The sequence below is a fragment of the Pezoporus wallicus genome, unplaced genomic scaffold (genome assembly GCF_028554395.1).
Source record: "Pezoporus wallicus isolate ANWC-B61680 ecotype Strahan unplaced genomic scaffold, APGP_CSIRO_Pwel_v1 contig_8761, whole genome shotgun sequence".
Classification (NCBI taxonomy): domain Eukaryota; kingdom Metazoa; phylum Chordata; class Aves; order Psittaciformes; family Psittacidae; genus Pezoporus; species Pezoporus wallicus.
Genome location: NW_026639730.1, coordinates 1 through 51,408, shown reverse-complemented (window position 1 = coordinate 51,408; position 51,408 = coordinate 1). Strand labels below are relative to the sequence as shown.

The 51,408-nt window shown below is 43.7% G+C and overlaps 1 protein-coding gene across 2 annotated transcripts; it reads right to left on the bottom strand.

Annotated features, from left to right (window-relative positions):
* Positions 1 to 14,862: 14,862 nt before the first annotated feature.
* On the bottom strand, positions 14,863 to 40,139 carry LOC130602582 (core-binding factor subunit beta-like). Of its 2 annotated transcripts, none has more exons than XM_057415551.1 (3): positions 39,992 to 40,139; positions 39,270 to 39,396; positions 14,863 to 15,314 (listed from the first exon to the last, which is right to left on the bottom strand). In XM_057415551.1, the coding sequence occupies exons 1-3, from the start codon at positions 40,088 to 40,090 to the stop codon at positions 15,292 to 15,294; spliced, it is 249 nt and encodes an 82-aa protein (XP_057271534.1). In that variant the 5' UTR covers positions 40,091 to 40,139; the 3' UTR covers positions 14,863 to 15,291. The 2 variants fall into 2 exon arrangements, with proteins under 2 accessions (XP_057271534.1, XP_057271533.1); XM_057415550.1 differs by having other exon boundaries at positions 39,301 to 39,396.
* Positions 40,140 to 51,408: the final 11,269 nt, after the last annotated feature.

Genomic DNA, 51,408 nt, shown 5'->3' with positions numbered 1-51,408 from the left:
CATCCACGCCGCCTCACGGCCCCTCTCGCTGCGCGCCAGCCCTGCTAGGGCCGGGCACAGAGCGCGGGCAGCCGCTGCTCCTCCCGCCAGGAAAAAAAAACAAAAACAAAAACAAAACACGCCTCACTGGGGGAAAAGGAACCGCTGCCCCCAAACATACCGGCAGGACCCGGCGGAGAAGAACGCAAGACGCAATCCCTCCCCGCGCACTACGAAACCACAACTCACCTCACTTGCGGCTGCTGAAAAATTGCCTTGCAGCTGCCGTCAGGCGAGCCCTCGCATGGGGCGGGGAGGGGGCGTGGCCAATGGGGAGTACGCCCCGCCCACCAGCCGTGGTTGAAGGGGAAAGGTGTCGGCTTGGGGGAGGGGAGGTAGGGGTTCGAATCCCGCTGAATGAGACTCAGGGTTGTCTTGTAGGTGGTGAGTGCAGCCCCACTGCTACTCCCTGTCTTTGTCACCAGACCCACAACACCAGCCCTGATTACCCTCTGCTACAGCCCACCACGTTACACTAGGACCTTGAGAGCGTGCACAAGCACTGAGATTATTCAGTAAACACAGTGAGGAAGACCACTGGCAAACACCAGAGACCCCCACTCAGCAAGAAAGCACATGCTTAATTAGGATGCAGATATTATAATTAGTTCTTGGAAACTGTGTAAATATGCATGAGTATGCTAAATATATAGCTGCTGCTGGCAAGTAACGGGTGCAGTCACCTTTGCAAAGCTATTTGCATGTGTGCTGAGTGCTGCAATAAAGAATGCTGCTTTCTAAAACTCCAAGTTGAGTCTTAGAAAGTTTCTCCGACTTTTATGGTAACACTACTACCACCAATAGTAATAATGATAAGGGAAATAACAACAGGAGAGAATATAAAACTAAAAGGGGAAAAGGAAACAATAAACACAAGTGATGCACAATACAATTGCTCACCACCCCCTGACCGATATCCAGCCCAACCAGAGCAGCAATCTGGGCCATCCAGGTAACTCCCCCCATTTATATACTGGGCATGACGTGCTGTGGTATGGAATACCCCTTTGACTAGTTTGGGTCAGGTGTCCTGTTTCTACTTCCTCCCGGCTTCTTGTGCCCCTCCACACTGGCAGAGCATGAGACTGAAAAGTCCTTGATAAGGGTAAGCATTATTTAGCAAGAACTAAAAAGATCAGCGTGTTATCAGCATTGTTCTCAGACTGAAGTAAAAAACACAGCACTGCACCAGCTATTAGGAAGGAGAAAAATAACTGCTACAGCTGAACCCAGAACAGGAGGCCACGAGGATAAGGAAAGCTGGAGCACCTCCCATATGAAAACAAGCTGAGAAAATTGGGGCTGTTCAGCCTAGAGAAGAGAAGCTGTGTGGAGACCTCATGGCAGCCTTCCAGTATCTGAAGGGGGCCTACAGGGATGCAGGAAAGGGACTCTTCATTAGGGACTGTAGCAATAGGACAAGTAGTAATGGGTTTAAATTTAAACAGGGGAGATTTAAGTTAGCTATAAGGAAGAAATTATTTGCTGAGAGAGTGGTGAGGCACTGGAACAGGTTGCCGAAGGAATTTGTGAATGCTCTGTCCCTGGCAGCGTTCATGGCCAGGTTGGATTGCTTGGAGCAACCTGGTCTAGTGGAAGGTGTCCCTGCCCATGGCAGGGGGTTGAAACTAGATGACCCTAAGGCCATTTCCAACTCAAACCATTCTGTGATTCTATCAAAATTCCACCACAGCATCCTGAAGGAGAGCAAGCACAGTCACAGCTGGAGACAGAGCACCTCCTTGCACCCATGCCTACCACCAAGCCCGAGCCCTCTGCTTCCCTAGGTGCAGGAAAATATTCCCCCATGCACCTACAACATCCTCCCTGGACTCTCAGAGGGGCTGGTTCCCTTTCAGATTGCAATTCTCATTCCACCAAGAAAGAGGAAAATAAATAAATTAATTAATTTACGAGTCACTAGAAGGTGGAAAACTCACCCAAGGCTTCATTTGTATAGTGGCTGCAGCACCAAAGACAAGCAGCTTGAAGGTTGCTTTTGAGCCCCTTGCTTTAAATGCAGCAGAAGGATGGTTTACACAGGGGACCATCAGAGGCTGGAAACCTGCTGAAATCACATCTCTCTCTCCTGGCTTTCTCCTCTCCTGGAGAGAACATCCCAGGCAAGATCCAGCTCCTGAGTTGGCTTGGAAGGTTTTCTTGCACAGCTAAGACAGCGGTTATGAAAAAGCCCAGTTCCCCCCATTGCCTACTGTGCTCCAAAGACAGCAAGCTGCCTGGAAGCACTGGCATTGTTTTCCCTTTGGACACCTTTGTGCTGGGGGTTGTGTCCAGGGGCCAGGAACAGCCAGTATCCCTCCCATGCCCCCAAGTGACACCAGGCCAGATGGTGTTTTTCAAGGCAGATGGAGTAAAGCACCATAATTTCAGCAGCCATTTGGCACAGGCAAAAACATTTAAAACAAAAATAAAATAAAATAAAATTATCCTTCTCACTCTCCAGATTACAGAACAATTCTTAGAAAATACCAGATTTTGGTCCCAGGGCTCAGGAAGCAATACACAGCTTTCTGAAGCTTATATTAATTTTAAAGACTGGTTCAGTTGTTAACATCTCATAGCATCACAGACTGGTTTGTGCTGAAATGGACTTTAAAGCTCATCTAGATCCAGCCCCCTGTGCCACAGGCAGGGAAACCTTCCACTGGACCAGGTTGCTCCAAGCCCCATAAAACCTGGCCTTGAACACTGCCAGGGATAGGGCATCCCTGGGATAGCTTTTACTTCACTCTATATGTGTGTTCACATGAAGTGTACAAAGTGACATAATATTCTATTTATGCCATGCAAATAAATGAACAACATAATTATTTCAGACTGAAGAAATGGCAACAGCGTATCCATCCAGGTTCCTGCTACCAAAGGCTTGCAATGGCATCACAGCTTGGGGTAGGATCAGCAGCTGTAGGCAATTACTGGGTTTTGACTTGACTTTCCCAAATTCCACACACCTGTGGGGTTATGTTAGCAGAAAAGAGCCAGGCTTTGTGATCCAGCCAAACAAAAGGGGGGAGGTAAAAAAAAAACAAAACAAAGTAAAAAAAAAAACAAAACAAAATAAAAAAAAACCAAACAAACAAAAAAAAACAACAAGAAGCAAAAGCAACTAGGAAGGACCAAAACCACACTGAGGCTTGCAGCCATGTGTGGGGAAATATGCCAGTGTCTATGTTTCACAGTAGGTACATTTTCTGCAAAAAAAGCTTCAAGATTGCAGTCTGAAACAGTTCCAGCATTTGCAGCTCTTCTGGCTACAGAGTAAGGGGGCCTTTGCTCATGTGATGGGACTCTATTCAGGGGTTATCCCACTTCTTCAGGGGGGTTTAATCCCACAACCAAGAGCTTTGGGTGCCATGGGTCTCACTGAGGTGGACAGCACCCACAGACCTAGCTGGAGTAGAGATGCCTCCCCATCAGTGCCAGTGTGGGGGTCCCTGGCTGGACAGTGCTGAGCATGGCCCTTCCCATGGGAAACCCCTGGCTCTGGTTTTCTCTGTTCAGCACTTCTTCCCCTTCACCTGCGCAAAGCAGGCACTGCTGGGATATTTCTAATCACCCAGAAACCTGCTAGAGCAGCAGGCAAGGTTAACATGGGAACAATATGCAGCACAATATGGCCAGGCCATGAGGAGATGCCCCCTGTTCTGCCTGTGATACTGCAGCTGAATGACAGCAGGGCAGAAAGGGATTTCTTTGATGGGCTGGTTACCTGCACACATGAAAACTCCAGCATGTTGTGAGCCTTGTCCAGAGACCCTCCATGGGTTGGGGCTTGCATCCTCCTACCCGCTGGCCATGGGGTGTGCTGGGCTCACGGCCATGTAGCACATCAAGAATAAAGACTTCTGAAGTGATTCTGTGCTTGGCCAGGGATAGAATCAGAGACTGGAACTGGATGAGTTTCAAGGTCCCTTCCAACCCAAACCAACCCTCTGCCACAGGCAGGGACACCTTCCACTAGACCAGGTTGCTCCAAGCCCCATCCAACCTGGGCTTGAATGCTGCCAGGGATAAGGCAGCCACAGCTTCCTTAGGGAGCCTGTGCCAGTGCCTCATCACCCTCACAGGTAAGAGCTGCTCCCCAAGATCTCATCTCAATCTCCCTTCTGTCAGGTTAAAACTATTCCCCCTTGTCCTGTCCCTATAGGCCTTTGTGAAAAGCCCCTCTTCATCATTCTTGTGAAGAAACACACTGGCACACTGGAAGCTGCTCTAAGGTCTTCCAGAGCCTTCTCTTCTCCAGGCTGAACAAGCCCAGCTCTCTCAGCCTGTCTCCAGAGCAGAGGCGCTCCAGCCCTTGGAGCATCTTCGTGGCCTCCTCTGGACTTGCTCCAAAACCTCCACATACCTCGTGTTGTTGCCCCAGATCTGGATGCAAGACTAGGGGGGAGGGGGCTCCCCAGAGCACAGTAGAGGGGAAGAATCACCTCCCTTGACCTGCTACTCATGCTGCTGGGGATACAGCCCAGCACATAGGGGCTTTCTGGGCTCAAGCACATACTGAAGCCAGGTCATGGGGAGCTTCTCATCAACCAACACTCCCAAATCATTCTCAGGGCCGCTCCCAATCCATTAGGCATGCAGCCTATATTTTGATTCAGAGAAAACTCCAGGAACAAACTTGCCAACAAAGTTTTCAAGCTGACAAGCAGGTATTCTTTATTGCGGTGCCAGGAGACACGGGGGATAGCTCCTCCTAACGTGCGTCTCCCCAGTTATCACGCAAGCCGTCCTTTTATAGCCACTAGGCATACATAAGTATTCATGAGGCTAAGTATGGATTACATAATTTTCCAGAAAGTTCCCTGCATGCGTACAGAATTGTGGTGGTGGTCTCTGAGGGTTGTTTACTGTTGCAGAATGGCTCCAAGAACAAGGTCATGGATCCTTAGAGGCCTTGTGCGAGCAAAGCAAGGTGTAGGCCTCACAGGTAACCAGATACCGGATGTGGGAGGAGAATGTGAAGGAAGCTGTGTAGAACTAACCAATACTGTTCTGACTAGGAGGCGTGGCTAAACACCACGCGGATATAAGCGAAGTGCGCCACAAATAAAGTAGAAGTTTGCTTATCACCCATATTGGGTTGGCGTGTCTTGCTTCTCCTCACCGCTTACAAATGGCGCCCGAACAGGGACCATGGACTACAGGGCCCCGGCTACCGGGGACCCGGATTACAGGGCCCTGGTTAACGGGGACCTGGTATAAAGGGCCCTGAGTATCAGGGACCCGGAATGGCGAGCGAGTGGCGCTGGCGGCAGTGGCCGGGGAGCGTGGGCAATGCTGCTGCAGTGGCGTGATGGACCCGGGTGCTTGGACTAACAGAAAGGAGTCCGCCGCTGGGGCGAACCAGACACTGCTGCGTCGGGAGGCCGATCCAGAGATCGAGGTTACAGGACGATCCAGAAGAATATGATCCAGAAAAGGCCAGCCATGAAAATGGACCGAGAGGTAGCCCTGGACTTATTACAGTGCTTTTCATAAAAGCGGGGAATTGAGCCTGAGACTCTAAAGCAGCTAGCAGGTCTAGTGGCTGTAGGGAAGGCTAAGGAATTTTTCTAGATCCTAATACAGTTTTTGAGGAGAGTGAGTGGTGAAAGTTTGGTGATGAACTATTTGACTCAATGCTTAATGATGATAAAACGGCAAAGAAACTCGGTAAACCACGGAGAGAAGTAATAAACTGTATAAAAAGATACAAGGCAGAAAAGAAAACTGCCGCTGTAGCAACGGAGAAACTAGGAACAGACGTCCCCGGTCGGTTGAAACCGGGGGAAGATTACAACTCGTTTCGCCCAACTCGTGGGAGCACAGGGTTTCCCCCCCCCCCTTTTCTCCCCCTTCTTCATCAGAAGGTGCAGCGGAGGAGGTGTAACCCCCTGCTCCCCCACCACCCCAGTTCCGAAAGTAGGGACTTTGAAAAGGACAGAGAAAGTACATTAGAAGGGATACGCATGATGAATGTCGAGGAAGCTGAAAGGAACAGGGTGGTGCCTCGGCGCCGGATCGATTGGGGCGCAATTTTGAAGCACGCAGTAGAAAATAGAGATTATGCGCTAGCGGGAGATTTAAAGGAACTGCAAGCCTTTCCAACCCACTGTGCCCTAGAGTGGAAATTTTTAACTCAGTTATGGAGGAGCCAGGTCTGCAGATGGCCACATACTGAACGAGAGACATCTGACAAGAAAGACATAGCTATGAGCAACGGAGACCCTGAGTTCGGCCCAGGATCAGCCCCTGAATCCCCTGAATCTGAGCCAGATTTATATCCTCTGCTTCCAGACTCTGACTCTTTGTCTCCCGGGTCGGTCTGCTCAGACTCACTGGCCCTGGAGACGCTCAGCTGCAACAATGGTTAACCAAGGATGCGATGTTACTGGTGAATTTTCTGCAATGGGCATCTCTGCATATCCTGTGTTTACTACACAGCAGGGGGCTAAAGAGTGGGAAGCTCTTGATCTCAAAATAGTTAAGGAGGCCTGACAAGCAGTGACCACATATGGGTTAAAATCCTCTTATACTCAAGCTGTATATGTTATGATTTTTTCTTGCAATTGACAGGGAGAGCCCATACAGTTTCTCTGTGATACTCATGTACTAGAAGTTGGTAAATATAAGTATGTCCAGGTTTCTATCAACCCTTGGAGACCTTTGTAGATACTGCTGGCCACTTCTTCCAGCACAGGCTGGCCACCTGTGTCGGAATGACTGTGCATTTTGGTCAGTATAAAAGCCCAAGCCTCATACGATGTGGGGGAGGCAGAGCCTCTGCGGGGACGCCCGCTAAGGTTGAGCCTGCCACCTCGCACTGCAATGATGCATCTCGGAGCTGGTTTGCTATTAGTTTCCACAGGGTCCTTGTGCCACGTTCTGTACGTGGAACTGTAGTGGGAGTAATGATTGTCTGGATTTTGTGCTTCAAATATTGTAGTTGTGTGGCGTGTGCTTGTGGGATCCCATACGTGCGTGTGTGTGTGCTGAGGGCAGACGGTGTTCTGTGTATTTTTCTTGTTGGGTTCATGTAAAAGCTTTCAACGGGTAGCTGTTTAACATTTCAGGCATGAAAGAGTTAATGTAAAAGTGCGGCTGCCGGCAGGAATTTATAGTTGATGCTGAAGCAGGCAGGTGGCTGTAGCTGCTGCCAAGCAGGCTGGCTTTTGCAGGGGTAAAAAAAAAAATACAAAAAAAAGGGGGGGGGGGGGGAAGAGCAGTGATGCAGCAAACACCTCGACAGTTAACAATGTGCAGTTTAACCTGTCTGCTTCTCAAGAACTGATAACCTGGGGGAGGGGGTATATTTGTGTCCTCCTGCCTCCAGGTCTATGGTGACTGCCTGCAAAGTTTGTCAAGCCTTACCATGAGCTGGACAGACAAAATGGAAAAACCTGATGACTCAGCTACAGGAGCTGACCGTGATTACCCCAAGCAGAATGAGATAGAGGAAGAGAAAAAATGAATGACTACAAAACATCACTTGGGAGCAAATGAAAAGTAACATCCTAAATAAGTGTGCTTGTAAAGTAGCTATTATTAGAGGTTGTGATTTTGTATATGAAACCACCTGTATTTACTAGCTAGTTGCTAATAAGAAACTACACCTTGTATTGTATAGATTTGTCACTTGTAAAAGAGATGTTAGAGTATGGAAATTTGCAGTAGCTGCTAGAAAATGCTAAGGCAAAAGCTAGAAAGATTTTAATACAATGGTAGTGTTATAAAGCAGGTAATGGAACAAATTAAGAGGGTGAGAGAATTCTACTGGTAAGAAATTTCTTTGGCTAGTCCCTCACTGCCATCAGCATCTTCAACATGCTGCTGCACCCTGTAATAGTTACTCTGCTAATGTAAATGTGTGTGTGCCTTGCTGTAGTAGCGACTTGTTACTGGATAAAACAAAAGGGGGGAGATGTGGAGACAGTGTTCTCACAGGAGAATGCATAATTGGTACATAAACTTTGAACAGTCCTGAAAGATACAGCAAGGCCATGAGAGGCCTGAAGAAGCTTAAGCAAGCAAGATAAGAGGCTGGAATTCACCAAGTTAATGAGAACTGTGGACTGTTGGCAAGCTTTCAAGGTTGAGTTCTCACACCTGTGTTTAACCAATTATATGCTAGTCACTAAGGGTCTTCAAGGCATGTATCCAATCATAATATGCCAAATCACTGTAAGTGCTTCAGCTGGGGCCTTGGCTCAGTTAAACAAGCTAGGCTGCTGGCTTGCTAAGCAGACAAATGCTACATTGAAGGCAGTTTCTGATTTGTTGTTTGAGGTTGACTCTGTAAGACATGCAACACTGCAGAACCTTTTGTTGTTGGAACAGGGACATGGATGTGAAGAGTTTGATGGAATGTGTTGTATGAATCTTTCTGGTCATTCTAATTCGATACATGCACAGCTGAAAACCCTGGATCAGCTTACCCAGCAATTGCAAGTGAGCAATGACCTAGGGATAACTAAATGGTTGTCCTCATGTGGCATTACAGGTTGATTTAAAACACTGCTATTTGAAGGACTGCGCTTATGTATCATTGTTATTTCAATCATTGTAGTTGTTAGACTTGCGGTGAAAACAAGTGAACAGAACGACCCACAATGTTTTGCTCGCACAAAAGAAAAAGGGGGGAATTGTTGCAGAATGGCTCCAAGAGCAAGGCCATGGATCCTTAGAGGCCTTGTGCGAGCAGAGCAAGGTGTAGGCCTCACAGGTAACTGGATACCGGATGTGGGAGGAGAATGTGAAGGAAGCTGTGTAGAACTAACCAATACTGTTCTGACTAGGAGGCGTGTCTAAACACCACATGGATATAAGCGAAGTGCGCCACAAATAAAATAGAAGTGTGCTTATCACCCATATTGGGTTGGCGTGTCTTGCTTCTCCTCACCGCTTACAGTTTACTTCTTCCAACAATCTTCATCACTTTTTGGCAGCCTTTGAAGCACGCGCAGTAGATGCTCATATCAGTTTAATTGGTTTGTTAGCACCAGAGACATAATAATCCTCCTGTCCTCCTACTTATCATTTAGTTTAACTATAGCCCATCCTGGATACCTGCAGTTCCCAGATACTCCTTATCCCTGTGTCCTGTTCTTCTAGACTGTTTTTCTTAAACTATGTCACAACTATAACAATTTATCTTGTGAGAACTCTCAGTATGTTCTCTAGCTGTACTCTATTTTCTTTTCTCTATGTATCATGCACCTCAGTAATTTTCCATTGCTACTGTTACAAAGCCAAACTTAACATTACTTAAAACTGATTCTAGAAGTTTCTATATTCCATTTTGTGCCCCCTTGTCTCAATTTGTGCTTGAGATCTCTGGCTGCCCCCTTTGTCACTGACTTCTTGTGAACAAGCAGCACAGAAATTACTTGAATCTTACTCACAGGCCGCAACAGATAAAACGAGAGATGCTCAGCCTTGCTCCCAGCCCCCTTCGTAGCCTGATTATTTCACAGTGGGAAATTACTTGGTCCAATATAGCATCACCAGAAATTCCTCCTTGCAGTTGAGCTTCATTAAGTGATATTTTAGAGCAACCTGGTCCCTGCAATGCTGGGTTTTGCTGGGTTTCAGAGAGCAGCACATGAAACTGTGCTCTCTCAGGCCACTATGTTCCTCATAGCCATAGTTATATTTCTATCCCATTCTTTTTTTTTCCATAGTTGTGGGACTGCAGCAAACTGCCCTGCAGCTCATTTGAGAACTGAGGGAAGCATGTGCTGCTGGCACTGTTAGCAGGGACCTCACTGTACAGATCCCCACCAGCAGCCCAGCCTCAGCAAGAAAGAAAGGGTCTTGCACCCAAAAGGATCCGTTTTGCACCCAGCCAACATCTATACTTGCTGCTGCTGTTGTGTGGCATCCAGCTCACACTGCAGTCAGCCAAAGAACACCAAAAAGCTACTTTGGAGGGAGCAGAGCTCACTTCCATGTGCTACAGCCACAGAGCCAAGCCACTGGTCTCCTGTGCAAACCCTCCATCTCTGTTGATGGGTGCATCACCTTCACTAATGGTTTCTTTGGGAGGGGGTGTGGGGTGGTGGGCAGATCCTGTACCATGTGCCAGGGGTTGAACACAGCATGCACCAAGTGGGAAACATCTACCAGTTGTTACTCTGTTAAAATCCCCAGCCTGAGCAATGAGCTACAGTATTAAAATGCAGGGCAAAACATTAAAGGGGTGGCAGATCTTCAATACAGAAGTGAGGACAGCTTTTCAAAGGGCCTGCTGTCTGTCACAATGAAAAGTCTCTTACAAATTCATCATAGCCCAGTTTGCTGACAAGAGAAGAGGTCCTGCTATGGCCATGTGCTGTTCTGAAGAGCCCGATGGCTGACATTCCTCCCTGGGGAGAGGCAACCAGCTGGAGCAAGGTCCTTCCTGCAGACCCTGCTTTTCTACCTTGCTCCTTTTCCTTTTGCAGCCATCCCCTCACACTCCTAGACTACAGGGGCTCATTTTCCAGTTTATTCCCTCTTGTTCTGGTCCCACTTTGCAGCATGGTGTCCCATGGTCCTACCAGCATGCCCTGCCTGGGACACAGAAGCAAAATACAAGACACCAAGAGGGTTTGAAGGAACCAGTGACAAAGGTACCTTGGTGGGGTTGGTGGTTTCAGTCACACACCCCATGGTCCCACTGACACCAGGTCCCAGCATTTGTATGCCAGATGTGCTCTGCAGCGCAGTACCAGAAAGAGGATTTGTCCTCTCCTCTGTGTGGGAACATCCACAGAGCCACTCTGAGCAGGGGATGTCACTGCCAGGAAGGGGCTTGGGGGCTCTCAGAAGCAGCAGCAACTCTGGCCCAAGCACAAGGCAAGCACAGGGCAGCTAAGAGCAGTCTGTGCATGCAACACTGCCTATCCCTCCCTTTCCTCCTCACCCTGGCCCCTATCCTCAAACACAGCTAGAGCAAATGACCTGGAGCTGGACCACAGGCAGTCCACATGCAGGGCTGAGCATCCCCAAATATCCTCCCCAAATCTGTGGACTACAACAAATCCACTAATTGGTACCCAGAACTGCTGCACTATGTATGAGCCCTCAGTATCGCATGCCCCCTGATCTTCCACTCAAGCCAAGAACCACAATGATTTTTGCCAGCCTAAAGTGAGGGCAGACACAACAGTGCCTGCCAGACTTGAAGGAAAGAGTTGCTGTTGGGAATGCCTGCCCCTGCAGGTCTCCCTTCCCTTTTCCAACCAGATGTGCTCAGGTATCTGCTCACTTATCGAAGGCAAAGCCCAACCACACCTTCACATGGCTTCTTCCATGAACTGCTTACTTCCCCCTGTACAGACCTCAGCTCTTCACATCCCAGCTCTCCCCAGGGAGCACAACCTGAAGAGCCATGATCTGCATCCCTGCTGCAAAGGGCCAAAGCCCTGAAATCCTCCAAAAGTACTCCAGCAGCAGCACTATCACCCAAACTTTGTGCTTCACTAACAATGTACTCATATGAGAGGCTGTTAAGGCCAAGTACAATCAGCAGCCAAAATGTTTTAGTTCTCTTACACTGCTCATTTTTCTACTTTGCTGGATTTTTGCATGGTATAAATAGGAAAAGCTTAAAGGGTTGGGGGTGCAAGTGGGCAAGGCTTGGAGGGACAGTCTCTTTCAGCGAAGCAGTGGAGAAGAGCTGGAAAACACAGGAGCTATTCAGTACAAACTTTTTCCAGCTCTAGAAGGCTTCCTTATTTTCAATCTAATCCTTCCCCTGCTATAGGAAAGACAGAGGACTGAAGAGTGAAAGGTGATAAGGTCACTAGCTCTTGTGAAAAACAGAATTACAGCATGGAGTGAGGCAAAGGAAAAAAACATGTCCCCCAAGACAGTTAATCACCTGAAGAGTTGTGGGGAGCAACAAAGACTTCACAAATGGGATTTCCATGTCGCAGCAGTGTGAGGACAGGATGTCAGGCAAATTAGTTATGAGAAATGTGGCCTAGTCAAACACCTGCTCTGCTCTGACTTCACATTGCAGTTTTCATTCTTGAAGCCATTTTTGTTATTCTCTTATTTGCATAGGAAACATAGTAACAAAAGAACATAGCTTGACAGAAATGAGTCCTGTTCCTATGCACAGAATGGGTTCCTGAGCACAGCTGTAATAAGAGTGGGTCCTGGGCTAAAAGCAGACAAAAAAAACAACCCCCAAAAAAAACAAAACCAAAACTAAACAAACAAAAAAACAACCCAAAAAAAACAGAAGTGCTGCCAAGATCCTGTCAGGCCACACAACTGGAGTACATGCAAACACTCCCAAAGCAGGTGGCAGGTCCCAAGTTATTCACAAAGCAATCGCCTATGTGATTTCAGTACATGACCACCACTGAGGTTCAATATTAGATACTTGAAGTTATACCACCTAAGATTTTTGCAGCTTCACAAGAGGTTTGCAGGTGTAGCACAGACCATTCATATTTTCCCCACAGGACTTCACCATGTTTCCCCATTTCCTGAATTTCAACATGCAAGCTATCCAGTTTTCCTCCTCATTCAAAGCACACAATTAATAAGATTTAATGGCATGTAAAAACATGACCAGACAAACCACTCTTCTAGAAGCGTGCACAACTTGCAACCCAATGAGGTAAAACTTCTTAGGGTCACTTGGAAATCATATCTCCTTCAGTAAGCAGAGTGTATTACTTATAAAAACCCACAAGAGTTGGGTTGGTTTTTTTGTGTGTTTGTTTTTTTGGGGGGGGGGGGGAAGAAAAAAAAAAAAACAACAAAAAAACCCATACCCACATTTCCCCCAATATATGCTTTTATATTAAAGATTTTGTGAGCCATGAACAACCTCTGGACAGTCCCCAAACAAGGGAGGTCCTCACCTTAATTCCATGACCACTGGATGTCACTATTGCTTTAACCATGGACACCAAGGCAGACCTGCTTAAGCAGTAGGTTGGAAAAATCGCCCCATAAACATCTAACACATGGATACAGACTGGCAAGATGTCAGAAATAAATTTACAGTGACTTGCTTTCACTACACAAGTTTATTATGAAAGTTAAACTTACAATATAAAGTAGCAAAAGCAATCCTGTAGCTTAAGGCAACTCTTACAGAAGATGAATTCAAGAAAGATGATGCAACTTAAGTTTAAATAAAAATTATGAAAAATATAAAATTACATCAATAACTTAAAATGCACTTTAAAAAGTCTGCACTAACCAGCAGAGTGTAAGAGCTTGTGATCTTAATGCCAGCATTAAGATATCAAAAGCAGCAGAATGTTAAATGATGATGGGGGAAGTTCAGTATTTACACAAACATAACATTATTATCTGATAGCATAATTTCCTGTGTACTCATGGTGTAAAACCACTGCCCAAAAAGTTAGGGAAGCCTTTTAAAATACACCTTCAGACTATTCTACTCCACAGATGGAAGAGGAACTCCAAGGCTAGAGATGCATGCAGGTGTCCCTTAACTTATTGCAGAAACTTTAGAAAAATTCTTTCTTTGGGGGAAGAGCAGCAAGACTATGTTGTCAGAGAGTGAAGAAAGGTTCTTTTTCAAGTGAATCACATTTAAAGTGAAGTATCAAATTATTCCTATTTGATGACATTATCAGAGTTTACTGTTATTGATATTTTGATGTGAATGTTAAATATTCATATTAACATAGTCTCCTTCACATTGACATCTGCTTACATTTTTGCAAGACCTCTTTTGTATCAATTGTTTTGCAATTAGAGAAGAATGCAATTATCTACATCATAGAATTTAATAACGATTTAACTGTTCTATACCATACAAAGTTTAACTTTGAAATAAGTTTTAAAATACTGAAGCCAGATCACCTACTTAAAAAAAAAAAAAAGAAATTGCAGTGACAACTTAATTCATCAGGCTGTACAGGAAGCAAAACATTTTAAAAAAGCCAAATGACATCACATTCCCAATCTATTTTCTTCAAATATTGGATGCAATGAAAAATTTGGAACATGCCCATTCACCATCACCCCAAATAAAACAAGATAATTCACACAAATTCATTCTAAATCTTAACCTCTTAGAAAATGCAACATATACTGCAATGTAGTCTTAATTTGCATAAGATTGGCTTATGCATAGTATGAGATTCTCTGCACACAGCCTCATCTCAACTTTTTACCATTCAGCACTTTACAAAAAGCTTAAGTTATAAAATATACTTAAAGCAGCTATCTTAAGCATGACTTAATACATATCACCTTCTGTTCCCAGTTGAATCCGACTGTAGAGTTGCAGTATCCCTTTGAAGAACTAGTTAAAAAAAAAATCCCTGAATAAAACAGAAGCCAGCCTGCAACTTACTATGAGTTTCAGTAAAGTACTATATACAGGGGTATAACCACCACCTAAACTTACTTGATATTGTAATAAGAATATGAGACAGATACTGGGGCAGAATACATTATTAATGCATTAAAATTACATTTTAAGAGTTTATCCTTTAGAAAGTGGAACCAATGGATTGTTAGCAGTTAAAAGAATACTACAAATAATATTTAAAAACCCACAAAGTTTGAGAAGGGATTCCAACAGCTCTGATTCACTGGGTTTAGCTTGGAAATAATGCAAAACAATGTCAGCAGTTTTAAAGCCTTGCAAATTTAGAAAAAGTAGTAAAAGGAAGATAAGAATGTATATCTAAAAGCAGGAGCACAATAAGTACAAAATTCCAAAAGAAAAAAAAAACAAAACCAAACAAAAAACCCACAAAAAACCCACCCAAAGAAAAAAAAAAACAAACACCAACACCAATAAAGCAATACAACCCCCCTCCAAAAAGAAACCCAAGCCAAAACACACAACCAACCAACAACCAAAACAGAAAAAAAAATTAAATTTGTAATATCTTGACCTATTTAAGTGATAATTATTAGGTTTGAGGAAAATGGTTTTATAGCTGTATAAGTTTCTATTTCACTAAAATAGTACCAACAAAAGTAAGTCTGTATAGAAAACAAAAACCCAATTACCACTGGCTACATGCTTAAAATGGGAAATGCAGGTATTGTAACACATAGTGCAAACTATGGCAGTTCATGGTGATTCTGACTGCTGCAGGTCAGGAAGGAGACAATACTATACCCAGTTATCACAGTTTCTGGTCTTTTATTAAATCCTTTGTCAAGTAGAAGCAATGCATGGGTGCAGGCCCGTGGTACACCTGACAGTGTTGTTAACGCAGTTTGAGATCATTGCCACTTCCTAGGTTAGATCCAGGATTAAGGTCTTGTTGTCTTCTTGCCTGCATTAAGATGGACATATTTAGGATCAAAAAGAAAGAATTTAGAAGTTATCAGTTAAGTTCTTTAGCATACTAACATGACCAAGAACATAAACAATTCTATCGCAGAAACTTGACATTTCAAGCAGTAACCAATCTGGCCTGGGAGCAGGCAAGGCTGGTGCTCTGGGGAGTGAGTGTGCACACACACATGCACACTCAGACTGCCTCAGAGGCTCTCCCGTAACCAGACTGAAACGCTTCTACACATCACTTCAGCCATCAGCAAGAGACTTCCAGAATGGTTAGGCAATAATTTTGTGTCTCTTCTTCCAAAACACATTTTCTTTCCTGTAAAAATTCCCTGTTAACCTTTTTTGTAAACATTTTCAGGATCAAGGATCAGGACCAACCATGCCAAGTGCAAGATCCTACACTTGGGTCGGAGCAATCCCAGGCACAGCTACAGGTTGGGCAGAGAAGAGATTCAAAGCAGCCCTGTGGAGAAAGACTTGGGGGTGCTGGTCGATGAGAAAATGAACATGAGCAGGCAGTGTGCGCTTGCAGCCCAGAAAGCCAACCGTACCCTGGGCTGCATCAAAAGGAGTGTGACCAGCAAGTCAAAGGAGGTAATCCTGCCCCTTTACTCTGCTCTTGTGAGACCTCACCTGGAGTATTGTGTGCAGTTCTGGTGTCCTCAACATAAAAAGGACATGGAACTGTTGGAACAAGTCCAGAGAAGAGCCACAAGGATGATCAGGGGACTGGAGCACCTCCCATATGAAGACGGGCTGAGGAAGTTGGGGCTGTTCAGCCTGGAGAAGAGAAGGCTGCGTGGAGACCTCATAGCAGCCTTCCAGTATCTGAAGGGGGCCTATAGGGATGCTGGGGAGGGACTCTTCATTAGGGACTGTAGTGATAGGACAAGGGGTAAAACTTCAACGGGGCAGTTTAGATTGGATATAAGGAGGAAGTTCTATTCCTGTTAGGGTGGTGAGGCACTAGAATAGGTTGCCCTTGGAGGTTGTGAATGCTCCATCCCTGGCAGTGTTCAAGACCAGGTTGGACGAGGCCTTGGGTGATATGGTTTAGTGTGAGGTGTCCCTGCCCATGGCAGGGGGGTTGGAACTAGATGATCTTAAGGTCCTTTCCAACCCTAACGATTCTATGATTCTAAGAGTTGTGGGGATAAAGGCTAGATGACAGAGTATGTTACAACACTGCCAAGTAGATCTCCCCTCAGCATTTTTGTGTTAGAAACATTTACTTTAGGTTTGTCTGGAATAAGCGTGATAAACATATAAATATAGATAACATAATATACATAACACACCAGCACCATATAAACTCCAGACTGACACACATTTAACACTTGTGGTTTTACCATAGAATACTAGTGCACCTGTAAAGTTAGCAATAATACAAAACTGAGAAACTCTAGTACTTATTACAGCCCTGTGTTAAAAAAAAGTAATGTAAGTTCTCCTTTAAATCTTTAAATAAGTGATTCTGTTAAACAGTTTGAGTTGATATTTTAAAGAGGAAGTTAAGGATGGTCAGTCATAATAATATCAGTCATCAGACATCACTATCTACTTTCCCTACCTGTACACATGCAGGCTGCTCTCAAGTAGCACACACAAATGCTGCAGGTAAATACTTTAAAACACTGATATACTGGAATTTTAAAGCAACTTCAATTCTGGGAACATCTAATATATGCTAGCTGTTTTTTAAGACACTTCAGTGCTGATACTTTTATTACACAAACATTATTCCATGTAGCTCCATTAGTTTCACCAGCTGCAAAAAAAAAAAAAACAAAACAAAAAAAAAAAAAAAAACACCTCTCTGGAAAAATGCAAATCAAGTGACTACCTCCCTACTTTGAAAGGCTTGTCATTTTGTTGAAAGAGGCAGGAACAGCCTTAATCCTCTGGCACATAATGCCACCAGCACCTTCTCCAATTTAGACTTTTCTTTCTTTGTTCACTTCTTCCTTATCTACCATTTGCATCTGCCTCATTTTACACTCCCAGCACAACTGGTCAGCTTAACCCAAACAGATAACTGTTACTTCCTTCTTCCATTTAAATACTGATTTAAAGTGACATTTTCCTTTCATGCGCAAAGATCCCATTCTGATGTACACAGAGATTATTCAATAAATCCCTCTAGTAATCTGCATGTTCCCAGAGAAGACAATTCCCTCCTGCCTTTCTTTAGTGGTTGTATTGCCATTCTTCTTTTGGAAGCACCCTTGCTATTTTAAATATCACAATTGCTACCTACTACATTTATGCATCCAGTGCTGCTGTTGCATTTTAAGTATATAAGGGCAAGAAAATCTTGCTCTGTTCTATCTACAACAGTCATACTCCAGCAAAAAGAAACAATCTGCTTTTCCTACATGCAAGAAAAATCTGAACAGGACAACAATGAGCAAGACAACTGACATTACTACTGCTGATTGTCATACTTTAAACACATCTGGTAACTCAAAAACACACAGCCACTCATTCACTCTCCCAAGCCATGAAAGGATGGGGAGGAGAAACAAAAGAATGTAAAACGCACAGGTTGAGATAAAAATAGTCCAGTAACTAAAGTATAAAATAAAACTACAACTGCTACCACCAATGACAATAATGAGAAGGGAAATAACAAGGGGAGAGAATATAAAAGGGGAAAAGGAAAACAATAAAACACAAGCGATGCACAACACAATTGCTTACCACCCACCAATTGACACCCAGCCTGACCTGATCAGTGATCTGGCCCTTCTGGGTAACTCCCCCCAGTTTCTATACTAGGCATGATGTGCTGTGTTATGGAACACACCTTTGGCTAGTTTAGGTCAGGCATCCTGTCCCAGCTTCCCATGCCCCTCCTCACTGGCAGAGCATGAGACTGAAAAAATCCTTGAAGGGAGTAAACATTACTTAGCAACAACTAAGAACATTAGTGTGTTATCAGCATTGTTCTCAGACTAAAGCTGAAAACATAGCACTACACCAGCTACAAGGAAGGAGAAAAATAGCTGTTACAGCTGAACACCTGTATCCACCCCTTATTCCATACCATCCACATAATGCTCAAATCACCTATTTTTCAATATACCATTCCTTTTAGTCTCATATACACACATGCACACACAAAGAGAGCAGTACCAATCCCTATAAAGTTGCTGAATTCATTCAGTCCATGTAGTCAGGCTCCATCACTTGTAACAGACTTTCAGGGCAGGAGAGACAGTGTGTAGTGTTGGATTACTGCCTGCTGACAACACTGCTGAACTCATCTGGTTTCAAAGTTGATTCTTTCTTGGACTGATGATCAAAGGGAATTCAGGGTCAGTCAATGGTGACCTGAGGACAGTTCTGTTGCTGTTGGCTTTTCCCATGAGTTCATTCTCTGCTGGTGATCATGACAGCACAAACCTTGTTTTAAAAGGCCAAAGCGGTCAAAACAGGCATTTAGCTGATGGGCTACACAAGTGTTATACAGCAAGCAACAGCATATAATCAAGTTCATTAAGCGTTCTACCCCAAAACTAAATCCCCTAGAAGTAGACGTCGGACTTCCCATCTTCCTGCATTACCCACCAAGTATATCCAGGTCCCTGAGCAAAAGCAATCCCACGAGTGGGTTTGCCTTTACCTGAAGCAGGAATAATCCAGACTGTCTTCCCCAGCAAATTCTTCCTATGCACTACAGGAACTTTGTCCCCCTCTACAGTATGTAAAAGTTCTGACTGGCCTGGGCCAGCCCTGTTGGCAGATTCCCTACTGTTGACCACACAAGGTGGCTTTCGCTGTGTGCCCCAATGTTTGAAAGTCCACCACCTAGTCCACTCAGTGTAGTTTTTACCAGCCCATTGTACCATTCAATTTTCCCAGAGGCTGGTGCATGGTAGGGAATATGATACACCCACTCAATGCCATGCTCTTTGGCCCAAGTGTCTATAAGGGTGTTCTGGAAATGAGACCCACTGTCTGACTCAATTCTCTCTGGGGTGCAGCGTCGCCACAAAATCTGTTTCTAAAAGGCCCAGGAGAGTGTTCTGGGCAGTGGCATGGGGCACAGCATATGGTTCCAGCCATCTGGTGGTTGCTTCCACCATGGTAAGCACATGGCACCTGCCTTGACAAGTCAGTGGGAATGTGATATATTCAAGGTGCCAGGCCTCCCCATACTTGTACTTCAGCCATCATCCTCCATACCAAACAGGCTTTAACCACTTGGTATGCTCAACTGCAGCACATGTTTCACAGTCATGAATAACCTGGGCAACAGTGTCCATTATTAAGTCCACCCCTTGATCACAAGCCAATCTATATGTTGCATCTCTGCCTTGACAGCCTAAGGTGTCATGCACACACCAGACTAAAGAAAATTCACCCTTACGTTGCCAATCTAAAATCATCTGAGCCACTTCAATCTTAGCAGCCTGACACACCTTGTTGGTTATTCCAATATTCCTCAGTGGCCCGACTGCTCAGTACATCAGCATCTACATGGCGTACCTTCATCACCAGGTTCTGCACCCTGGCAGCGATATCTTGCCACAGTGCAATAGCCCAGATGGGTTTACCTCTGTGTTGCCAGTTGCTCTGCTTCCATTGCTGCAACCACCCCCACAGGGTATTTGCCACCATCCATGAGTCAGTATAGAGATAAAGTACTGGCCGGTTTTCTCATTCAGCAATGTCCAAGGCCAGCTAGATGGCTTTCACCTCAGCAAACTGACTCGATTCACCCTCTCCTTCAGCAGTTTCTGCAACTTGTCGTCCAGGACTCCATACAGCTGCCTTCCATCTCCGATGCTTTCCCACAATACGGCAAGAGCCATCAGTAAACAAGGCATACTGCTTTTCACTTTCTGACAGTTTATTATATGGTGGGGCCTCTTCAGCACACATCACCTCCTCCTCTGGTGACATTCCAAAATCTTTGCCCTCTGGCCAGTCCATGATGACTGCTAGAACTCCTGTACGACTGGGATTTCCTATTCGAGCCTGTTGCGTAATGAGCACAGCCCACTTACTCCATGTAGCATCAGCTGCATGATGTGTAGAGGAGATACTGCCTTTGAACATTCAGCCCAGAACGGGCAACCTGGGCACCAGGAGGAGCTGTGCATCAGTGCCAATCACTTCTGAAGCAGCCTGAACTCCTTCATAGGCTGCCGGTATCTCTTTTTCAGTGGGAACAGAGCTGGCCTCAGACCCTTTGTATCCCCAACTCCAAAAGCCAAGGGATCGACCTCGAGTCTCCCCTGGAGCTTTCTGCCAGAGGCTCCAGGTAGGACCATTCTCCCCAACTGCAGCATAAAGCACATTTTTCACATCCTGCCCAGTCCAGACTGGTCCAAGGGCTACTGCATGAACAATCACTCATTCAGTTTGTTCAAAGGCTTGTTGTTGCTCAGGGACCCATATCAAAGAATTCTTCAGGGCCACGTGATAGACACGGGTTACAATCAGAGTGTAATTTGGGATGTGCATTCTCCAGAACCCCACAACATCGAAGAAAGCTTGTCTTGCTTTATTAGTTCGTGGAGACATCGCTGTTATCTTGTTGATCACATCTGCAGGGATTTAGCGACGTCCATCTTGCCAATTTATTCCCCAAAATTGAATCTCCTGTGCAGGTCCCTTGGCAGGGGGGATGGAACTTGATGATCTTAAGGTCCTTTCCAACCCCAACTGTTCTATGATTGTATAATTCTATGATTCCAAGTGTACTGGATCCCCCTCCAAGTAAAAGTAAACTGTGGCATGCACTATGCTGCCAGGAGCTGCGCCTCCAAAGGCTGAGGGCTTGTTTCTTGTGCAATCGCTTTGTCAGTTCCTCCTTCCCCATCAAGTGATCCCAGCTGCTTGGCTTCCCTACCTTCTAGTTCATGAATATCGGACCCATTGTCCCAGCATCAGAACAACCAGGTGAACATGTGCATATTCCGCAGCTTGTTCAAGGTCCAGGATCCAAAAGTTATCTATTCCTCTGATTCCTGTATTAATAACTCTCGGTCATTTGCCATCCCCTCTAGTACATGCATTGGGTCTTCATCTTTCTTCACTGCATCGGTTACTCTTTGTGGCTGTCATATGCTTTTACCCTTGCTCATAGGGCAACTGATATTGGCACAGATTGGTCCTCTGGTTCAGCTGCAGTCTGTCACAATGGTTGGAGTGGCTGCAGTGTCTTTCAGTGGGGTTGGAGTGGCTGCCATGTTTGGGGGTTGAGCAGCTGCATTGTCTGTCACTTTGCCATCAGATCCAGAGGCATCTTCTTCCCCTTGAAGGTGGTGAATAGTGTTGAGCAGGGTTCTATAGGTGTAGAGCAAGCCCCAGCATTTTGCCATGATTTGTCCCTCTCTTGTATTGCCAAGACAAGAGCACACCTTATTTAAGTGTTTTACTAGTTTTTCTAGATTTTCCACTTGTTCAATGGTCAAGTTCCCAAGCACTGGAGGGGCCCACTGGCCTAGTTGCTTGCCCATACAATCCCACACATCCTGCTACTCGTGACAGTCCAGCCTCAGGGAAAATTTCTTGGTGGTCCTCACATAGACAAGACCTGAGCCCAACCCTGCTTAACTTTTGAAATCAGATGAAATAGGGTGTTCTCAAGGTGGTATGGCTGTGGGTAGAACACATGTAGTATTTGTGGCAACATGCTGATTCCCAGCAAAAGCAGCAAGCATGTTTCAAGGGTATCCAAAGGCCATCCAAAACCTTTAGAATTCTTAAATGCTGCTCTAAATAGCCTGGTGGGGGAGCAAAGGGTGTGAGGGAATATCTCCTTCATAGGTTGACTCTCTGAGGATGAAAAAAATAAAGCTGTCTAATTGCTCAGCAATTCCATTATATGCCTCCCAAAGTATAGGGGCAATAACCATGGTGAGAACACATGACAGACCAGTTTAATGATCAATGATTCTACTGTATTAAAAGTCATCGCCATGAAGTACAGCAAAACAAGAACCTTAGCCCAGGCCTCCCAGCCGATAAACACTAAAACAGCAAATACTGGCTATAAGTAAGGTACGACATGCTGAAACTCTGAGACCAAGCACAACAACTCTGAGAGCAAATAAATCAACATTGTGACAAGTGACTATTAATTCTGAAACAATGAAGGCTTATCACAAATACGATTAGACACACTCTGGTCAGATCTGTCATTATCTCAACCCTTCATGCCCCATGTTGGGCACTGAAATGTCATGGTTTAAGCCCAGTTGATAACTCGGAACCATGTAGCCGCTCACTCACTCCCCCCCCCCTTTTCTTCCTCCCCCAATTCCCAGAGGGATGGGGAGGAGAATCAAAAGAATTTAAAACCCAGGGGCTGAGATAGAAACTGTCCAGTAACTAAGGTATAATACAAAACTAATACTACTACCACCACCAATAATCACCATCATAAGGGAAACAGCAAGGAGAGAGAACATAAAACTAAAAGGGGGGGGGGAGGAGGGACCGGCCAGCCGGATGGCACACCAAACCCTCAAAACAACCACCAACAAAGAAAAAAAAAAAACAAACAAAAAAACCAACCCAAACACCAAAAACTACTAACACAAGTGATGCACAATATAGTTGCTCACCACCCAATACCCAGCCTGACCCGGAGCAGACATTTGTGCCTTCTGGGTAATGCCTCCCTGTTTATATACTGGGCATGATGTGCTGTGCTATGGAATACCACTTTAGCTAGTTTGGGTTAGGTGCCCTGCCTCCTTCCTCCCAGGTTCCCATGCCCCTCCTCACTGGCAGAGCATGAGATTCTGAAAAGTCCTTGATTAGAGTAAACATTCCTTAGGAACAACTCATCACTCTGTTATCAGCACTACTCTCAGGCTGAAGTCAAAAACACAACACTGCACCAGCTACTAAGGAAGAGAAAAATGACTGCTACAGCTGAACCCAGGACACATAGGAGTACTAAGATACTAACAGAAAAGTTACTAACAAAATAATCTTGACTTGAGGTTACACCAACACATGAAGTAGTCCCTTCAATGCTCTTACACCTATGCTCTCTTCAACCCTGTGATCTCTGAGCTTTTCCCAAACTTAAATATAGTCTAACTGGTACAGACTAAAATACCTATCAAAAGAATGATGCAGTAATCTCTGTATAATATTTTCTTCTTAATTAAGATAACTTCAATTCATCAAATCATTCACTTAGGATTGTTACTCTTTTGGACAAGAATCACACTGAAGCATTTGCATCTCTTACTGGGGCACTTAGGAAAAACAAATCTAAGCATAATGGTGATAAAGGAAGGTGGCACTCAAGCAGTTCCTCCAGCAGCCAAGACAGTCAGACACCACCATCCTCCTCTGCCCACTCAATCCTGACATACTGCAGCTGATCATGAATTTCACAGTGCAAATCAAACTCATTAAGCTGGCTTTGAGAAAGCATCTGTAAGTAGCCCCTTCCTGTGCATGTCCAGAGGCCTCAGGCATACCCGAGAATAATTAACTCCTTTTACCACAAGTTCATCAGGAAAATAAAACAGTCCCACCATGTGTTTTACATGATAGCTCTGAGAAAGCAGAGCTGAGAAAGTTGGAAGTAAATTTAGTGAGGATGGACAGGGCTGCCATGAAGATGGCCCTTCCTCTCAATGAATCACCTAAAAAATACCCCAGCAGGCAAAATTGGGACCTCTGAATACTAGGCAGTGAAATCACAAGTACAACAATATGCACTGCATATATAACTTGGGACACTGGTGAAGAGCTAATGAGGAGGGAAGGAGATAATTTGAAGGGCTGTCACAAGGAATAGCCAAAATAAAGTCTCTCCACAGACAACTCAACTACAATTCTTTAATTGCATTCTGGCAACTCTATACTGCTGAAACAGAGCAGATGCATTATGTGCCTTGGCATGTCACCTATATTTTACTAAATAAGGGAAAAAATGAGGGTATGATAAACTAAACAGTGAACATTTGGATTCTCTTAGAAGGACTGTGAACCTCCTGAAAATAATTTAAATAAGACACCAAAACAAAATACAAGCCTAAGAACACACTGCAGATATTTTTCAAAAAGTATACAACCACAGGACAAAACACACACCTGGACAAAAACACACCCAGAAAAAAAAATCTGAAAGAGAGAGCACCATTCAAAGATGACCAGTTCCAATCAAGTACACCTCTCCATGTTAGCCTTGCTAAGCTGAAGCAGACCCACATCAAGAAAAGTGACAAACTGAAAGCTCTTCTCCAAGCTGCTGGTTAGCTAGAACCTCTCCTGTAGAGATTTAAACATGGTTAAAATGCTGACCATGCCTCCACTTTAATCACCTTTATTCAGTAGAAGAGTAGAAGTGGAAAAAAACTCAGCCTTCTCAGAACTGAAGTCACCAAAACCAGGCCCCTACAATACAGTAAGAATGACAGCTTACATATAATAGGACTTACTTTGGTCACAGTCACAGCCTGATAAAGCACCCCGTGTGCTTTCAGGTCTCTGCAGGGCTTGAAGAGACTCTCCTCAATCTTCAGTTCTCAGAAGAGCTTTAGCTACTGTCCTGGGTTCAGCAGTAGCAGTCATTTTTCCCCTTCTTGGTAGCTGATGCAGTGCTGTGTTTTGACTTTCAGCCTGGGAACAGAGCTGATAACAAGGATGTTTTGGTTTGGCCAAGGACTTTGTGAGCCTCATGCTCTGCCAGGGGGGAGGGGAAGCCAGGAGGAAGCAGAGACAGGACACCTGACCCAAACTGACCAAAGAGGTATTCCATACCACAGCATGTCATGCCCAGGATGTAACTGGGAGTTAGCCAGAAGGGCTGGGAGACTGCAGGGTTGGAGGAGGTATCGGTCGGAGCTTGGTCGGGCTTGGGGGGCGAGTTATCGGTCAGCGGGTGGTGAGGTGTTGTATTCTGTTCCCTTGTTATTTCCTTTATCATTATTATCATTGGTGGTAGCAGTAGTGATTTGTGTTATACCTTAGTTACTAAACTGTTCTTATCTCAACCCGTGGGAGTTGCATTCTTTTGATTCTCCTCTCCGTCCCTCCGAGAGCAGGGGGAGGGCAAGAAAGGGGGGGAAGTGAGCGAACGAATTACCTGACTGGGTTTAAACCACGACAGCTACAGCATCAGAAGGACCCCATCATCACTACATAATGCACCTATAACCCACTGGCACTCAGTAGAGTATATGATTTTTACCACATTCCTAGCAGGTATAGATATCAGCATAAGACTTTGTGGCCCAGATCCAGTCTCTGAAAGCTGTTAGCTGGCCATAACAGCTATTTTGCACTCACCTCTTCTATTCACTTGAACCTGGGAAGAAGTAACCTTGATCTTTAATTATAATATCAATCACTATACAAGAAATGGAAAGGTCTCAAATTTAGTAAGAGAAACTATACTGAATGTCAAAATAAACAATTTTCTTAATAAAGGTCATAGATAAAAATTATTTAGCACCTACCTCCATCAAGATTTTATTTTAAGCCTCCAATGATCTACTTCTAAAAACAGAGTACTCCTAAACACACATCAGTCATGTTAAATTCAGAGTCTGCTCTCACACCACCAGCTACAGAGAACTATAGAGCATGACCAGGCCAAGGAGCATAATTTGCTTACCAGTCCTGATGCGGTCTTCTACCTGAAATCTTCACAGCAGTTGCATCTTTGTTTAAATGCTATTATGAAGCTACAGATTCTAGTACCACCACATTGATAAGTGGACTAAGATCAAACCAAGAAAAGCAGCAACATGGCAAGTGCATAGCTCAAGAGCTTTAATAAAGACTAAAACTTCTAGAAAGTATTGTTTGAAAGCTGGTATAAAGGGTATCATTAATATTGATTACCTCTAGAAAGTATTCCTCTATTGTTCAGACCCTTTCTAACCTTCACTAACTGAAAGATGACGCTTATATTACAGTATTGCCTGATTTGCAAAAGTGATCTCTTCTCTACTACCCTAAGCATTGACTCTGTACAGCACAAATTGTTTTTGCAAGATATGCATTCCATAGCATTTTTACAGAAGTACCAGCTACTGAAAGTTCTTGTGAAGCAATGAAACCATCTAGTCATAACCTTACAGGCCTACTTGTACTATACTCACATTGTAGAGCCTTTTGAGGCAATGCATATTCATACACATCCCCCCCCCCCCCCCCCCCACCAACTGGGGGCTGTTTAAATCTCTCTCTGGACAGTGTAATGCTGCCCTGGGTTCAGCTATGACAGTTATTTTTCCCCTTCCTAGTAGCTGGTGCGGTGCAGTGTTTTTGGCTTTAGTCCGATAGCACATTAATGTTTTTAGCTGTTGCTATGTAATACTTACCCCCATCAAGGACTTTTCTGAGTCTCATGCTCTGCCAGTGGGGGGGGGGGCAAGCAAGCGGCTGCATAGTTTTTACGTTACCAGCTGGGCTTAAAACATGACCATTTTGCATCATGCTACTATGGTCAGAACACTGAATAAAAAGCCACTTCTCATCCTGACAATGAACTCTGATCATTCATACTGAAGCCATAGCAAACAGAAAACACTAGTACTGACTCTATCCCCTTGTGTCCTGGTTTAGAAAGATAGTGAAAATTAAGCATCTGCCTTGCTGATACTCCTTTAGCCTCCTCCCTCTCTTCTAGTAGTTTGGCAAAGGGGAACAAATACTTCAAATTCATATACCTGTTCAAAGGCGTCAGCTCCAGAACACACCCTGAAACAAATGGCCTTAGACCAAGTTCCCTGTTGTGAGGCACTTGTCATGGGAAGAGAATTTTGCCTTCAACTAGTATGAAGCCCCTAAACAGTGCAAGCTTGCCAAGTAGATCAGTATTCCTAAACTGGCAAAGCTTCACACAACCATTGATTTTTACCATAGTCTTTAACTAGGGATAAGGACTTTCTTCATGTGTATCATTAAATATTTACTGTCTCAGGATTCCAATGTTTTTCTAGAAGTGAAAGCCATTGGAATTATTAATTTTGAAGCCATTAAGAACTCACCGACTTCAAAAGCATCTTTGAAACAAAAGAATCCTGAAGAGTGAGACAGGGTTCACAGTAGCTGATGTGACCAAGCTACATAAGTTGATAGAAAAAAACCAAAAGCATCTTGTATTTAGAACTGAAAACATTAAAAACACAACAGAACCAAGTTCAAGTTAGAGGCACTTAATTTCAATAAAAAATCCTAAATCCAATCACACCCTCATTACATTAGGGGAGTGCTGTAACTGCACAGAAATTTGATCACTTCTGGAAATTTAAGCACAAGCTACCAACCACTACTGATTCTGCCCTTGGATGCAAAAAAAAAAAAAAAAAAAAAAACAAACAAACAAAAAAAACCAAAAACTAACTTTTTTTATGTGATTAAAGGAAGGAAAACAAACTTGACAGCACAAGGGTTTTTTTGGGTTGTTTTTTGTTTTTTGCTGGTGCCTTTATTTGGTTTTGTTGGCTTGGTTTTGGATGTTGTGTTTTGTTGGTTTGGTTTTGTTTGTTGTGTTTTGTTGGCTTTGGTTTTGTTTGGTTTTATTGTTTGTTTTGGTTTAGGTTTTTTTGTGGTTTTGTTTGTTTGTTTTTTAATTTCTTGGGGTGGTTTTGTTATTTTTTAGGATGCTTAAGAAAATTAGTAATTAGTCCCAAATTGTTAATGCACTTGCTATTTTCCCTTCAAAGTATCACCATTCTAATATTCAGTGCCACATACAAACCACTTCTACTCTTTTCAACAACCTTCCTTAATCATTCCTAGGCAAAGATATACCACTTTGTTTTAAAAGTCTACAGCGAGACTTAGATTAGGGAATGTTTTTTACACCAAAAGCTGTATAAAGAACTGAATCCGATCATTTTCATATGGTGCCAGGCTATGAGTGGATAAATGTTTCCAAAGCACCGGCACCTGTTTTGGGTAGGAGTGGGTGAAATAGCGCAAAATTCCCATCCCCCACTGAAGCAGAATCTGGTCTCTATTAAAGGCATTTCAAGCTGTAATTCTACTGTCTGAAATATCCCAATTGTACGCAGTTTTACAGCTCTTAAAACAGTCTAATGCTGATGAGATCCTGTTCCAGGTCTGGCAATTCTGAGTTTTACTCTCTAAGCTTAGCAGGAAAGAAAAATTTTCAGTTTTAGTGATGATGAAAGGTATATAGCTACTGTATTGAAAAGATTATGTATGCTGAGGGGATCTTCATCTGTGTGTAGTGAAGCATACATGAAAAATTCACTTACCACACTTAGAACCCACCTTTTCTAGATATGAAAACCTTCAAGTGCAACCAAAGATATTTCACCTACTGAAATTGCATAAACTGCACACAATCACTTTGGACTAATGTTTTTATAGCTGTCAGCAACACAACTATCAATACAGTACAAGCTGACCAAGCATGTAAGCATTGGAAAATTTGATACAAGCCATAAAGACAACATGAGAATGTGAATTTCTGCATTACTTTCCATTGGGAATTCTGTATGATGATCATGAACACGTTAAGCACTTACTGATTAAAGTTCATTTAACTCTGCCCAAACACTGCATTGAACACAACAAAAGTGAAAGTCAAGGAAACAATTGTTTGGAAACTTGATTTCTCCTTAGGAATGTATTGTAAGTCTATCTTAACACTCTCCCCTGCCCTGCTTCAAAAGATCCCAATTTTTATGCAGTTTTAAGATCCAGACTGCAAAAGATCATTCTAGATATACAGCCAGGACATCTTTCTCCAAACAAAAATGAAAAATTGAAATGTAAAAAACACTGACTATAGAACTACAAGTAACTGAGGCAAAGATATTTGTTATACATATTACACATGTACAGTAAAATAAAATCTAAAGTATGCATAACAATTTATTTCAATTATTAAAATCCTGTATTTGACATAACAAATTTGAAGTACCTATTGACAAACTTTCATTCTGCTTAAGCATATTTCAAGTCAGTAATTCCTCCTTTTCTTCCTTTCTGTAGGTGATCTACACCAGTGCTTTAGAGCTGGAACAGTGATTACTATTGCTTTAAGAGAAAGTGTCTACTGGCAGCTAATAAGGATATTTAATAACAACTGCCTACTGCCTTATGAAAAGACAGTCTTTTCAGAAGTTATTGAATCCAGCTCCTGCAGCTGGCCAGGGATGTTGCTTTTTACGTCTCAGTGTCACAAGTTCTGATGGCTGTCACGATACCCCAAATACCCAATACTACCTCAATCTCAATGTTAATTAAAAGGGTTTTTGCACATCCTAGCTGCAAAAAAGTTTCTTCTACTCTTGGAGGAAAGAATAAGTCGCACAGAACTTCAGAAGTTATTTCAGGAAGCTTCATTCTTTTTTTAACCTTCAGCACTCAGTAATCACGTCAGCTTCTCCGTAGTAACAGGAACAGTGAAGAAGGGCACAGTAAAAGGAAGGAAAAAAAAAAAGAAATCAAGAAAAGCTTGAAGTAAATTGAGGTCAAGGACATGAGGCAGGCTTGAAGTTGCTACTGTGTTGTTACAATTAAGGCAGGCTGTCACAGGTCTCCATGAAGAGCTTTAAGTTAATTCCACCTTCCTGTTGAACTGAACTTACAAGCAGGTACCAGCTCTGCTGTGACAGAGGCAGAAAACTTCAGATAATCTCACTGTTGCTCCAAAGATCCAGAGGCAGCGAAGCCTCCAAGGCAAGGAATTCACCTCTGCTACAGCTGACATCTGACCTGGCTACATCAATGTTTGCAAGGAGAGGCACATCAGTCATTCCTTCAAAGAGAGAGATATTAATCTCTGCATCTGCCTCCTTCCTCTCATTCTCATGCTCACTGCCTTACAATTGTACTTGGAAGGGAAAAAAGCTTGTCTAATCTCAATTATCTATAAAGATGCCAGAAGAAAAGTAGCTCAGCAGTAACAATAATCAAGTTTTCTAAAAACCTGACATCCTGGGTTCAGCAGTAGCAGTCATTTTTCTCAGTCTTAGTAGCTGGTGCAGTGCTGTGGTTCTGACTTTCAACCTGGGAAGACCTCTGATAAAACTAATGTTTTTAGGTGTTACTAAGAAATGTTTACTCTGACCAAGGACTTTCTGAGTCTCATGCTGTGCCAGGGAGGAGGGAAGCTGGGAGGAAGCAGAAACAGGACACCTGACCCAAACTAGGCAAAGGGGTATTCCATACCACAGCATGTCATGCCCACTATCTAAACTGGGGGCAGTTACCTGGAAGGGCTAGATCACTGCTCGGGTCTGGCTGGGTATCGGTCAGTGGGTGGTGAGAGGTTGTATTCTCTTCCCTTGTTATTTCCCTTATCATTATTATTACTGGTGGTAGCAGTAGTGTTTTTTTCTTATACCTTAGTTACCAGAGTGTTCTTATCTCAACCTGTGGGAGTTAGTTACATTCTTTTGATTCTCTTCCCCATCCCTCCAGGAGCAGGGAGGAGGAAGGGGGGGAAGTGAGCAAGCATCTGAGTGGTTCTGGGCTGTGGGCTGGGCTTAAACCACAACACCTGAAAAACAGCAAATTATTCACCGAGTAATCAAATGTGATCAAAGAGCTGCCTGGATAGCCACACATGAAGAATTGTGGTCAATGGCTCAAGGTCCAGTCAGAGACCAGTAACAACTGGTATCCCCCTCAGGGATCAGTGTTGGGACTGGTTTTGTTCAACATCTTCATTAGCAACACGGACAGTAGGATTGAGTGCACCCTCAGTAACTTGGCCAAAGACACCAAGCTGTGTAGTTTGGTTGATATGCTAGAGGGAAGGAAAGGCATCCAGAGGAACCTTGACATGCTTGTGAGGTGGACTGGTGACAGCCTCATGAAGTTCAAGCAAGCCAAGTGCAAGGTCCTACACTTGGGTTGGGGCAATCCCAGGCACAGCTACAGGTTGGGCAGAGAAAAGATGCAGAGCAGCCCTGTGGAGAAGGACTTTGGGGTGTTGGTCATTGAGAAACTGAACATTAACTGGCCTCAGTGTGCACTCACAGGCCAGAAACCAACCATATCCTGGGCTGCATCAAAAGAACCGTGACCAGCAGGTCAAAGGAAGTGATCCTGCCCTTCTACTCTGTTCTCATGAGACCTCACTTGGAGTACTGTGTACAGTTCTGGTGTCCTCGACATAAGAAGGACATGGAACATGTTGGAGCTAGTCCAGAGGAGGGCCACGAGGATGATCAGGGGGCTGGAGCACCTCCCATACAAAGACAGGCTGAGACACTTGGGGCTGTTCACCCTGGAGAAGAGAAAGCTGCATGAAGACCTCATAGCAGGCTTCCTATATCTGAAGGGGGCCTATAAGGAATGCTGGGGAAGGACTCTGCATCAGGGACGGCAGTGATAGGACAAGGGGTAATGGGTTTAAACTTAAACAGGGGAAGTTTAGATTAGATATAAGGAAGAAGTTCTTTACTGTGAGGGTAGTGAGACATTGGAACAGGTTGCCCAGAAAAGCTGTGAATGCTCCATCCCAGGTGGTGTTCAAAGCCAGGCTGGACAGAATCTTGGATGATATGATTTAGTGTGAGGTATCCCTTTCCCATGGCAGGGGGGTTGGAACTAAATGATCTTAAGGACCTTTCCAACCCTAAATATTCTATGATTATAGTAAAATTGGGCTGTATTGATGAAGCAGGAAGTAGAAATCAGTAAGGGAAAACATTAAAGTGTTAGTTTTCTCTCTGTTCTCTTGCCCAAACTACAGCCTGCCTAAGCCTAACAACTCTCCTTATGTATTACTCATCCTCTTACAGCTCTTGCCTTCCTGACATGCCAGAGCAGCTGGTTTCCATTCTCTTTCCTGATTCCTCTTGGCTTGATCTCAGTAATTTTTGCTCTCATCAAGAGAGAACAAAATTGAAGACTGAGGGGCTCTAAAAGAAGCAAAGAACAAGACAGCAGAAACTACACCAGTGAAACAGAAGAGTAAGACTCCCTGCCAATAAGAAAAAACTGAGAGGAAATAAAAAACAGCCCCTACAAAAAAGCAGACTGTGGTATCTGATTAATCTCACTGGTAATGTTGCCCACAGCATGGGATAGAGAGCTACAAAATGATGTGCCCACAGCTCGCAAAGCCTTTTCCTGAAACACATGGGGGAAAAGATCCCTCTCTGCTATTAAAGTATCAGCTAAGAGATACATCACTTCTGTAAACAAATGCACAGAAAGAACGTACACTTAAAGCTTAAGTACCCACAGAAAAGATCATGTACAGAAAGAAAGGTGTCCTGGTTTAAGCCCAGATAAAAATCCAGAAAACCACGCAGCCGTTTACTCACTCCCCCCCATTCCGGAAGAATGTGGAGGAAAATCAAAAGAATGTAACTCCCACGGGCTGAAATAAGAACACTCTGGTAACTAAGGTATAACACAAACCCACTACTGCTACCACCAATAATAACAATGATAAGGGAAATAACAAGGGAAGAGAACACAAACACTCACCACCCAATACCCATCCAGACCCGAGCAGTGATCTAGCCCTTCCAAGTAACTGCCCCCAGTTTATATATTGGGCAATACCCCTTTGGCTACTTTGGGTCAGGGGTCCTCTCTGTGTTTCCTCCTGGCTTCCCCTCCTCCCTGGCAGAGCATGAGACTCAGAAAGCCCTTTATCAAACTAAACATTACTTAGCAGCAACTAAAATCATCAGTGTTATCAGTGCTGTTCCCAGGCTGAAAGTCAAAACCACAGCACTGCAACAGCTACTAAGAAGGACAAAAATGACTGCTATTGCTGAACCCAGGACAGTACCCACCCCTTCTTCCATACCATTCACGTCACGCTCAGATCCCACATTTTCAATATACCATCACTCTTATCTCATAGAAATATATACAGATACACACACACACACAGAAGGAGAGATCACTGCTTAGCGCATGGACCAATCCCCATAAAGCTGCTGAGTCCATCTGGGCCATGTAAGACTCCATCTCTTGTAACAGTCTTTCAGAGCAGAAAAAGCTGTACGCAGTGTTGGATCACTGCCTGCTGATGATATCACAGAACTCATCTGGTTTCATCAAAGTTCATTCCCTGTTGGGATGATGGTTGGAGGGAAGTCAGGGCTAGTCGCTGGTGACCTGGAGACATCTAGTTGATGAGCTATAAAAGTATTACACAGCAGGCAACAACATACAATTGAGTTCACTGGCTGTTTTCCCCTAAAACCAAATCCCCTTGAGGTATACATCGGACTTCCCCATCTTCCCGCATTACCCACCAAGTATATCCAGGTCCCTGAGCAAAAGCAATCCCACGAGTGGGTTTGCGTTTACCTGAAGCAGGAATAACCCAGACTGTCTTCCCCAGCAAATTCTTCATATGCACCACGGGAACTTTGTCCCCCTCTACAATATGTAAAAGTTCTGACTGGGCTGGGCCGGCCCTGTTGGCAGATCCTCTGGTGTTGACCAACCAGGTGGCCTTTGGTAAGTGTGTATCCCAATGCTTGAAAGTTCCCCCACCCACTGCTCTCAGTGTAGTTTTTAACAGCCCATGGTACCGTTCGATTTTCCCAGAGGCTGGTGCATGGCAGGAAATATGATATACCCACTCAGTGCCATGCTCTTTGGCCCGAACGTCTATAAGAATGTTCCGGAAATGAGTCCCATTGTCTGACTCAATTCTCTCTGGGGTGCCGTGTCCCCACAAAATCTATTTCTCAAGGCCCAGAATAGTGTTCCGGGCAGTGGCATGGGGCACAACATATGTTTCCAGCCACCCAGTGGTTGCTTCCACCATGCTAAACACATGGCACTTGCCCTTGGCGGGTTGGTGGGAGTGTGATATAATCAATGTGCCAGGCCTCCCCATATTTGTATTTCAGCCATCATCCTTCATACCAAAGAGGCTTTAACCATTTAGCTTGCTTAGCTGAAGCACGATTCACACTCATGAATAACCTGGGCAATAGCATCCACTGTTAAACCCACCCCTCAATCACAAGGCCATCAGTATGTTGCATCTCTGCCCCAATGGCCTGAAAGGTCATGGGCCGACTGGGCCAAAAGTAATTCATCCTTATGTTGCCAATCTAAGTCCATCTGAGCCACTTCAATCGTAGCCGCTTTATCCATTTGTTGGTTGTTCTGGTGTTCCTCAGCGGCCCAACTCTTGGGTACATGAACACCTACATGGCGTACCTTCACCACCAGGTTTAGCACTCGGGCAGCAATATCCTGCCACAGTGCAGCAGCCCAGATGGGTTTACGTCTGAAGCATCTCAAACCCCTATATAGGCTGCCACGTCTGAAGCATCTCAAACCCCTATATAGGCTGCCACTATCTCTTTCTCAGTTGGGGTATAAGCTAGCCTCAGATCCTCTGTATCCCCAACTCCAAAAGCCAAGGGGTTGACCTCCAGTCTACCCTGGAGCTTTCTGCCAAAGGCTCCAGGTAGGACCATTCTCCCCGGCTGTGGGGTAGAGTACATTTTATACATCAGGCCCACTCCGGACTGGTCCAACGGCTACTGCATGAACTATCTCGCATTTAATTTGTTCAAAAGCTTGTTGTTGCTCAGGGCCCCGTTTAACAGCATCCTTCTTCCAGGTCACATGATAGAGAGGGCTTACAATCGAACTGTAATTTAGGGTATGCATTCTTCAGAACCCCACAGCACCCAAGAAAGCTTGCGTTTCTTTCTTATTAGTTGGTGGAGACATTGCTGCTATCTTGTTGTTAACATGTGTGGGGATTTAGTGACATCCATCTGGCCAATTTAGTCCCAAAAATTGAATCTCCTGTGCAAGTCCCTTGACCTTACTCCATTTTATGGCAAAACCGGCCCCTAGAAGCATTTGTATTATTTTCCTCCCTTTCTCAAAGACTTCTTCCGCTGTATTGCCCCACACAATAACGTCATCAATGTATTGCAGGTGTTCTGGAGCTTGCCCCTGTTCCAGTGCAGTCTGGATCAGCCCATGCCAGATGGAAGGGCTGCGTTTCCACCCCTGGGGCAGTCAGTTCCAAGTGTACTGGACACCCCTCCAAGTAAAAGCCAACTGTGGCCTGCACTCTGCTGCCAAGGGAATTGAGAAAAATGCATTGGCAATATCAATCGTGGCATACCACTTGGCTGCCTTTGACAAGACTTCATACTGAAGTACTAGCATGCCCAGTACGGCAGCATTCAATGGTGGTGTGACATCATTCAGGCCACAATAGTCTACTGTTAGCCTCCATACTCTGTTACACTTTCCCCATATGGAACTATTAAAGGGTGAGCAGGTCCTACTGATCACTCCTTGGCTCTCCAGTCTACAGATGAGTTTATGGATGGGAATCAGGGAGTCTCAGCTGGTGTGATATTGCCATGGGTGAACTGTTGTAGTCGTGATTGGCACTTGTTGTTCTTCCACCTCCAGCAACCCCACAACAGAAGGATTCTCTGAGAGACCAGGCAAGGTGGACACCTGCTCAATTTCCTCAGTCTCCAAAGCAGCAATACCAAAAGCCCACCGGTACCCTTTTGGGTCTTTGAAGTACCCTCTCCTGAGGGTATGCCAATGGTGCATGGAGCATCTGGGCCAGTCACAATGGGGTGCTTTTGCCATTTCCTCCCAGTCAGGCTGATTTCAGCCTCCAGCACAGTCAACTCTTGGGATCCTCCTGTTACTCCAGAAATATAGATGGGTTCCACCCCTTGACAGCTTGATGGTATCAGGGTACACTGTGCACCAGTATCTACTGGAGCCTTATACTTTTGTGGGACTGATGTGCCAGGCCATCTGATCCACACAGTCCAATAAATCCAATTATGACCTACCTCCACGTGGCTGGAGGCAGGGCCCCTCTAATAATCATCACACTGGTCACTTAGGTCCTGTTGACACAGGACCTTTATCACAATAGCTGATGTAAAATCAGCTCTTCTACTCCATCTGGGATCCTGCTCACCAGAGACTGAAGCCGCAGCTTTCCTGGGATCATCCTTGACCTTTGTTCTCCTCTTCAATTCAAATACCCATTCCTCCAGAGCCAAGGTAGTTTCTCCATCCCACTTTGTCATGTCTTCTCCGTGATGCCGCAGGTAAAACCATAGGGTGGCCCGTAGCGTATACCCCCTATATCTACCTGCCAAGCAGTAGGACGCCTTTTGTTAATAGCTGAGATGTGGGTTGGTACACGTGGGGAACTGGATAGTTCGGATAGATCGTCTCTCAATTAGAATCACAGAATCGTTAGGGTTGGAAAGGACCTTAAGATCATATATTTCCAACCCCCCTGCCATGGGCAAGGACACCTAACACTAAACCATGCCAACCAAGACCTCGTCCAACATGGCCTTGAACATCACAAGGAATGGAGCATTCACAGCCTCCCTGGGCAACCCATTCCAATGCCTCACCACCCTTACAGTAAAGAATTTCTTCCTTATATCTAACCTAAACATCCCCTGTTGAAGCTTTAACCCATTACCCCTTGTCCTACCACTACAGTCCCTAATGAAGAGTCCCATCGCCAGTATCCCTATAGCCCCCCTTCAGATACTGGCAAGCAGCTGTGATGTCTCCACACAGCCTTCTCTTCTCCAGGGTGAAGTGCCCTAACTTTCTCAGCCTGTCTTCATACGGGAAGTGCTCCAGTCCCCTGATCATCCTCATGGCCCTCTTCTGGACTTGTTCCAATAGTTCCATGTCCTTTTTATGTTGAGGACACCAGAACTGTACACAATACTCCAAGTGAGGTCTCATGAGGGCAGAATAGAGGGGCAGAATCACCTCCTTTGACTTGCTGGTCACATTCCTTTTAATGCAGCCCAGGATACAGTTGGCTTTCTGGGCTGCAAGCACACACTGCCAGCTCATGTTCATTTTCTCATCGACCAACACCCTCAAGTCCTTCTCCGCAGGGCTGCTCTGAATCTCTTCTTTGCCCAACCTGTAGCTGTGCATGGGATTGCTCTGACACAGGTGTAGGACCTTGCACATGGCATGGTTAAACTTCAGAAGGTTGACATCAGCCCCCCTTACAAGCATGCCAAGGTCCCTCTGAATGGCCTCCCTTCCCTCCAGCGTATCAACCGAACCACACAGCTTGGTGTCTTCAGCAAACTTGCTGAGGGTGCACTCAATCCCACTGTCCATACCACCAAAGATGTTGAACAAGACTGGTCCCAACACCAATCTCTGAGGGATACCACACGTTACTGGTCTCCAGCCCAACACTGAGCCATTGACCATAACTCTTTGCATGCGGCCACCCAGCCAGTTCTTTATCCACCGAGTGGTCCGCTTATCAAATTGATGTCTCTCCAATTTAGAGACAAGGATGTCGCGTGGCACAGTGTCAAATACTTTGCACAGGTCCAGATAGATGACATCAACTGCTCTACCCCAGTCCATTATCTGAACTCCTGAGAGTTTTTCAACAGTTGAAATGATGGAAGGGGTGAGATTGTCTTCGAACTCTCGGAGCTGACGAAACATTCCATCCACTGTTGGGGGTGCTACATCATGCCAGGTTATTGCTGCCAATGAGTGGGCATATGATGATGGTGCATTCCGTGTAAGTTTCCACTGGCCTAGATACTTGCCCATGCTATCCCACGCACCCTGCCACTCATGACTGTCCAGCCTCAGGGAAAATCTCTTGGTCCTCCTATATCATTATCTAACCCTAGACAAGGCTCAAACCCGACCCTGCTTAACTTTTGAGATCAGACAAAACAGTCATAGGTAAAACACGCTCTGTATGCACGTCAACATGGTGATCCCCATCACAATCAGCAGGCAGGACTCAAGGGTACTCAAAGGCCATTCAAAACCTTCAGGACGCTCAAATGATGTTGTAAACAGTCTGGTGGGGAAGCTGGGAAGATAAGGGAATGTTTTCTTTCACAGGTTGACCATCCGAGTAGGGGAAAAAAGATGTGGAATTGCCTAACATTTCTGTTATATACCTCTCAAATATAGAGGTGGTGACCACAATGGGAACGCAAGCCACGTCAGCTTCATGATCAATGAGGTTATTGTATTACAAGTCATTACCATAAAGTATAGTGAAACAAGAACCTTAGCCCAAGGCCCCCAGCCGATAAATACTAAAACAGCAAATACCGGCCGCAAGTAATGTATGACATGTTGGAACTCTGAGATCAAGAGCAACAACTTTGAAATCCAATAAATCAGCATTGTGATGAGTGACTATTAATATGAAATAATGAATGCTTATCACAAATATGATTAGACACACTCTGGGGAGATCTGTCGTTATCTCAACCCTTTGTGCCCCACATTGGACGCCACAAAGAACTGTCATGGTTTAAGCCCAGCCAGCAACCCAGAAAACCACGCAGCCGTTCACTGACACCCCCACTTCCGGAGGGATGGGGAGGAAATTTGAAACAATGTAACTCCCACAGGTTGAGAGAAGAACAGTCCAGTAACTAAGGTATAACAGAAACCACTACTGCTACCACCAATAATGATAAGGGAAATAACAAGGTATGAGAATACAACTGCTCACCACCCGCCAACTGATACCCAGCCCGACCTGAGCAGTGATCTAGCCCTTCCGGGTAACTGCCCCTAGTTTATATACTGGGTATGACATGCTGTGGTATGGAATACCTTTTTGATTTGTTTGGGTCAGGTGTCCCGTCTCTGCTTCCTCCCGACTTCCCCTCCTCCCTGGCACAGCATGAGACTCAGAAAGTCCTTGGTCAGAGCAAACATTACTGAGCAGCAACTAAAAACACTGGTGTTATCAGCTCTGTTCCCAGGCTCAAAGTCAAAAACACAGCACTGCACCAGCTACTAAGACTGAGAAAAATGACTGCTACTGCTGAACCCAGGATAGAAGGATAAAACCTGAGAATTCTTTTCAAAACTTCAAAACCTTGAAATTGATTTTAAGATTTAAAAAATGCATTTTGCTTTTTTTATACAACAACAAACAGCAAACACAACATAGTACAGAAACAAATAAATGGAAACAAATCTAAAGTTTTTGGAAAGTACTAACCAATTACTGACATCAGCTGTGAAGCCCTCACCTCCATTTCCTCCCGATGAGACCTGTCTCTATCCTCAAATTCACGAGTTCGCCGCCGAGCTTCTTCAAAGGCTTGTTGTGCCAATGCATCCTCCTGCTACCAAACCAGAGTGACACAAGAGGCTACCCTTGTTTTTATCAGATCACGTTTCTTTTGAATATTAGGGATCACTTGACAGCAAAGACAAGGATGCCCTACACAATCTACTAGAACACACGCGAATTCCAGCAAATGGCAATGGGGAGGGAAGGGGGGGAGGGGGCAGGACCAGGAAAAGAAGATAACAAATGGTAAAACCCTATTCATCCTCCCCCATATGTAATAAAAAAAAAAAGACTTATAAAACAACTACCCTAAAGTAAATGCTAAAATTGACCAACCAGTTGAATTGTTACAAGTTACACATAGCTTTTCAAATATGTCAAGATGTACTAATCCATAGCATATTGTTAAATCATCCGCAAAGTTGTAAACTACAGATGATTCCTGCCCCTAATATTTTTATGTAATTTAAAACAGTAGTTTAACTACAACCATTTATTTCAGAACTTCCATGCTTTCAGTTTTTCTTTGGAATTTGTACTCGGAATGAAGGCAGGAAACAAGCACATTAGAATGCGTGATCACTACCTGTGTTTCCTTCCAGAACAAAAATGTCTAAGGCACAGTAGCTGTGGGCAGACTGTCTTACCTGTGCTCTCTCTTCATCAAATTCCAGGCAGCCCATACCATCCAGTCTCTGAAGATCTATCCAGCCTTTCCAGATTACACAAACACCATTAAGAATCATAGGTGCCTTCAAGTACACCTGAAACAAAAGCAAAACACATGCTATGAAGTTGAAAGCATTTGCACACATGCCTGCACAGTGACAATACCGATGCAGGAAGCTTCGATACATATTCTCAGAACTTCCAAGCCAGCTGGTAACATGAGACTCCACTTAAGTAGTTTTTCCTGCCTCCTTTCCAAGAATTCATTTTAACTGAGTAATGTAACATTTGCCTACTGCACTGGATGGAATAAATTTAAGATGTGTTCTCATTTTATGACCTGGCACACATCAGGATTTGGTTAGAATTCTGTTACTGCTTTCAGTTAAAGTAACTTTTTCTTCTCGGCTTACCCTTGTTTTGCAAAGGAAGCAGCATGCTGCCAGACAGAGAATCCTTTATGGCACATTCAAATGGTTAAACCAACACATGCTTTCCTACTCTCAAGCAGCACTGGATTTTACCCCACTACACAGTCTCTTTCAACAAAGAACAAGCACCAGTTTCAGTCCTCCTCAGATTTACCAACTAGTCAGAGTTTAGTAAAACATACTATACATACACACACCATGCTAAGATTAGGCTTCCCTTATCTACCCTAGCATTTGTGAAAATGCTTTTCAAAAGAAGCACCACCTGCAGCATCTATGTGCCTTCAGTAGCAACCCAGCTAGGTAGGGGAATTTTCACACAGCACCTCCTCCAATAGTTCTAAATTTATCCTATGGCAAATCCTCAAAGCATAATTGATGTTTAGCACTATGGTGCATTTCAAAGCACCCCAAATGTGCCAACTTGCTCTGTTCCACACTCATCAGCTAAGGTCATTCAAGCAGAAAAAGCAAAGGCTTAGAGCTACAGGAGGTAGGTAAGCCTTCCTTACACTAAGGCTGTCATGGTAAAATTAAGTACTGAACAACATGAAAGGCAGTCCATGAGTGGAAGGGAACAAATAAAACCAACTGACAAGCAAGTAATGTTATTTGCCAAAGAAAATACAGATTTTAATCTCCAAGCTTCATTTTTACAACTTATCACACTTCAGTATGAAGTGACATACTCTAGAGGTTTTAATTAGTACAACATGCAGTACCTTAATAATGAAGAAATAATATTAGTTAAAGCATATCTTCTTTCTATCAGCATTCCTACTGCAGGGTCTCCACTGGGAAGAGCAGAGCAGTTTTCTGTCCTGTATTCACAGACTAGCTATGCATGTCACCACACCTGTCTTCCATGACAGCATGCTATGCAGGGCACAAATCTACCAGCCAAGAGCCTTTGCAAGCAGTGGTGTCAGAACCAGCATTAGAAAGATGTGGATTATCAGGAAACCATGTCCCACAGCCCTCATTTCAAGATTAATAATTTCAAACAACATAGAAAATACAACATTACTCCCTTTCAGCACCATCTTCACTCATTCATCTCACAAGAAACAAAGTAGGCACAGTCAATTTAATAGATGCATTTAAGTGGTTTAGAAATGAAAGACAGTTCAAGAGGCTATTAGATTAAGAAGTCATTTTCTGAGAAAGCAGAATTAAAAAAAAAAAAAGCACAGCATCAACTATGGGTCTGTAAAGATAAAACAGTCTGTACTCTAATGCTAATTTCTTTCTGAAGAAGCAAACAAGCCTTTTACTGATCTTCATTTAGGATTTACCTTTCACCTAGCCTCTCCTACCCTTCTGGCGAACAACAAAAGCCTGGGATATCAAGTTAGAGGACTTCCCACAGATAACAATCTAGCTGCTCAAGTTACCTATAAAGAGAGTAATTTTTGCTTGTTTCCTCAACAACGAATGCCATGCTGCCACTGACTGCATTGTTTCAGTGGCTGTTCAATTGCCTTGATCACTTCAGCTGCTAGTGCACTGCATGCAAACTTCATAGCTCAGTGCAACAGCACATAGCTTAGAGCTGCTGAGGACTCAGTACTTCTAATACAATGCCTTAAGCATCACTTGCTCAGGTGTGCAATGCTCAAAATTCTGTGAAAGTTTTCAGAAGTCAAGGGGGGGGGAACCAAGTTGACAGAGGCAATGTGATTACTGATGCCTACTATCTGCCCTAAGCACAGTGACCAACAGCTGAGGTGCTGACAAAGCAGCTGGGGAGCCTCTGGCATGCAGACTGACCTTTCCAGATAAGGTACTCCACCCTTGTTCCTGAATCAGAGCCCTGAAAGCCTTGCACCATTGGACTTGGTAGGTCTTCAGAACTCGGATAATAAACAGTTTTCAACTCTGAAAAGCTGAATTCGTTAGCAAGATATCTGAGTTTTTAAAAAACTATATCATCAAATTTAGTATAATTCACATTGAAACTAGACATGCTTATGCAGGAACTTCTCTCAAAAGCACAAAGCACACTGGTGCATTCTACTTGACTTCAGATAAAGAAATTTAGAATCTGTCCTGGGTTCAGCAATAGCAGTCAATTTTTCTCCTTCTTAGTAGCTGGTGCAGTGCTGTGGTTTTGATTTTCAGACTGAGAATAGCACTGATAACACTGATGTTTTTAGTTGCTGCTAAGTAATGTTTACTCTGACCAAGGACTTTTCTGAGTCTCAAGCTCTGCCAGGGAAGGGAGGAAGCAGAGACAGGACACCTGACCCAAACTAGTAAAAGAGAATTCCATACCACAGCATGTCATGACCAGCATATAAACAGGGGGCAGTTACCTTGAAGGGCTAGATCACTGCTCAGGTTGGGCTGGGTACTGGCTGGCAGGTGGTGAGCAATTGTATTCTCTTCCCCTGTTACTTTCCTTATCATTATTATAATTAGCGGTGGTAGCAGTAGTGGCTTTGTGTTATACACAAATGGGGGTGGGGGGAGCAAGCAAGGGGCTGCATGGCTCTGAGTTACCAGCTGGGATTAAAACACACCTGTTCTTTGTGGCGCCCAACGTGGTACATGAAGGGTTAGATAACAGATCTGACCAGAGTGTGTCAAATCATACTTATGATAAGCATTTATTGATTCAGATTAATAGGCACTCATCACAATGCTGATTTACTGGCTCTCAAAGTTGTTGCTCTTGCTCTCAGAGTTTCAGTGTGTCACATCTTACCTTCAGCCGGTATTTGCTGTTTTAGTGTTTATCAGCTAAGGTTATTGTTTCACTGTACTTTATGGTAATGACTTGTATTACAATAGATTCATTGATTATAAAAGTGTCCTGGGTTCAGCAGTAGCAGTCATTTTTCTCCTTCCTAGTAGCTGGTGCAGGGCTGTGGTTTTGACTTTCGGCCTGGGAACAGTGCTGATAACACCCATGTTTTTTAGTTACTGCTCAAATGTTTAGACTGACCAAGGACCTTCTGAGCCTCATGCTCTGCCAGGGAGGGGAAGCCGGGAGGAAGCAGAGACAGGACACCTGACCCAAACGGACCAAAGAGGTATTCCATACCACAGCATGTCATGCCCAGGATGTAACTGAGAGTTACCCAGAAGGGCTAGAGGACTGCGGGGTTGGACTAGGTATTGGTCAGTGCTCAGCCAGGCAGGAGAAGGAGAGTTATCAGTCAGCGAGTGGGGAGGTGTTGTATTCTCTTCCCTTGTTATCTTGTTATTTCCTTTATCATTATTATTGGTGGTAGCAGCAGTGATTTGTGTTATACCTTAGTTACTAAACTGTTCTTATCTCAACCCATGAGAGTTGCATTCTTTTGCTTCTCCTCCCCATCCCTCCAGGAGCAGGGTGAGGGCCAAAACGGGGGGGGGGGGGGGGGGGGGAGGAGAGAGCAACTACACGATTTATGGCTGACTGTGTTTAAACCACAACAGAAAATGATGTGGTTTGCATTTCCAGTGCGGTCACCACCTCTATATTTGAGAGGTATATAACAGAAATGTTAAGCAATTACACATTTTTCCCCTACTTAGGTGGTCAACCTGTGAAAGAAAACATTCCCTTACCTTCCCAGCTCCCCCACCAGACTGTTTACAACATCATTTGAGAGTCCTGAAGGTTTTGAATGGCCTTTGAGTACCCTTGAGTCCTGCCTGCTGATTGTGATGGGGATCACCATGTTGGCATGCATACAGAGCGTGTTTTACCTATGACTGTTTTGTCTGATCTCAAAAGTTAAGCAGGGTCGGGTTTGAGCCTTGTCTAGGGTTAGATAATGATATAGGAGGACCAAGAGATTTTCCCTGAGGCTGGACAGTCATGAGTGGCAGGGTGCGTGGGATAGCATGGGCAAGTATCTAGGCCAGTGGGCCCCTCCAGTGCTTCGGAACTTCACCACTGAACAACTGCAAAATCCAGAAAAATTAGTAAAACGTTTAAATGAGGTATGTTGTCATCCTGGGCATGCCTGAGAGGGACAAATCATGGCAACATGCTGGGACTTGGCCTATGCTTACAGAGCCCTCCCTTAAGGCCTGTTTTCACATGCCGATGCTCAAGCCAGTTTAAAAACAAAGACTATGGAATGCCTGTACCTGCAGTAGCACATATGATATTCAGACATTCCTTGCAGTAGGAGCCAGCTGATTCATGCTTCATCAACCTGCACAAAACTTGTAGCCTCTCCTATACCCCTAAGCAATAATTAACAGCTGAGTGCTGTAATGACTTCGTTTTACTAAGACTTCACTTTTTTTTGCCTTTCAGTATGATTTACATATGTTTTACAAATGCATCTTTAAACATCTGTTATTCTCTCACTGCAAAAGGTGAGTGTAACTAGGAGATAATGCAGTTGGTTAGCACAAAAGTAGGAACGTCAAAGAGACAAGCAAGAAATGCACAAAATATGCCAGGAGAGTCCTGCTTCACATGTCTTGTGTTTTAACCACCAGGACTCATCAGAAGACACAGCACTGCACCAGCTACTAAGGAGAAAAATTACTGCTACTGCTGGACCCAGGACAGACTCCTTTTCCCCAACTCACCTCTTTCTGGAGAACGGAAACCACGTAAGGCTTGCCCAAACAGTTTAACCACAAATCTTTTCGAGTAAAGCCATGCTGGTTCCCTTTCAATTTCCAAACTTAATTATTAATAGGTTATTGCTCTTGTCTAGGAGCCCATGATCTGTTATGGTACCTCAAAATCCAGCAAAGTAGTCTTTTAAAAACTTGAGAATTATCTATTCTGAAAGTTGCCTTAAGACAGTCACAGTAAAGAAAGCAAAGGAAAAAGACATTATTTCTATAAAGACCCCAACTCAACCCCTTAGTATTAATGAGCTATACAATTTGATTAGAAGTAGATAAAAGGATGTCTTTGTTAGAATAACTCTTTCAAGGTTTTGTTCCTAACTCCATCTTAACTGCATTTATGTAATTTTATAATTCTTACCCACACCTCTGGGCACTTTTCATAATATTCAAAAGTCAGTCTTTTAAAACTCCAACCCTTAAGTGAAAAGCACGAGATAGCAGTAGGAAGGAGGAAGGGTTGGAAATTAGACAGTTACCAATTTCATGGATTTTTTTTTGGATGGATTGAATGCATTAAATTAATTTTACAAACACCATTATAGGGACATACAAGAAAAGATATTATACAGCTGCTTCCTGTCAGAGTACAGACTATTCTATAAACCAAATGCGGTACAACTTTTCTGACAGCAAGAGTAGACAGTTGTGTAACTAGGCATTATTATATATAATGTGTATTACACAGAATTAGTTTGCACTCACTTTGCACCCTCATTTTCCACACATTGGTACAGCCACAGGTAAAACATCACATATCAATATCTGCAAGTTTTACTAGTTTAACCCAACTAAATTTTTTGTTTGGGCAACTGTTTTACGTAAGTTTTATTTCACCTCAAACTGCATCTTCCATTTCAAACTCTGATTACAAATCCAAGTAGCATTACATTTTTTAATTAAAGTAAACATGTTGCTTCTTCATTGGAATAGGCTTTTAGTGTTAGAAAAAGTATCCTGCTTGCTGACTGAACAACCAGCAAGAGTAAACACCTCCTGGCAGATTATCTGGATGGAGGATGAACAGCACCATTAAACTTGAGAAGGTGCTGCATGAATATGCTGGGCTCTAAGCTGTTGAACTCTGTGCTTTCTCTGCCTACCAGCTCACTTGATCTCAAGGACACTTTCAACAGTGTCTCACCTGGCTTTCTGTACTCTTTCAACTAATTTGATATTTCTTTTAACCTGCATTTAAATCAGCAACCCCCACCTCCAACTTCTTGGGAGCTAGCTTTGTTAAAAACAGACAGGGACATGACTCCTATAACACCATTTGTTCATATTTTAAAAAACAAGCTTGATTTGAATATAGAAGCAGAAGATGATTCACAATGACTTTAAAAGAAAAAAAAAAAGATGCTTTATTTGAGCACAAAATGCAAAACCTCAGTTTCACATCCTATTTTAGTCCTCTAGTAAGTCCTTATCTCGCAACACCAGGGTATTTAACTGATATGCTATAGATATGCTATCTGTAAGCTCCATCCACACATCCTACAGTTCCAGAATGTTCCTTCTCCCTAAAGCAACCAAGCCATTTCCTCCCCCCCCCCCCCCCCGAGATTGCATGCAGTCCTCACCGCCCACTGACTAATGAATCAACATGCTCACAACAGCCACTACCACAGATAACACCAATGTCATACCCCCAGGAAACACCAGTCCTCAGTGAAACAGTGCAGTCCCCTTCTGTGGGATAAGTACAAATTAAACTTATATTTAAAATGTAGCATTGATCACACATAAAGGAAAAATGGACTTCCAGGAGAAGATGCAGCTACACCTGGTGTGGCAGGAAAGTGCACTCCACAACAGCTCCCGTGGCAACCTTGACTAAGGATGGAGCAGAGTGGAGATTCTGCAGCCACGCTGTCCTAACACCAGCAAAGATGGGAATTAGGTGGTACTAGAAACTGATAAGCTGCATAATTGCTACCCTGAGACAACAGTCTGTCATCTTTTGACAAAAAGCTGTCCTTTGTGCGAACTTTGCTTCATTATAATGCTTTTTAACACATTATAATACAAAAACCTCCAGCTCTAATGCTACCCACCTCCAAAGTGAGGTCACTCCTCTTTGAATTCTTTGTCGTATATACATTTAAAAGCAAAGTGAGTTTTATACCAATAATAATAAAGGTATGTATGACTAGAGTCACTCAAGCTCCACCTTGAAGGCAAAAAAAATTGTATAAAATGGCCCAACAAAGGGGGAATACTGGGGAAGACATCATTGTGGACCAGTCGAGGAAAATTACATTAACAGATTACTCTTGACTCCTGGGACTGGTCAATGTGCTGGACCTCCCCCCCAGGGATAAAACTTGCACTGTATTAAGTGCTTCCCTAGGAAAATCAGGAATCTCTATAGTTACCTTTCACTTTTATATTTTAAAGCCAGGCTGTGTCATTCATAACTTAATAGCATCTTTGTGTATAACTTATTATTTGCACGTGCTTTTGCAGACAATGTATTTATCACCAGCAATCCATAAGAACCTGTATCTGTTGCTTTAATAAACTGCAGTTTAAGTAGCTAATCGTAATAGTTCTCTCATTGAACCAAATCCCTCAGTGTGGCTGTGTTAGTTCATAAGCATGATTAGACTGAAGGTGCAGCACGCTATTAGCGCATCCAGAATTGTGACTGTTCAACATATTGAATGCAACCAGACTGACAGTGATAAATTGGGCATCACTCAAAATCTAAGCCTAGCCACACCTAGCCCCTCTAATATCTGAGGGCCAGCTGGAACACAAGAGGGTTTATTTTCTGCCAAATTATCTTGGCTTCCTCCTGTTTTCATTTTCCCAGCACACTGGAGCAAAATGCATTCTTCCAGAGGAGGCTCAGTTCTGACTCAGCCTGCCTCACCACACACACATGCCCATTCACAACTGCTCACACAAGCTGCCTCTCTTTTGCTTGAGCCAACTACACATGTCCCAGTTTCGATCCCATCTTCCCCTGAATCACACCCCACTTTTAAACAGCTCAACAGCAGCCTCCTCAGTGACTTCATAGATGAAACACTGACCACTAAGAAAGGAACAGCTGTAAACATTTAATTCGAGTAAGAAAGATGTTAAATTGGTTAAAGCTAACCTCATTTCAGCTTCTCTTTGCATTGCCTGTATACACTACTGAGTAAAAAGAGACTATTCAAAATGCTCAGAGAAGAAATTATGTATTCAACCGTTTCCTTTAATGGATTTCTTAAAGGAGAATATATATATATTCATAAACAAAATGCAGTGATCTTGCCATACAGATTTGGCATAACTGTTCTGAAATATAAAGCTGAGTCAGTCCCCCCACTCCCCAAATACCAAGATACCAAGACTCACTTTCATATGATAAACAGATAAGGTTCACTAGTCAATCATGAAAGAAGCAGCAATCTATTAAAACAAAACCAAAGAAAACATACAAAAAAAAGCTTTTCTAAAACATTAACTAATGCACTAAAATCCTCAATTATTTGGGGAACAGAACACAATAGATACCTTCACTAGTGTAATAATTAAAGCTACAGCATGTTTTCTGTAGTACTGGAATACTACCATGATTTCTAAGACATCAAAGAATAGCAGAAGTAGCATCCTCACTTTAGTGAGGTGACAGAATTTACAAGTCACTTTAAGAAAATCTGATATTCTTACTTTCTTTGGTGCTTGGTTGTTACATTTCTCCTGTGTAGTTTGCTCAGCTATGTAATCATGACTCCTCTTAAAAAGGAGATGCATGTTTCATTAGATTATGGAAGTTACTGTTTCAGTTAACTAAAAAGCAAGTCTATAAACAAGAACAGATATGAAGCATTAAGGATGTCAGTAAATGCAATTCAAATCTGTGAAGACTACAGCATTTTATTCCTGGATTAAGATCACTGGTCAGTATTTATGCTTAGAAGCTAGCAGAGAAAAATACCAAAATTCTACTGCACAGAAATTTTATTCATTTAACAAATAAATCTCTATAGTTCATTTCAAAATACTGCAAATGCAGGAAAAATTCACTACACTTGACCAAAACCACCAAAAAATCCCAATACAAAGCAAAATGTAGGTAACTTCTTGTATTTGCAAGTGTCACTACAGAAAGGTCCGATGCCTCCCAGTGTGAAGTATCTCGTACTCAGACTCCCTCCATTTGCCTTCAAAATGATAAAGCCAACCACACAGCTCAAACTGAGGAATAACAAAAAATGCAATGAAGAGAATATAATCTGAAAAGCAAATACATTATGGGGTTTTCCCCTGTGAAACTTTACAGGGTCTTTTATTAGTACATCTTTACCACTAGATTCTACATCAGAAAGATTGCTGGATTTTACGTCTACTCTCCTGAAATGGCACTCATCAAAAAAGACCACATTCTTGCAACATTTAAAGAGTAATGTTTTCACAGCTAAACATTGCTAGGACACTGCAGCTGGTCTGCTTCTACAAGAATGCATGCATGTAACCAAAAATGCTTATGCTCACAAAACCAGTTAATTAACAGGGACAAAACAGTTTTCTGCCACATTGATAGAATATACTTTCCAGATGGAAATTTTGAAATTGGTTGGGAAATTCATTCTTTTCAAGCTTTGAGAAAATAGTAAAGCAAAAAAAGGAGTCATAACTAGAAACTCCAGAGGGTTAGAGAGGTTTATCTAAAACACAATTTATACACTATGCTACCTGTATGCAAAGAAAAGCTTATTAAACCTGTATTCTGGAACTGAAAATTTGAGAGGCACAACAGAAATATATTCAATTAGAAAATACCAAATTTTGACAATGTGGGAAAGCAACTAATAAAAATCATCCAGGAACTGACCAGATGTCGTGGTTTAAACCCAGTCAGGTAACTTGTTCACTCACTCCCAGTGAGTGGTGCCGAACTGACAACAATCAAGGTCCGTGTCCGTCTCCCCCCCCCCCTGCACCGGGACACTCCCCTTCCCCGCTCCCGGACGAACGGGGAGGAGGACCGAGAGAGTGCAACTCCTACGGGTTGAGACAAGAACAGTCCAGCAACAAATCACCACCGCTACTATCAGCTAAAACAATGATAAGGGAAAATAACAAGGGAAGAGAATACGATACCACCGGCCAAGAAAACGAGTTCCACCCGGAAGCTCCTGTCCTTCCGGGTAACTCCCAGTTACCCCCCACCCCGGGCATGACGTGCTGTGGTATGGAATACCTCCCCGGCTAGCCCGGGTCAGGCGCCCCGTCTCTGCTTCCTCACAGCTTCCCCTCCTCCCTGGCAGAGCATGAGCCTCACAGAGTCCTTGGTCAGGGTAAACATCACTTAGCAACAACCGAAAACATCGGCTTCACCAACACTGTTCTCAAACTAGAAGTCAAAACACAGCACTGCACCAGTTAACACAAAGGAAAAAACATGACTGCTACTGCTTAACCCAGGACACCAGAGCAGGAGAAAGGCAAGTAAAGTTGCCTCTTCTGCCCTTCAGCTTACATTACATTCTTGAGCACCATGACAGCCTCACCCTTTCCCCTTTAGCAGGATTTAAGTCTGTAAAACTGGCATGAACATCTACTTAACAAATAGTGCCACATGAAGCCTTAAAATAATGCAAGTTAGTTAATCTTATGTCTTTTATATACCATAAGAACGACAAAGCTTTCACCACCTAATAAAATTTTAGTGTCTGTCAATTATTCTGTAGAAAACTATCAGTTTCTGCACAGACATCATTAGCAATGACTGAGAACTTTATCAGACTAACAGAAAACCAACCGTATCCTGGGCTTCATCAAAAGGAGTGTGACCAACAGGTCAAAGGAGGTGATCCTGCCCCTCTACTCTGCTCTTGAGAGACCTCACTTGGAGTATTGTGTACAGTTCTGGTGTCCGCAACATAAAAAGGACATGGAACTGTTAGAACAAGTCCAGAGGAGGGCCACAAGGATGATCAGGGGACTGGAGAGCCTCCCATATGAAGATGACAGGCTGAGAAAGTTGAAGCTGTTCAGCCTGGAGAAGAGAAGGCTGCGTGGAGACCTCAGAGCAGCTTTCCAGTACCAGAAGGAGGCGCCTATAAGGATGCTGGGGAAGGACTCTTCATTAGGGACTGTAGCAATAGGACAAGGGGTAACGGGTTAAAACTTAAACAGGGGAAGTTTAGATTGGATATAAGGAGGAAGTTCTTTACTGTAAGGATGGTGAGGCACTGCAATGGGTTGTCCAAAGAAGGTGTGAATGCTCCATCCCTGGCAGTGTTCAAGGCCAGGTTGGACAGAGCCTTGGGTGACATGGTCTAGTGCGAGGTGTCCCTGCCCATGGCAGGGGGGATGGTACTAGATGATCTTAAGGTCCTTTCCAACCCTAACTACTCTATGATTAGCACTTTGTCATG

Coding starts and splice junctions, on each gene's coding strand:
- LOC130602582 (XM_057415550.1), bottom strand. CDS start 40,090: ATGATTCTTAATGGTGTTTGTGTAATCTGGAAAGGCTGGATAGATCTT. Junction 39,397..39,991: donor TTGATGAAGAGAGAGCACAG/GTAAGACAGTCT, acceptor CTGGTTTGGTAG/CAGGAGGATGCATTGGCACA. Junction 15,315..39,300: donor CTCATCGGGAGGAAATGGAG/GTGAGGGCTTCA, acceptor ATCTTAATGCAG/GCAAGAAGACAACAAGACCT.